The 72,089-nt window shown below is 42.9% G+C and overlaps 2 protein-coding genes across 14 annotated transcripts; both read left to right on the top strand.

The window, feature by feature from the left end:
- The first annotated feature begins 1,616 nt into the window (after positions 1-1,616).
- tent5ba (terminal nucleotidyltransferase 5ba) lies at positions 1,617-9,385 on the top strand. The gene is made up of 2 exons (XM_076280551.1): positions 1,617-2,075; positions 7,551-9,385. The coding sequence occupies exons 1-2, from the start codon at positions 1,920-1,922 to the stop codon at positions 8,574-8,576; spliced, it is 1,182 nt and encodes a 393-aa protein (XP_076136666.1). The 5' UTR covers positions 1,617-1,919; the 3' UTR covers positions 8,577-9,385.
- A 36,061-nt stretch (positions 9,386-45,446) lies between these two features.
- On the top strand, positions 45,447-63,092 carry tcea3 (transcription elongation factor A (SII), 3). 13 transcript variants are annotated; one of them, XM_076280537.1, is made up of 25 exons: positions 45,447-45,675; positions 46,476-46,538; positions 46,653-46,758; positions 46,861-46,969; positions 47,227-47,394; positions 47,478-47,621; positions 47,994-48,077; positions 48,245-48,331; positions 48,524-48,592; positions 48,964-49,047; positions 49,541-49,618; positions 49,824-49,901; positions 50,172-50,261; positions 50,837-50,902; positions 57,027-57,086; positions 57,348-57,413; positions 57,662-57,730; positions 57,826-57,888; positions 58,136-58,213; positions 59,378-59,538; positions 59,817-59,875; positions 60,080-60,232; positions 60,886-61,032; positions 61,311-61,382; positions 61,782-63,092. In XM_076280537.1, the coding sequence occupies exons 1-25, from the start codon at positions 45,595-45,597 to the stop codon at positions 61,788-61,790; spliced, it is 2,244 nt and encodes a 747-aa protein (XP_076136652.1). In that variant the 5' UTR covers positions 45,447-45,594; the 3' UTR covers positions 61,791-63,092. The 13 variants fall into 13 exon arrangements, with proteins under 13 accessions (XP_076136652.1, XP_076136655.1, XP_076136653.1 ...); XM_076280540.1 differs by lacking the exon at positions 48,964-49,047; XM_076280538.1 differs by lacking the exon at positions 57,027-57,086.
- Positions 63,093-72,089: the final 8,997 nt, after the last annotated feature.

The raw sequence follows: 72,089 nt of genomic DNA, 5'->3' as shown, positions 1-72,089 counted from the left end.
GCCCAACGTGGCATTGATGCCATGTTGCAAGACTTTATCCTTAAGGAAGCATCATGGAACCGATGTGACAAAACCACTGTTAAATGTTGTTAAAACTACAACACTTGCTGGTACCTAAACATGACTGGGTCAATTAACAATGTCACAAATAGCATGAATAAATAAATAACACAAGTGTTCTAAGCTGTGAACAAGCAAACAGAATGTATTTTTGAAACTCCATGAAAACTCCATTCTGGGGCTGTGTCAAGTAAAACCAGGGTAACATATTTCAGCTCGAGAGCAGCATTTTAGTGTTACAAAGTGCTGCAGCTGTGAACCTGGTTTTGTTGAATCTGCACTCATAACAGGGTTAAATGTCATGTCAGTTTTTTTGTTTTTGTTTAGGAAATGAGATCCTGGGTCAGACTGTTTCAAAGTATGCTTCAGTGGGACATCATATTGAAATAAGAGCTCTGTGAGTGCTTAGCTGGCATATCTGTTGTGCCAGCCAGGTACGATTGTGAGAGATTAAAAATTAACATGCAGTTGTTGGAAATATGGGGTAATAATAGCAGTCTTCTAGGTAATGGAAATATAGGATTGATAGCATATCTAAACTAATGGAAAATCTCAGTGTCATTCAGAATGACTTTCCACCCTGAGGTTATCAAGCCACAGGAATCATAATCAGATCAAGTTTACCTAAACCAATACCAATCAACTTCAGCACTGAAAGAAAGAATATCTCTCTAAAACAGGTCGTCCAGGTATTTGATGTCCTTGAGAGCTGTTGAGTAGCCACAATACATAGCCTACATACATACGGTGGGGTCAGCCCTATGTTCCCACAGCCCTGGGTTCCTAAGGTTAAGGGTAGGGTTAGGGTTAGGCTGTGGGAATATAGGACTGTGGCAACATTTTTCCTGGTGGATTCAACGTCTTCAAGAGCATCTGGCCACTGGGTAAGGTGAGCCTTACCCAATGATGATCAAAGAACAACTGCGTTTTATTTCTAGTAGCCTTGGTGATCTATTCTTGTAGGCCTATTTTTGTATTTAGTCCTACGTGTGTTTCTTAAACAACATGAGGCACATTAATGCAAAACAATATTGTTACATCTCTTCATGGTTCTAAATACAGGGTACCTTGTGGGCAGCCATGGCCTACTGGGAAGCGCCGGTTCAAACCCCAACCAGTAGACACGGCCAGGTGCGCCTGCAGGAATTAATGCAAATTAATACAAATTTCCCTCACGGGATCAAAAGAGTATATATACTTATATACTTATAGGATCAATACTTATTTGTATCATTCAGGCCGAGGCAGTTCATTAAAAAAAAAAACATTATGCACTTGTGAGGACAGATAACCTATTATCTGCATGCATGAAACTATTCAATACTTGTCATCCGTGGAAACTGTATTTCTTTATTTCCCTCAGCAGCTAGGCTAAGGTCTGCTGGCAACACTGAGCCTACTCCTACGGGCTAAAGCCGAGAGTAGACCTAGAGGCTTTCCGTCCTCGGTGTGGGCGGGCGCAAAGTTGGTTGTGGACTTAAAGCGCTCTAAGGGGAGTTGACAAGCTCGTCTAAATAATTAAAAGGGGCCGACTCCAGCCAATCATGACAATCTCCTAGGTATAAGTCCCTTCGGATGCTTCTGTCAAGCAGCACAGCTGTCTGGTGAATCAGCGTATGAGCACACAGGGTTGGAAATAATATCGTCGTTCAACTTTTGCTGCACTTCACGAACGACCGCCTGCTTCAGCACTTTGGGCATTAAGCTTTGGGTTGAGCAACAGCTCCAGGAATTAACAGGGTTTTTTTTTTGCCCTGTCTGAAACGGCCAGTCGGAGCAAAAGAAGTGGTGCTGGTAAGAAGGAGAGCGTCAGACAGTCAATAAGGAAGATAAGTGATTCGTTCGGCTGCCATATAGCTATGTCCTCCGGTGATGCGTCGGAGCAGAGTCGGCGGTTCTGTGTGCTGTCTTGGGAGCAGGTGCAGCGACTGGACTCGATTCTTGGAGAAACGGTACCAATTCACGGACGTGGAAACTTTCCGACACTTTCCGTTCAACCCCGACAGATTGTGCAGGTATTTTTTCTTTATTTACGCTGTCAGTTTAAGGACGTAAATGACGTTTTAAATACATGTATGTGAGTAAAATTTAGATAAACCGTCTGATTTCATAAATAAAATTTACTTAGGCTACTGTTAGCCCATAACCTAATATGGGCTAACTTTCGTTACGTCATGGGAATGAACTCTCACTGTAGATCCACTCTATGTAGGCTAGGTGTTGCCGAAAGAGAGGAGAAATATAGTCTACATTGAAATTGTGCTATTTTGTGCTTTTTTTTGTGTGCCAGAGAAGTTAATGTTACCATTTTTTGAGACCATGCATTCGCTTATCTGGCAGTCTGACAAATCGTGACTGACTAAGCCCCCCTCATTTTCATAACGTTTTTCTTGGCACATATGTATCCCTTTACGGAAGACTGTCCGTCTCGATGCCTTTTCCATGACTCATCACTGATTGTCTTCTTGACGTTAACGCGGAATTGCCGTTTTTCTTAAGGAACGCTCCTAACAATTTTTTTTATCGACCCCTTAAAATAATGATGCATCATGGGCCAATTCATGCTGAGCAATGTTGTGGGCAATCAAATGTGGTCTGATTTAACGATCATGATCAATGTGCCTATACTGATTAGTTCGGCAAATCATCAGAATTGTTTTTTGCAACGGCAGTGTGCCCGAACAATGAGGAACATTGCCACACACACACACCAAAATTGCTTTGTGCAAGCCATCATCAGAAAATCTATTTGGTTTAGAGACATTTAGCCTTTGCCCTTCAAACCAGGAGAGATTGCAGGCACATTTGAGAAGAATGTGACTGACTCAGAGGTTTCTCTACAGTGTAGCCTAGGCTACTTGACCAGTGGACACAGACTGAAATCGGTTTTGGCATTATCTCCCTCCGTCTCTGGACTGCCACCTTTTATCCACTCGCACACCACATGGCCCAGACATTACTCCCGTTTGCCGTGAAAAGCCCCCAAAAAAGCTGCTCTGAATGCTTAGTGCAACACAAGTCTCTCACTCAAACAGCTTGTCTCAGCGAAGTCTGAGACAATCTGTTTTCCAGATGAAATCGTAAAATGGTGTCGGAGCAGGCTATCCCAAAGAATCACTACAGTTGAATAAGAAGGCTGCTTAAAAAACAGCTGCTGCTTGTGGAAAATCCGTGTGTGTCTGTGTGTGTTCTTACTTGAAAGCTGTGGGCTTGATATGTTTTCTACCTTGGCAACTCTTAGCATAACAGTGACCCCACAGGAACTAATCAGCAGGTCTGTATGTGTGTTTCATGAATGCAGACATAGGGTGGTGAGAAGCTTATGCTTTTGCTGTGGCTAACAAGACACTCTCTTCTAGCCGAACTCTTTTAGGGTATTTCCTTGCAAAATGGGACCAGAACAAACTGTCCACAAAACAGTAAAATCCTCTTAGGGCGAAGTCCCCGATGGCTGGTCAGGGATCAAACTGGGAACTAGGAAGGAGCAAAGTGGACAAGTCGTCCACACAGGTTATATGGACTTAACCTGGTAAAGTAAATTTACACTCTGAGGCTTGCAGGTTCTCCAGCGCTAGCCTCCATTCTTTGCCTTCTGTCTGACCCAGTAGTTTTAAATAACCAGCTTAAGACTCTGACTTCCATGTGAAAGGATAGCTGATTACTGCGTTGACAGTAATCTGACTGAAGGAAAAAGTTCTCCATGAGGAAAAGGTAGAAGCTGTGGGGCTTGTAAATTCTTGATGACCACGACATTATTGAGCAAGTAACTTTTAGATGTTCGATGGATGCTAAGATTTGAAGCGAAAAATAACAGCAGCAACATTGCACTATGCTCAGACAGAGCAAATGCAACCAGGGCAACAAATGCAGTGGAGTCAATATGCTCGGACAGGGAAAACGAGCAGTTTAGCATGAACACTTAAACTAATTACATATAGTGTGACCAGTTTATAAGATTACATTAAGAAAAAGAATCTGATTTATTCTACCTTTTTGTAATTGATCAAGACTCCTAATCTGTAATCGACTAAAGATTGATTGACTATAGATATAGATGTAAAGATGGATATATTTTCGATTATCCTAGACTAGCCTCCTTGATGGCGCTCATTTAGTATTTGTAAATGGGCTCAATTGACTCCCTGCTAACTCTCATTGTAGAAATGTGCCGTTGACTCTCCCTGCTAAATACTCGCCGCACCGCCGCTCCCGGTTATACTCGCCGCACCGGACCGGTAGCGCGACAACGAGACGTCAAAATGACGTAGATCTCTCTGGCGCGCCAGGGTTTTGGCCGTGTAGCCCACGGTAGCGCACCACTCATTTTTTTTCAGACCAGCGCGACAAGGCGGAAACAGTAAGATGGACTAGTTCGAGGGCAAGCGAGTTGCAGTGTTTTGTTACAGTCGTGAATTTTTAATAGTTTGCTGGGTAAGTTAACAGTTACCAGTCAGAGTTGCAACACATGGAATTAAGAGGAAAGAATGGAAACAATTTATTTTCAAACAAAGGATATCTATTAAGGCCTGAACTGAATCTCTTTCCACTTCAGGAAATGACACAAACTCAGCCAGCTGCTAGCTAGCTAGCCAGCTAACTAAACTGTTTAAATGATTAAAATTTCCCTCGGGATGACTAAGGTATCTATCTATCTATCTACCTGTGCGCACACCTTGGAAACTAGATGATAATGATGGTGGTAGTTGTGAATAGTAGCAACCAAAGTCTGAAGTACCATCACAGAGGCTAGGTAATAGCAGAGCCCGTTTACATTCTCTGCTACTAGTGTTTCTTAATGCAGCTTCTTTTGCTGTATAGCCTAACGTAGTTAGCGTTAATCTTTTCACAACAGCGACACCTCTGTTCAGGAGAATATTGCAACTAGTGTCGTGACCACGACGCGCGAGTATAAATGGTTACGGCGCTTCTGTGACGTCACATTGTCGCGCTACAGGTCGGGTGCGTCGAGTATAACCGGGCCTTAACTCCCACTGTAGAAATGTGGGGGTCCCATTAAGCCCTCATGCTTAGGGCTGGGTTCCTCGCTTCACTCCACTTGAGTAGCTGTAGAACATAGCATGTCATGCGCCACCAAGCATGTCCCTTGGCCAGGTCCCTGTGCTGGACTCCCAGCTATGCACTGATGTGCTCTTGCCACTCACACTGGAGCAAGATGAGGCCCGCAGATGTGTCTCGCCTCAGCGGCATCTCCATGTGCTGTGTAATGAGATTTGTTGGACGGTTAGGAGACCATAATCTAATGAAGACTGTTGCAGTATCTAGTACATGTTAACTGGAGTGGACCTAAAGTTAAACGTGATCCATGTCATGTGAAGTGAACGCACCAACTGCCAAATGGGCCCATGTGGTGATCTCTGAAATTATCAACCGAGCCAATAGGTCGGCTTTAATCACGTTTCACTGTGTCTTTTCTTAGGTCCTCTTGTGTGATTGGTCACTTTATGATCTTACTGTCATTATGGTTGAGTTGAATCTATCATCAGCACAATATAGATGGCATGGATGTGTGGTCCTGATGTGGGTAATCATCAACTGAAGCAGCTTAACGTCTTTCTGATGATTATGTTGCTGCATCTTTCACACTAATACATTGCAGACATTCTGTTTCAGCGAACGTTTATCTTCCATGTCCACATGGCTCAGATGTATATTCTATATTCTACACTTTAGCGTTACAATTGGTCACATGTTTCTGCACATGCTTAAACAGACATGACAAGGCGCTAACTGTATCCTTGTGGGTTCAGTTGGATCAGAGATCTGGCTCTTTTTTTTTTTTTTTTTTTTTTTTCCTCTCGTGGTCATACAGACTGAGCCCTCCATTGCTTTGACTGTCTGCCTCAAAGTTCTATAATAACCTGACCATGCTCAGAGAGACTGCCCAATGGGCAAACCGATAGATTTAGGTATGTTTGAGGTCTAGGTCAGGGTGCATTGTGTAACCTGCGTTGTGTTGAAGCGTGGTACAACCCTGCACTTGCCGGGACTCGAACCTGCAAACAGCAGCACCTTAGATTGAAAGTCAAGCATGCTAGCAATCGAACTAAAAGCCCAGGCTGCTAGCTCTCTCACTAGCATGACTCTTAAGGTCTCAGGAGGGAAGTTTACACAATGTACATACTGCACAGCTTTGGACCAGCTATGGCTACTGTTACACCTGGACCTGCTGAACTAGTGTCAGTCATCCACTCCGTCACTTCAGAGATACCTGTGCCTCTGCCGTGTGTCTGATCCAGAGATGGCAGGGTGAACAGAACTTGCTGTGTCAAAGGGAGGGCAGGCACTTCACAACCAGGTGTCGGTGGCCTCTCCACCCTCCCTTCCTCTCTTCTACCCTCTTCTCCCTTCTCTTTTCCTATTCTATCTCTCCTACTCTCTTCCCCTCTTCTTGCCCTCTTTCTCCCTACTCTCCTCCCCTTCCCTCCTGTCTTCTCACCCCTCTCTCCTTCCCGGCCTGTAGGGTCCTTGCTTATTGAGAAAGTGAAAAGCAACCCTGGCCACCTTTGGTGACCTCTGTGCCGCTCAGCCATGTGGATTACAGCTGGGATTAGCCTGAAGAGCTCTTTTGTTTCACTCTGAATGTGTAGCATTGGATATTGGCAACCCTTTTTCTGAAACTATGATAGCCCCCAGCTTATTCCTTCCCCAGAGTTAGAAGTCTTGGATACCAATTGTGCGTGTGTGTATGGATGGTTTCAAACGGGGAATATATGATCGAATGGTAACTACACACTTGTCATACATTTTACTGATATTCTCATTCTAAAACAAATATAGACCTGAAGGATTCCACTGCTTCATTTGTCCAGTTCTGGACCCTCTGGTCAAAGAGGCCAGATTGTGTGCAGAACACACACAGCAATCAAAGTTATTGATTTTGGTTTCCAGTAATGGATGTAGCCCATATTGAGAAATTGTCAGCTATCTTGGTTCATCGCGTGGGTTTGTTTGGGCAGTCATTGGACATTACCGTCAGGGGCAGGACTGTTAATGTGGTGAAGGGTAATGGGGTTGTGTTGGCTCAGTCTTACCTGCTCAGAAGTGTAGATTTGCTGCACAACAGAACTGCAAGCCTGGGCAAAAAGAGGAGTTTATTAAACTTGTGCGTGCATGTGTTAATTTAGTGGGAAGATTTATTTCCTTTTCAAACTCCAGTTTGCCATTTAATTACATTGGGGATTTCCCCACTGAACATGTAACACACACCTATGTAACTATCACAGTAAATGATTATGAAGGTACAAGGCCGAGTTGTTCCTTTAGGCTTTACTCCTTTCATTGTCAGTCTCTGTATTATTGGCTTGCAATCTTGGCAGGTTCTGTTCTATATAGACGGCACTTTGAATTTTACAATGGTGCTTCATTTATTACATGCCAGTAAAAAAGTATTGTGAGGGATTTGAGAGTTTTGTGTTTGCTGTAAAATGGAGAAGCTCAGTCTGATGCACTCCTGTTCTCTTCTGCTTCAGGTGGTCCGGGCGCGACTGGAGGAGCGGGGCGTTGCCGTGCGCGACGTGAGGCTCAACGGCTCGGCGGCCAGTCACACGCTTCACCAGGACACTGGACTCGGCTACAAGGACCTGGACTTGATCTTTGGTGTGTCGTTACCGGACGACCAGGCCTTCCGCCTGGTCAAGGACGTGGTTTTGGACTGCCTGCTAGACTTCCTGCCCGACGGCGTGAGCAAGGAGCGCATCTCGGCGCTGACGCTCAAGGAGGCCTATGTGCAGAAGCTGGTGAAGGTGTGTAACGACACGGACCGCTGGAGCCTGATCTCGCTCTCCAACAACACCGGCAAGAATGTGGAGCTCAAATTCGTGGACTCACTGCGGCGGCAGTTTGAGTTCAGCGTGGACTCCTTTCAGATCTCCCTGGACTCGCTGCTGCTGTTTGACCGCTGCTCGGAGACACCCATGTCGGAGAGTTTCCACCCGACGGTGCTCGGTGAGAGCGTTTATGGGGACTTTGAGGAGGCGCTCGGCCACCTCTCGCAGAAAGTCCTCGCCACGCGGAATCCCGAGGAGATCCGTGGCGGCGGCCTGCTCAAGTACTGTCACCTGCTCGTGCGTGGCTTCCGGCCCACGTCCGAGAATGACATGAAAGCGCTCCAGCGTTACATGTGCTCGCGCTTCTTTATCGACTTCCCCGACATCAGCGAGCAGCAGCGCAAGCTTGAGGCCTACCTGCAGAACCACTTCGCCGGCATGGAGCACAAACGCTACGAGTGCCTGGCCACACTTCACCACGTGGTCAACGAGAGCACCGTGTGCCTGATGGGACACGAGCGGCGACAGACGCTCAACCTGATCTCGGCGCTGGCGCTGCGGGTGCTGGCCGAGCAGAACGCCATCCCCACGGTCACCAACGTCACCTGCTACTACCAACCGGCGCCCTATGTGCGTGACATCAACTTCAACAACTACTACGTGGCGCACGTGCACTCACTCCTGCCCACCTGCAGCAGTTCTTATCAGACCTGGCTGCCTTGTAACTGACCCCACAGACTCGGCACACAAACACCGGAACTGTGAAACATGAGACTTAAAAAAAAAAAAAAGACAAGTTAAAAAAAGAAAAAAAACCCACACGTTATACAGTATGTGTACATACATCAAAAACACATGCGTGTGCTGAGCGGCTCTGCCATTTCGGCCCCTGTGGAGAAATGGAAAAAGTTGTGTGGAATGGACAGAAAAAAAAAATTGGCAGTAGAACATTTGTCTCCTAGTGGGAAATAAAAGGAACTTGACAAAACAATTATTTTGGGAAAAGGAATGGTAATAGGATGGATTTTGCCAAATGTGACAGAAACAACCCCTTACTGCTGTATATCTTGAGCCGACACATGGTATTTCTGTTCTCCGGTTTCTTTCTGTGGGACTTTTGGTCCTTCCTCAAATGTAGCACGAACATGTCTTGGCTTGGTTTGCAGCAATGCATGTTTCTTTATATGTTTATGAATCTTCTAAAAGGTTTGGTAAGTTCAAAGGAATGCTGCATTTTTCTTGAGGAATGGTCTATGAAGTGGAGTTTTTTTGTTTGTTTTTCCTTTCAGAATATTTTAAATCAACTTCTTTTTATGAAAGGATGTTTAAAGGACCAAAGATGTTTGATTTGTTGTCGTTGTTCAGAAGGGAATGTTGTTCTCAATTCCAAGTGCCTACCACAAAACAAATATCCAGAAAAGCACCTCCAGAGCTGTGCTTTCTCAAGCATTTTTCTTGTCTCCTAAGTACATGTAAAACTCTATTTTCAGGGATGGAGGCATTCATTTTCATGTGATTAAAAAAACAAGAAAAGCTCACTCATGTTTCCAGTATTCTTTGTTGGCAGCATCTTCAAACTGTAGTGTTCATTCAAGCCAGAGCTCTGTTTCTGTACTAAACAAACTGTTTCCACCTACACAAACTTTCTGGAGTTATAAATCACACTAGACTTAAAACAGAACCATGATTGCTGTCTTCAGTGGCCATAGTAAATCATGATTCCGATACATATCAAATTTCAGAACTTTTGCAACAATGTGCAGCCCATTTTCTTACAAAAAACCCTCAAGGCTTTCTTGCATTAAATTCTGAAACTTGCTCACGCTTTGTGGCCTGGTAATCTTACAGGCTGGGGCACGTTTCCCAAAACCATAGTTGCTACAGTAACTAAGTTAAAATTTAAAACTAAATTTCCCATTGCCAACTAACTTAGCAACTTTGGTTGCAATGCAATTTCCCATTGCCAACCAACGAAGTTGCTAACAGGTTAGCAGCTATGGTTTTGGGAAACCCACCCCTATTCAGTAGCCATGCCCAGTAGGTTTTAAACTTAAAGGCTGTTAAGTAGCTACAGTATGTCCAGTAGGTTTTAAACTTAAAGGCTGTTAAGTAGCTATGTCCAGTAGGATTTCAGCCCCTGTAGTGGCTCTGGGCCTGCCATGGACCATGTTTCCAAACTCACCTGGTGGCTCAGGTGCCCCTCTTCAGCTTTTCCGTGGATCCATTACGTTTCTCAGGACCTGCACCATCCAGATCTTTCTTCAAAGCACAAAGCCAGCGCTTTTTTTTAGTGTCACACTAAACATGCAAAACAAAAGCTTTTCTGTTCTCCCACCCACGTTGCTATTCGAAACTGAATCCATTTGCCCTCCATAACACCATATCCATGTCATTGTGATTTTTCTAAAGCACAAAAGTCAGACAAACATCCACAAATTGAGTGCGTCAAAGCCCCCATGGTGTAAACATCTGTTTCGCAAGTGTGAATTTAGGAAGACAAAGGGCCGTGTGGGCTAGTGAACACTTCTTACCACCACCTCATCCATTCAGTAAAAACCGAAACCACATTTACTGTAACTGTACTGTATGCATCTGGTCCACTGGTAATCCCTCAGTGCATAATTGCTTGTAGACAAAGCACACACACAAACACACACACAAGTGGCTTTGTGACATAAAGCAACATTCAGACTTGGCTGAATATGCTGTCACTGAAAGTGAAGGGAAACTTTTGGGGAGCAGAGGATTGAACAGGCCTTCTGCTAAGTTGTTTAGTAGTTTTCACGACCAACAAAAAAAGTATCAGAAGAATTCTGTGCATCAGCAAATTATTACCTTCTCTATGCTCTGGGATGCCTTGGTCCAAGATTATGTTGTACTTGCATACAGCACCGTATAAACTGTGTAAACCGCTAGTTAGGCCACAGAAGTTTTTCTTCATACCGAGAGACACGGTGAAACAGGATCTCTGGGCTCTTGCCAGTTTTAAGTGTAAAGTCATGCTAGGTTGCCCTGTGGGGATATGGTCCATTTCTGGCTCACAATAGTGTCGGATAAATTAGTAGGTAGGTCAAACAGCAGGTACAGTATGTCTTTGATATTGCTGTCTAATGGGATTTTCATTTTTCATGAATAGCTTCCTCTCACTTTCATAGGCCCATTCAAAACTTCTATGTGTAGTATGTTGTAACTGGAATAGGCTTGATTTGCTCATTCCAAATGTGAAGTCGGCAGCAGCTGAAAATTAACTTGGCAGACAACCAAGCACTTGCAGTGCGTATGCGGCATTTAGCCTGAGGCCATAGATAGTTTGGAATATTAGGTCAATGGTGATATACATGAATTACACACAAAATCAGAAACAGTAGAAAGGGTTTCATCTCATGTAAGTGTACTGTGAAATAGTTTTCACTCAGCAATGAAAAATCAAAAAATGGACTTGACCCTGGAGAAATTGTACAACACATGACAATTTGGAATCAAAGTTCACCAATAAAAATTAGTCAGAGAATACTAAAGTCAGGCCAACAGGTGGTCAACAGCTGCCAGTCACATGCTCCCTTCGACCATGAAGCTAACATAGAGATACCCAACGTACATCCAACAGAGGACAACATGTAATGATGACACCAAGATCATAAATCCTGATAAGCACCATCAAAGATGTGATGGGTACAGCATGCTCCCACCTTCATCGAAACCTAGACGTCTATAAATGCTCTCGTATCAATGCCCTCTTGAAACCAATGAGTGCTGGGCTCAAAGGCTGTGTGTCTGAAGGGGATGATTTATGAGCCCCTGCCCGTCCCAACCAGGGCTGGGAGGAGAGGTTATACTGTAGCAGTGCTCTGAGGGTGTGCACCACAACTGTACACAATGGCACACAGCAACCCCTGCAGGCTTCCGAGGTGCTGTTATTTTTGGGTCCGGCTCTAGTTTGCGTGCCGTGTTATTAGAGGAAGGCAGCTGGTGTCGTCGCAGGACAGACAGAGAGCGCACAGCGAGAGTGAGAGTGAGAGGACACGAGATGAGATGTCTCGCTCACTCTTCAATTTGCTGCCTGCCTGGCGATCCCCTAGTGCTCCCTTTATTAGATAAGCTTTAAATATAAACACCCACCTAGACAGTAGGAAACTCCAGGAGGGGAGGGAAGTGGAGGGGGTGGGGTGGTGTGGTGTGGTGTGTGGGGGATGTTGTCACCCTTGGTGCAGCTCAGTCATTCTGTCCCAGTGGTAATGGAAAGCATTTTTCAAATTGTATTTCAATTGATTTTTTTTTCTATTACTGTAAAAGATCTGTTAAATTATAATACATCAACAACAGTAGATAATGAAACCAAACATTAGTATTTTTAAAAGCTGTTTATCACTGTCTTAGTTTGATTATGACTCAATTACTAACTCTTTTGGAATTTTCTTTTTGTGGAAGTCACTTTGTAAATAAAATTGAAAAGTTTTATAAAAAGTGTTTTGGATTCAAGAATTGAAGTACCCAGTGGTTAGGACTGAGCTTCATTTTCATTGCAACAGAGAGGACCATGGTATTACCTTGCTCAGGGTTGAAGGCCAAAAGAGCTCAGTAGAGTTACTCAAATACAACAAACCTTATTTGTTGACTAAATATAACCTGTATCGATTTTTGTGACAATTTGAACCAAAGTCAGTCAGCAGGACCGCCAGGCATGGGTAAGGCTACTATGTGGTAGCTTAAGGGTTTTTATGGAAAAATGGGTTATCTTTGTGTGTCAGGGTTATGACATTTACGGAATTAATTCACCATGACAACATTCTTCATCACATGGTCTTTCATGTCTTTCTGATCTGAGATGTTTAGATGCAGAGTTTTGATCAGTGGTACATTTTATACCTTTGCATTTTACATAATGTATGTGTAATCAGTTTTATCTGCATTTCATGTTTTATGACCTGTTTATATTGTTTATATTTTCTGCCTCAGTTTGTATTGCTGAGTAAATTGTCAACAAACAAGCCCTCGTCCGTGTAAATGAAACCACACTAACACATTCAGTTTTAATGTGGACGATATTGTCACTGTATTCCACACTCTGTATCTGAGACAGTTAACACTAAATAGGTCACATGATACCCCTCTGTATGTGCTCTTCTTGTCTCTGTAATGAGGACACACACAAAAAAGAGCATTGTAGCCTATGGCAGAGCAAGAAGCCAACAACACTGTACACCACACTGACTCCATTTCCAGGCAGTACACAGGCCAAGAATCCTATGCTCTCAGATACCTGGGATGGAAGTAAATAAATAAATGTAAGGCATGGTTCAGATGTTTAGATGACTGCCATCATTGCACCTTCAGCTGGTTTACCTGAAATGTCAAAATCTATTTAAAAACATAGGACTTTGTGTGAGCGAGGCAAACGTTATATTCATTAAATCACGGCAAAAATATATATACAGCACTCTCTCTCTCTCTCTCTCTCTCTTTCTCTCTCTATCTGTGTGTCTCATGCGTGTCATGTGTGTGTGTGTGTGTGTGTGTGTGTGTGTGTGTGTGTGTGTGCAGAGTACTGGAGGTCTCTGCATTCCCAGGATGTGTATATGTACTCTGGAGAAGCTCTGCCCTGTGCGGTCTGTGCCGCTCCAGCAATGAGAGGGCAAGTGGACACTAATGAGAGAGGGAAGCTCATAAATGGTAACTGTGGCTCACTTCCTTGAATGATGTTGGCCTGGTAAAGATACTGGGCACAGCCCTAAACGCAGCCGTCCTCAACTCTCAGAGTCAGCAATTGAGGACTCAGGAGCAGCTGGGGATTGAGCCGCTGTGCTTTTGGAGTTTGTGCATCCGGAAACAGGGAGAGGTCCTTGTGCATTCATTTTGCTTCTTACTGAATGCTTTTTTACTTTATACAATCTCTATTCTAAGTGTGCATCAAACATCTGCAGTCACAATGAGTTTCAAGAGAGTGGTGGAATATAGTTTCGATAATAAAACGTGCATGAATAAAATATTGGATTAACAGTTGTAAACTTGACAGGTTTGAGAAACAGAGACCAGCGCGTAAGAAGAAAACATTATTGACCCTAAAATGGATCCTAGAGGGACAAAAGAGGAGGACTAGGAATGGATGGAAAACCATGGGATAGTACAATGCCATGTTTATAAATACATGAAAAGGCTTGAAAACTTTTCCTCATTTTCCAATGAAGTGTTAATGTGAAGATGTGAGCCTGGAGTGCAGTGCTGGTAGGGTCTTTAGGCTACACAGAGCTGCACCCACCCAGTCTCTCCAGAGGCATCTGTTTTCTGCTTAAAACTAATCCCCAAAACTGCTGGCCTTGCCATGTGCACACACACACACACACACACACACACACACACACACACCTGGCGTAAAACCATTTCTGCTCTCCTATCTCCAAGGCCAGTGGAGCGAGGCAATCACTTTCTTTTTTCCTGAGCGGTCCCACACACACACACACACACACGTACACACACACATACACACACGCACGCACGCACACGCACACACACACACTCCATAGACAGAAGCCACACCCTGACAGCAGATGCAGATGTAGCTTAGGTCTCGAAGAGGTGTTTTTACGTAATCAAGCCCTTTGTTCTGAGTGGTCACATGATGTTTATGAGGTGACATCGGCCTGTAGGAGTTAACAGGAAACACATGTGGTGGCGGACGATGGGCTTGGATGGACCTGGTGGACCCAAGACTCCCGAGACATTAGCCGCAGGAACCAGTGTTTTTTTTTTTTTAATTGAGGAAGGAACTCAGCTGTGGAAGTGCCCGTCGCATACGTACACTTCTAAAAGCCTTTGTTCAGTGACTTGGGCCCTCAGGAATTCCTCCACTTCACTTTTACATTGACTAATGCACTGAGATCATGATGAGTCCTGTCATCTGAATGGAAAGTCCACTCCTAAATCTGCTGGAGACGACTGGTAACCCCAGAACAGTATTTTGGATGAAATGTGTTGATGGCTGGATCTGAAGATTGAGCTGTCCTGTTTTGTGTCACATTACAAATAAAATTATGAACAAAACTTAGATATTTTGCAGCATATTTTGTATAGTAGCCTAGTGGTGTGTATTACAGTAGGCTAGTGGTTAAAGATTCTTGGGAGATTCCATGTGTTATGAATTGACTGTGATATGAAAATACCCCCTGATCATACCCACAGAAATAAATGGTAGGTAGTCAGAGTGAAATATGAAGCATGAAGTCAAATCTTATTATGCAATCTCTCTCCTCATCAGATTGGCATTCACAGAATGATCAATTTGCTCTCATTAAAATGGTCACACAATTACAGAATATATTTCATATTCAGATCTAAGGTTAGGAAACAGTTTCAAAACAGCATGAGATATGTGTGTGTGATATATACTATATGTTTGTATCTGTGTGTGCTTGTGTATGTATGTGTGCAACAGGCTTGATATGTGTGTGTGCGTGTGTGTGTGTGTGTGTGTGTGTGTGTGTGTGTGTGTGTGTATTTGTGTGTATTTGTGTGTATTTGTGTAGACTGATGTCACATGGATGGAGTGTGTTAGGATGTGGCAGACTTCATTGCAATGCGGATCAGGAATCCTCTTGGGGGGGGGGGGGGGGGAGGCTCCCAGCTCTAAGCGCTGACCGGGCCTCTCGGCCTGCTGCAGCAGGGAGCCCAGGACGGCCCACCAGGGACACATCAGACGGATCTGCTATTCCACTAAAGTCAGGGAGGCATCTCCTCTCCTGCCATTACTGATTGTGGCTGCCCCTGGTATGGGAAAAGGATCTCCTCGAGACCTCCAGGGCTGCGTGGAACTGCCTGCAAGGGCAGAGAGAGAGAGAGAGAGAGAGAGAGAGAGAGAGAGAGAGAGAGGAGACAGAGAGGAGGCGAGAGAAAGAAAGAGAGAGAGGGAAAGAGAGAACAAGAAGGAGAGAGGGAAAGGGAGAGAGAGAGTGAAAGGGAAAGAGTGAGAGAGGAAAAGAAGAGAGAGAGAGAGAGAAAAAAAGAGAGAGAGAGAGAGAGAGAGAGAGGGGTAGCGTTCACTCCCTTCCCCCTCATCTCTTCCTCACTCAGAGGGGAACTGGAGCTCCGCATTCCAGGCATTGCAGCTCTCTGACAAACAATCCCAACTTTATCCTGTGCGCGCGGGGCAGCTGAATGGGAGCAGTGTCTGGTCCGGGGCTGTGCTGCGTAGCGCGGACCCTGGAGTTTGCTCAGTGAGGGGGGCAGAGCCACCGTCGGCCCCGTGCCTGGACAGGCAGCGGAGCAGGCCCCAGTGCCACCCTTCAGTGCCCCTGCACTCCCTGACCAAACACAGACGCCACTGAGGTGTCTGTGTCCAACCTGGGCTGGACGAGTGGCAGGCCTGGCAGCACATGGACCGGCAGGGGCCAAGGGCAAATATTTAATGAGAGTGCAAGAGAGAGATGAGAGAGAGAGAGAGAGAGAGAGAGAGAGAGAGAGAGAGAGAGAGAGGGAGAGAGGGAAGGAGAGAGAGAGAGGAAAAGAGAGGGAGGGAGTGAGACGGACTTGGTGAATGAATATAGACATTCCACACTCTGAATATCTTTATCTTTATCTTAGCATAAAATGCCATAAAATGTACTTTTTTAAAAATGGGATGAGGTTGCTACCCAAAATATATGAGCAGAAATCTACATATCGCACAATTGACCAACAATACATTACAATCATTGGTAGCTTGTGATTTACAGTAATGGACTCTGGTCTGATTATTAAAGCGAGCTCTGGACTAATAGCTGAATGGATGTTATGATGTGTCGGACATGCCATGGGCTGGGCTGAGGTATGCTGGCGTGCCCTCATTCAGGCCGGGTGTGTATGGTGTGCCACACAGGCCGGTGGTTTAAGGCTACATTTTTCACACGGGCACAGAGGCCACTTTCAGCCGTTCCATATTTACACTATCTGTCTGAGTCCAGGTGCGGGACTCATGTGCCCATCCCGACCCCCCTCCCCCATCCCCAGCGAGCCACTTCAAGGCTAAATGCCGGCCATCCGGTGTTGGTGAAGCTCACAGGAAAACGCAGGGGTGGACACGGCAAGATTGCGCACAAACGCAGCTTTGAGCTGATTGGCTGGCGATGAGTTGTGAGTCGTGGGGCGGCTCTGATCACATACACCCTTTATCTTCAAAACACCAAGGTGTGTGTGGGAGGGTGGTGGTGGGGTTTGAAGAGTGTGTGTGTATGTGTGTGTGTTTGTGTGTGTGTGTGTGTGGTTGTGTGTGTGTGTGGGGGGAGGGGGGGGGGGGGGCTCTGAGAGAGTTGTCCAGCAAACAAAGTGTCTTTGTGAAGTGGGCGGCCTCCCGTGCTGTCCCTCTGCGGGTACGGAGAGACGGTTAATCTGCGGAGGCGGACTCTCCTCTCCTCTCCTGTCCTCTCCTCAGTGGGAACAGGGGAGGAAAATAAAATAGAGAGAAAAAAATAAACGCAAACCCCAGGAGTACACTCACAAAGAACGGGGGGTCTATAAATATAAATATTGTAAGTTCACATAAAAATGGCTTTCAAAGCACACAACATCCGCCCCGCAATGGCAGTAAAAAGCTCTTTATGAGAACAGTCTCACTGCACACTCTCCTGACTCCCTTCAGCAGGCGCATAGAGACTCCAGCCAGGCACTGAGACATTGGCAAACAGGCTTTATTTCCCTTCCTATTTCAAATTACATTTTGTTTATGCATTCCACCCTCTTCTGGGCACCGGAGGCTTATTTGATTGAAAATGTGTGTTTAATATTGTGAAATGTCTCAGACCCATTCTTCTGACAGTCCTCTTTAATCGATTCCCCATTGTGTTCTTCTCCTAATGTGGTGCTGTCTCATTGTGTATTCCCCGCTGTTACTTGTTATTGCCTGTGTGTGTTAAAACTGAAATGGGTGCCCCAATGCTTCACTCCATTTACACAACACTGGCCAATGCTTTTTTTATCATTAGGCTATGGTTTTGGTAAATTGATAATGAATGCTCCATGGAGGGTTGGGACTTTAAGAAAAGGAGCAATATCTCTCTTACAGTACCTCCGAAACATGGACCGGACCCCCTGTGGGTCTCCGAGAAGCATAATTTGGATCCAACTTCAAAAAACCTCAATGGAGGCTCCATATCCCGGTTTCTTGGAAGTTAAGGGGAAGTGGAGAAGGCTAGACAGGAATTGGTACTCTGATCATTTTCAGGGGTGAAGGATTGACCTCTGCTTCCTTCTGATGGAATGACTCAGTGAGCATAACACAAAGACTGAAAGCACTTTCCCACCACTGGAGGGGCTCTCTGTTTGTTATGGAAAGCTCCCTTTGCCCCCATGGAACAGTACTGGTGGTGAAAATATAGACATCAAGCTCTGGTAAAAGTGACTGCGTGTATGGACATATTGGTGTGCATAGAGTCCAGACACATTTGTGAATTTCACTTGTGACTACAGCCCACTTCACAACATCCAGTGGTTATACATGCTGCAGTAGTCTACTTGCCTGCAAGGTGAATCCGGGAATATTGAGTACCCAGGTTTTATGTTAGAAATGTATAGAATGGGTCCCCAGCTGTCCGTAAACTTTAGCAAGGAATGAAATTCTGTAGCTGATCTAAGGCATTCAACTCAGTTCTCTTATGGGAAAAAACACGGGTTCCTTTTGGCTTGTCATCACAGGAACACCTCAATGAGGGCCGTAAAGCAGTGACCCAAATTTATTGTTTTCAACAATACATTCTTTGAGGTTCTCACAGTGTTACAAAGGAACCATAAACAGGTATTAGGCTGCTAAATTGCCTATAAATATTCAGAAAGCAAATTAAGCCTTTCCTTTCTCCAGTACATAAGCACAATGGCACCTCATTAAAAATCACTTTAGCAAGAAGAAAACAGGTCTTCAAGGGGTCTGTGCTCTGATTAGCCCAGCTTGCCAGTCAACAGAGCAAGGTTCACAGCAGGTTTGTTACATTATCTAGACCGCCTCATCGCAGTGAAATCAGAGGGTTTATTGTGTTACAATCTGTTATCGATTAGACAGCCACGGTAAAGTTAGTTTAACGTTCAACAGTCATTTAGCATTCAAGATGCAAACAAACCTAGTTTGCGTGCGTGCGTGCGTGCGTGTGTGCGTGTTTGTGTGTGCAAATGCATGTGTGTGTGTTCGTGTGAATGAAGGAAGCAGTATCTGCAATCATATTTGAAACCAGAGTAGAGAGGTCTGGATATGTACTGCATGTGTGTGTGTGTGTGTGTGTGTGTGTGTGTGTGTCTGTATGTGTGTGTGTATTATGGGGGCAGTATCATACTTGAAACCAGAGTAGAGAGGTCTGGATATGTACTGCATGTGTGTGTGTGTGTGTGTGTGTGTGTGTGTGTGTGTGTGTGTGTGTGGTGTGTGTGTGTGTGTCTGTATGTGTGTGTGTATGAAGGGGGCAGTATCATACTTGAAACCAGAGTAGAGAGGTCTGGATATGTAGGCCTACTGCATGTGTGTGTGTGTGTGTGTGTGTGTGAGAAGGGGACAGTATCTGCAATCATACTTGAAACCAGAGTAGAGAGGTCTGGATATGTACTGCATGTGTGTGTGTGAGTGTGTGTGTGTGTGTGTGTGTGTGTGTGTGCGTGCGTGTTTGTGTATGTGTTTGTGTGTGTGTGTGTTGGTGTGTGTGTGTGTGTGTGTGTGTGTGTGAAGGGGGCAGTATCTGCAATCTTACTTGAAGCCAGGGAGAACTGTTGACTGACACGTGGTGGGATGTGTGGATAAGAGGATAAGGATATCTGGGAGTGAGACAGGTTCCCTCACCCCTCTTTAGAAGATGAAGTGTACTATGAACGCTGTTTGTTCATGAGAGTATGTGAGAGTGTAACTGTTTCCCCAGAAATAAAGTGGAGATTTGTCTTTCAAGCTTTCCAAAAACTATGGAACTCAATGAAGGTCACTTATTCAGTCCCTCACTCAATTAAAAACTTACAGCATATTTTTACAGGGCTTCATTGTTTTGCATCAACTAAAGAAGACTTTATTTCTCTCAGTGGAAACCTAACGCCAGATTATGTCTTTACTACAAATCCAGCTGGCCAGACAAGAAAGTGAAGGAAATAAACACAGCCATTGTCTTCCCACGTCGTAGGGGTTGCTCCATTGCTCCATGAGCACTTTGTCCTTCATCTGTTAGGTTTGGTTGCTTGCCAGCTGGTTCTTTAAGAAATAGCCCACGCTGAACCTCTCTGACCAAACCAGAGGAGATCCCTGTGTGTTGTTTGGCAGTTTAATGGTCTTTGTCAGTGTGTTTGTGTGTGTGAAATGCTGTTTGAGAGTCTGACTGTTATTGAGATTGGCAAAATGCTGATGCCATGTTTGTATGGGGAAATAAGTAACCTTGTTGTTATCTAACCTAAACTTGCAATAGCTTAAAAGTACACAGAAACTTTTGGAATATTAGCTTATTTGCCGTCTACTCCAGAGTTTGATAAGATAATACATACCATTCTCTTCCCTGCGTGTGCAATAACCCAGTCTGACACTGTTAGCCTAGCTTAGAATAATTCACTTGAAAGTGGTTTGAACCAGTTAGCCTGTAGCTCCCTTTTACACAGTGTTGTTTGAGTAAATACCTATGAATGGTGCACTAACTGATTTCAAACGTGAGAGTTGTTTGTCTGTTTTTGAGAAACAGCTGTGATATCTGGCCATTCAGTGCATTTTTATTTTTCTTCTTTAAAACACTTTGGTCTAATAAATGTCCTTGTGTTGCACTTGCTTTGTATCTTTTTGGCAATAGGGTTAGACATGTGATTTACAAGCAGTTACACTTAAAAAACTCTAAGATTTTCTGTGGCTTCCTTGACACAAAAGCTCTGTGTTAAAAGGAGAATTCCGATGTGATATTGACCTAAAGTGTGTTGAAACATGATACCGAGTGTGAACGTATGTCTCATAGCCCATCTCGGCTTGTCCCCTGCACTCCAAAATCTGGCGCTAGTTAGCCGATGCTACCAAAAGCTTTTTCAATGGGGTTGCTTCGGCATCGGCCTAGCCATGCAAATAAATCACTGTTTTACACCATTTATGAGGCTCAACGTATCTCCACACTTCATTGGTAGACTTCCGAGGGCCCTGACATTTAAAACGAGACATTGAGAACTTTGAAAAAGCACTGGTAGTTTACTTACAAGACGATTTATACAGACAGTATCTTCACGAAGTTTAGCGTTTGCAACCATCTTGAATTTAGTCACGATAAGTCGAGCGGCGGTCATATAGGTTTAGTCAGATTTATTTTTCTTTTTTTTCTTTTTTCTTTTTTGCATGTCCAAATTTCCGTCAAGGATTCCCGGGACACTGTAAGACCGGGGTACACGAAACTTGGTGGGCGTGTAACCCCACATGGATAGCATGGAACCATCGTTTTTCGTTTTGATCTGTAGCCCCCCCGCTGGACTGGACCCCCCGAAAGGAGGGTAGGGCAGGCACAGTTTTCTGTGAATATCTTGAGAACCGTAGGGCCTAGGATGACCCATTTTTTGCGTATGTTTGCCTCCAGGGGTCATGTAAACCCATTCCATATGCACACATGTGCATAAACAGATACACATGCACACACATACATTCACAGTAATCCTACGTATGACACATACTCACACAGTAGACATAAACGCATGCATGCACATGCACACACACAGGCACATAAACAGGCAAACACACAAGCACATGCACATGCACACACACCCACCCACCCACACACACACACATAAACATAAACATGTACACGCACACATACACACAATTCAAGAATTTCTCAGAATTATGAACTGGCAAGATGGGGGTGGGGTTGTATAAAATGTATTTTACATGTGAAATCTATGAACTAATCATGTTTTGGTACTGAGAATTGAGTGTGCATAATGCAATTCAGTGAGACAGTTAGAATCATATATGCCATTCAGCGTGACTTATTTTTGTGGAAAACATGTGCTAGACTGGGCGGCGGTCATATTTTGTACCGCTCTGCGGTACATCTAGTTTTCCCAATAATGACCGGCGTTCTATACATTATCCCTTACATAAAACATTCATGACTGTTTCATGACTCAACATTCATACCAAACCTTTCATGAATGTGGAAGACAGAACGACGACAACTTGTCAAAATACAAGTCCACCAATCGCAAAGCAGCATTGCCGTTTTGTTCCACGTCACATCTGAGTCAATGGGCTAGTCCAGTGCCAAAAAGACAGAACATGGTGACACAAATAATTTTTGTTTCATAAAAATGTATTTGTTTTATGATGTAACCTTTGCAGATGACTTCTCATCTTTTGCCATTGGGAATGTCCAACCATTCTATGTTACCCAAATACGAGTCAAATGGTATCCTCAGTTCTAAACATTTACAGAATGTTGTTAAATGAAGAGGTGAAGCAGCACAGTGGTAAAAATGCTCCCGTCCCAACTTTTTTTGAAACATGTTGCTGGTAACAAATTCAAAATTAACATATATTTTCTATGAAATAGTCAAAATTTTCATTTTCAACATTTGATATGTCTATGTCCTTTTTGCTGCTAAATAAGACAAAAGCAGACAAAAAAGAGAAAAAGTCGGCTTCAACCAGGGTTTTCTGCTCCCACTTGTTCTTATTTTTCGTGACGTTTCGGGTAATCACCCTTCTTCAGACCCCGGTAAAAAATGAAAATGCAATATCATTCTGCTTTAATCGCCCCTCTCTTCAGTTGAGATGTTCAGAACTGCACCAAATGTTATGTGTATGATTAACCTGACATTCTCTGGGGGTATGCCAAGTTTCGTAGAATTTCATCCATGGGGGGGTCTAAAAATTAAGTTATGTGTACATTTAGTGACTGTACACTCATTGGCCTGTAGATGGTGGTGCACACATATACACACGCACACACAGGCACGCACATACCATCGGTATCGGCAATTAGAACGGCCGATACATAATTACAAATTCAGTAGGATTAAAGGAAAACCAAATATTCATCATAATAGTTTGGCTGCATTTCCAGTATTGGTGTTACGTAGTCATTTGTCCACCAGATGGCGCATCGTTGCAGTGAGACGTAATTTTGTTGGAAGTTAATCTTGTAGGCTACATACAGAATAACGATAGCACTGATACTGTACTAACATTAGCATGCATTCGTTTGGGAACCTGATAGCTGATGCTGGAGTAATCAAGGATCTTTGATTATATCAATAGCCTATGACGTAGGTAAATAATGTTACCATTAGCATTGGTTGAGTGATGGAGGCCAATTTGATTATTGATGTATTTGTAGAAAACCATGAATGCGGTTATAGGCTACCAAGCAAATTGATAACAGCACTAATTGTATCTTTCGACTGTCATCTCATTTGCTTATGACCATAACCTAGGCTACTAACAGGAGCTAAGTGAGTTAGCCACAACACGTTCGCTACGTGATGTTTTTTTAATGGAAAATGTATAGGCTACCTGAAAGATAACCTGTCTATGATGCATCCTAAACACCGGGCTGCTCAAAGTCTCAAAAAGCATCTGAGTCAACGTTCATTCCCAAACACCCATAGGCCTATAGGCTAGGCCTACTTCAATTTTCAAAGGTGATTTAAGTAAGGAAGAGCATGGCTCAAAGTTAGGGTGACCAGACGTCCTCTTTTGCCCGGACATGTCCTCTTTTTGAAACCTAAAAATGTGTCCGGGCGGAATTTCAAAGTCGTCCGGGATTTTGTTATTCTAGCCTCAAACATGTTTACAGCGAATTTGCATTGCTCTCTCTTTCATTCATGGATATATCTATGTCTTTCATTCACATACTAGTCACGGCCTCCCCCTACAGTTCGCTTTGCATTGAGTGGAAAGTGTAGGGTGTTGAGCCTGACCTTATTGGTCGATATAATCTCAAACATTTTTGGTCAGTCAGTCACCTCAATAGCGCAAACTTCCTTGTTTAGTGTAAGTTCACTGACTAATTAAAACGTAAATTTCCATGTTTTTGTCTCGGTCGATATCAACATGAAGCCGAGTGCCGGACCTGCAAAGCAGGCACTTACGCGTCGGTCGCAAATAAAGGTGCCAATGACCTACAGGTAGGCCACACAATGTTCAGCAAAGCATCGAACGGCAGCGAGGGGTGAGAGCTCATCAGCTAAAGTGACAGAGTTTTTCGACCTTAACATTACGTCTCCAAAATCATTTTGATGGTTCATACTCATAACCATAGACTGTAGAAAATATAACATGACGAACGGCACTTCTGCCATTGTTTGAGCTATTTATTTAGCTGAACCTTTAAACTGCCTTTAAGGGATAGCCTGCACACTGACAACAGCAGATGTCAATAATCCTCTATCTACTGCAGCCTATATTCAGGTGAATTAAATATGTTGGCATAACATGAGGGATAGATGTAGGCCTATTTCTTTACAAAAGAAATATCTAATAATAATGGAAGAAGGTCTAGAAGGTGAAGAGGTAGGCCTAATAATAGACCAGACATGATTGAACAGATATAAGAAAATGGACAACATATCCACATCAGTCCCCATCAACACAACTGTTTTCATAGGTCAGGACTATTAAGCTCTAAAACAGATTGTTCAAAATTATAGAGCTACTGTAAAAGATTCATGTATTTTCAGAAACACCTTGGATCAAATTTAGAGATAGGCTATGCAACATTAAAGATGGGTCGCCATCCAAATGTATCTTGCGAGTATAGAGCTCAACAGCCCCGCTGTTATTGTAATTATTGTTTTTGCACATTTAAAACTTTCATGTTTTCAAAATAGTCTTTTGAGGCCAGGCCCCTGCTGAAGTGTCCTCTTTTTCACAAACCCAAATCTGGTCACCCTACAGTAGCTCTTCAACTTGGTCCGTTAAAATGTGTATGAACAGTCTGGCAACGCATTTCATGAAGGCCCTTTTGGACATGTCAGTTATTTGCACCACTAGGTAAAACTGCATGTTGTTTTAGACTAGGTTAGTGGTATTTAATTTGTGCATTGACAATAAAGCTGAATATCATATGAACTAGATGACTAAACTTATGCATATGTAGAAGAAGAAACATTCACAAAAATCCATGACATGACCTCTCTTCTTGATAGCTGTTGAAAACTGCATGGAACTGACAGGGATTGTTTTGTTAAATAAGAAATAAATACATTATGCTGCTACCTTCCCAAATACAATGCAGCCTCCAGTTGCAATGGATGGACTGTGATGAACTGCCCTACTTGTGATTGTTTAGAGATTTTAAAGGTTTTATAACAATGCTACACATTTTTTGGCAAGTGCTACAAATCTATTCACCATTGCAGCACCAGTAGGCTACACATTCCAAACAAGCATACACAAAGGTTTCAGGAGTGGGGGATGGAGTAGAAGATGGAGACAAATTCATTAATATGATTTATTTTCGCGGAATGGATGTACAGGACTGAGCGGCGGTCATATTTTGTACCGCTATGTGGTACATCTAGTTTCTCTCATGTTCTCCCTTCAACATTTTACTTGGCTGAAATATCCATCTGTAATATGTAAATGTATTAGAGAACCTCTACAGGTGGAAGTCTGAAATATGCACACATAAAAAAACATAGCTCGGATGCCACCACAAGCAAAAAGCATGTCACAGCACACACACACATGCACACGCACACACACACACGCTCATTAGTATGCAAACAAGAACATTTCAAGAGGGCCCAACGACTGTGATCGTCTCTCCTAATGCTTCCTTCCTGGCCTCGAGTTTACATTGGAACAGACTTCGGCTTCTTTTTGGGGTTGTCTGCCGGAATATTTTCTTTGGCACTTCACCGGATTTTCCAGAGAGCCGTCTCTGTGGCGCTGGATGCTGCCAGATTGTGTGTGTGTGTGTGTGTGTGTGGTGGGGGGGTGCATGGATGAAGGATGAATGTAGATTTGTTGCACCTGTGAGAGGAACCACGCTGAGGGGAAGATCCAGGGGGCTTAAACCCTCCACCCCACCCCGTCCACCCTGCCTGGCTGCTAGCCTGTTACCCCTCAGGTACACTGTCCTCTTGTGTTCCCCCAAGCAGCTCCAGCCAAGCGCAGTGCCGTGCCCCACCAATGCCTTACGCCACGGTGGCACTCGACACATAACGTTCACAGAGCGGATGGGTGGTGCCACGGAATGTATCTTGTGTAAAAAAATATATAAATAGAACACTGGCCTATTTTAACGTTTTGTATTGCAGACGTCCTCAACACACACACACACATGCATGCACACACACACGCGCGCGCACACACACACACACACACACACACACACACACACACACACACACACACACACACACACACACACACACACACACACACACACACAGCACTTCCACCTGTTCAACCGACTATTCAATGGGATGATTTGTGTGAACAACATGTTTAGGAACAATTGTATGCAATCTGGTGCATAGAAAGGTATTGTATGGGTGTGCAGAGGAACTGTAAATGTGTGTGATTCAGTGCTGTTGGCAATCACACTGAGGCACTTTGCCATGTCTTTCCTCGACTGTCACTGAGGTGTTCTATGTGTGCTCCATCTGTGCAAAGTCTCAAGCAAAATGCATGAGATATTGCCACTGGCTAGATCATACGAGTAGGTGATCTGCATATGTAGATGCATTTCCATAAGATACCTGTATGTAAAGTGTTTAGAGTACATCAACAAAAAGACTCAAGGTTTGAGTGTATCACCAGACTGTGTGTCCTGGCAGATATCTCCATTTCAGTCCGAACCTCAGCGAATAGATCCTGGCATGTTTGTGTGACTAAGTAGTGAAATATTCAAGGACTATAAACAGAGTTGGAAATGATCTGCACTGGATTAGACTAAGAGACTATGTGCATACACATGTTCTTCCACTTCTTAGTTGCTCTGTAGAAAATGTAGCGGCCCCATGGTGCCACTTCCCCTGAGTTGGCAGTTCCCTATGACCTCAAAATGGCTGTTTATTTGACATGAATCCCCGTAGGTGAATGGTGGTGCAAAAGGGTGTTAGGTGATACCAGATGTCTTTCTGTTAGCATAATGGGTGCGGATTGCGAAACACACAGGGTAGGTGGATCACAGTGAAATCCTAGTGTGCTGAAACCATTGACTGTATAAGAAGCTGAAACTCTTTTGGAAAGTGAAGGATAACAGACATATTACCTTACACGATATGAACTTCACAGTACTGATGTACAACAATGGTGGACTTCTGTGAAATGAAGATGCCTCACAGAACTGACAGGGAGGGACTAGCTTGGCAGGGCATTTCTGATTGGAGGGCTGCTCATGTAAAGGATGGATCTTGACAGGGCATTTCTGATTTGAGGGCTGCTCATATGTAAAGGATAGATCTGCAGCATAGAGGAGAGCATGTATGAGCATCTGCTTAGTACAGCTTGCAGTTATCTAAGAGGTCGGGGGAGGGTGGGGGGGTTGTCTCTCTCCCTCTCTCTGACACACACACACAAACACATTCCCTTATTCAGTCTGCCCACCCACACACTCCCAGACAAGCAAATGTAATCTCATCTCTTCCCACGAAGATCCACCGTTAAGATCACACTTCCCTCCACCTGCTCTCCCTCTGATACCGCTCTCCGTTGCTCCACATTCTAATTTTAGGCAGGTAAGTCTAAGGTGAGTGCACCCGGGCCATCACCTTCCTTCAGTCAGGGTTAATAGTGTGCTCCTGTTTCTCCTGTATTGCACTCATACAGTATGAGTTCCCTGTAGAGAAGTCGGTGAAGATGTTCTTAACTTTTATTTTAAGAATCCCTAAAAATACATACCAGATGTACTAACGCTTTTGCGCCCACTTCAGACGTATTTGTTTCGCAATGTGCATGTAAAATCATTGCAAGGTATGTACAAACAGGCCGCAATGAAGTAAAAGCGCAAACTGCCTGTCGCGGGAACTGAAAATGGCTAATTGCGTTATTCGTGTCATGCATATGCATTCATGGGATGATCCAGGGGAAAGTGGGAGTTTAGCGTAAAAAGATGGGAGGGGAAGCGTAAAGAGCGCCTAATTATGTTTTCCGCGGTATGTACAAAGACTGCTCCTGAAAGCGCACGTCTATTCTGTGCCTAAATACTTCTGCCTTGTAAAAGCAGGTGTTAATCCAAACTGCAGTTCAATGCGTCAATAAGAGAACCTTTCAAAGACAAGAGAATCGCTATTTAGAGCACCAGTTTTGTAACTATTTGTAGGCTACTATCAAAATCAACCTAACTTTTGTTGGCCTTTCGAATGTCTTACTTTCACTTTCACGTCATTCATTTAAACTTTCCTACTTGCTAGATTTGACCAATTTTCCATAGCCTACGTGCACAAGTAGTTTGAGTAAAACTACTGATCTTCATTATCTCCCTGCTTGTTGACATCTTTATTGTGTTTAGGAATGAGCAGAGACACACAGAATGCGTATTACACTTTTACTCAACTTGTTCACTCACTCTACATCGCATGCACACCCCATTAACCTCACACAGCCGTTTCTATAACAACCAACACTGCTGGACTCTTAATAATACTTCATAATAGTAGTCCCCTTACTTTCCCTAGCAGTGTGTAATTAAATTGGTTTTGTTAATTATGTGTACACAACATTTCCCCCTCCCTCCCAAGAACCTAGACTTCTGCATAACTAAGTCTTTGCCAGAACAATTGAACAGTAATACAGAGTGCACGGCCTACACTGTCACTCTGTGACAAAGTCCTTTAAGTAGGCAGGGCGGGCACTCCTCGACCTCTGGCTGCGGCCCCTCCAAAGCAGCTGGGGAAGTCCCCATAGCTGAACTCGTGACACGGCCCAGCCTTGGATCTGCCTGGAGGCCAGGGGAAAGCAGAGTAGGTTGCAGATCAGGCGCAGGTTGCGGTTGCTGGTGCGCTGCTGATGGTGCAGCCTGAGGAGTATGGGAAGCCTGCTGTGGCCCTATACGTGTCGGCACCAGTGGAGGTGGGGCCGATGGCAGTGGAGCCACCATTTCCTCACCTGGGTTCCGCACTTTCCTCAGTCTCTTAGTATGCCATCGTGATCCGTCACTAAGCATGAATGTGGCTGGGCCCAGCTGCCTGTGCACCTGGAAGGGCTGGCTCCAGTATGAAGCCATCTTGTTGCCCCGATGAGGCCTACGAGCTCGAACCCAGTCACCTGTGGTAATAGCAGTGCTCTTGACCCTGTGTTTCCGGTCAAAATACTGCCGCATCCGTTGTTGATGTCTGTTTACGGCGGCTTTGGCTTGAGCGTGAGAGCTGCCGGCTGTAGGCACTGCCATGCCTCCTGCCTTGAGTCTGTCCAGTGGCAGTTCCATCTTCCGACCCATCATGAGGAGTGCTGGAGAGGCCCCAGTTGTGGTGTGTTGGCTGGCCCTGTAGTTCATTAGGGTTTGGTTGAGTGCCGTCTGGAATGTACACCCCTGAGCCAGGTGGGCTCGGACGCCATTCTTTAGGCTCTGGTTGAACCGCTCCACACCGCCGTTTGCTTGTGGATTGTAGTATGCTGTGCGGATGTGTTTGACTCCCCTATCACTGAGGTCTGCAGAGATGAACTGGGGCCCATTATCTGTTGTGATGGCGCGAGGCATGCCCCAACGTGTGAACAAGGCTTCTAGGATGTCTGTCATTTTGAATGGAGGTCGTACAGCACCACAAGGAAACGCTGATGATGGGGAATTCCACGGCTATGGATCTCCCCACAGATGTCGAGCTGGAGATGTTCCCATGGAGGTCCAGTTTTCCCACTGAGGAGGCAATGCACACAGTCTTTAACCAGGGCTTCAATATCACGATCGATGCCTGGCCACCAGATGAGATCTCGGCATCGCTGTTTGAGTTTAACGATGCCTAGGTGCCCCTCATGTGCCATGGATAGCACACGGGCCCGCAGGCTGCAGGGCACCATGGTGCACAAGCCCCTGGAGACACAAACATCACCCCAACATGACAGTTCATCACACACCCTTGCGAATGGCATGAGCACATCACAAACTTTTGCTGGCCATCCAGAGCGTATACGCGTACGTAGCAAGGCCAGTTTGGGGTCATGCTCTGACTCGCGCTGCAACTCCTCCAACGACACAGCCGACTGCAAGGGTGTTTGGAGCATGTGAATGAATTCAGTCTCTGTGTCCTCGTCCGGGGAGACCATTGGTGTGGGAGCATCGATGGAACAAGAGAGTAGGTCGGCGACTACATTGTCCCTTCCAGGGGTAAATTTCAGTTCATAGTCATATTGCCTCAGCCTTTCCCCCCATCTGTGCAGGCGCAGGGGTTTATGACCGGATCCTGATGCTGTCAGCAATGCAGTCAGGGCCTGATGGTCAGTCCTGAGGGTGAAACGCCGTCCGTAGAGGTAAAGGTGCCACCTCTCTGAGGCCCACACACAGGCGAGCTCCTCACGTTCACCAACAGAGTAGCGCTGTTCTGTTGGTGTTAATGCCCTGGAGGCGAAGGCTACAGGTCTCTCCACCCCGTCCTGCACCTGTGAAAGGACTGCACCAATAGCCCGATCTGAAGCATCACAGGTGACTAGAGTCGGACATTCAGGGTTAAAGTGGGCTAGGTCAGGGGGTGTTGTGAGCTGGGCTTTCAGAGTTTGTACGGCTTCTGAACATGCTGTAGTCCAGTGCCATGGCTCTTCTTTTTTAAGCAGTTGGCGGAGAGGTGCGGTGGTCTGTGAGTAGTGGGGCAGAAAACGGAGGTAGTACGCAGTCATGCCTAAAAACGAGGCCGGTTCTGAAATCCTGTGTATGGCGTCGATGTTGGACTGTAGTGGGGAAATGCCTTTGGCTGTCAGGCGGAACCCCACAAAGTCGATGGCTGGGGCAGCAAAGCAGCATTTTTCTTCGTTCAGAGTCAGGTTGTTCTGAAGGAGGGCCTGAGCCACCCTCTGGAAGCGCTTGTTGTGTGTCTCAATGTCTTGAGCATGGATAACAATGTCATCCAGGAAAACCGCTACCCCAGGGATGCCAGGCAGGATCGTGCTCATCACCTTCTGGAAGCAGCTAGGGGCGGAGCTTAATCCAAAAGCCATTCGAGTGGAACACCCCAGCATGCGTCACGAAAGCAGTGAGGTCCCTGCTGGCTGGGTGGAGTGGTACCTGCAGGTAGCCCTGACGTAAGTCAAGCTTTGTGAAGACTGTTGAGCCGTGAAAGTGTGAAGTGAGCTCCTCTGAGGTAGGCAAAGGATATCTGTCTGGAATAACTGCCTTATTCACCAAACGTAGGTCAACGCATATTCTTATTCCCCCAGATTTTTTTTTTGCAATGACTAAGATGAAGGGAGCAGCGTTGACTGGTTCAATAATTCCCATGCCCAGGAGTGTCCCATGTTCGCGGGTGACCTCGTCTCTCAAGGCGAAGGGAATCCTGCGCAGGGGCTGGATGACAGGTGACACATCAGGGTTCACCAAATGCCTGTGTGTGAAGGCTGTGAGACAGCCTAGGCCATCGAACAGAGCCGGCCACTTTTGCTGCCAGGTGGAGGTGATGTGGTGAATGTCGGAGCCAACATCATCCCTGAGAGTGAATCCCAGGCCTGTGAACATGCCAGGCCTAAAAGGTTTGCTCCCCTCCTTGCGATGTGAAAGGGGAAAGATGGTAGATGCTTGGAGCCGTAGTGAACGGGCACATGGAGCACACCTATGATATCAATCCTGGAGCTGTCGTAGCCACATAGAGCGATGGCAGGGTGTTCTAATGGCAGGTGAGAGAAAAACGTATAGTAAGTGCTTGAGTTTAGGAGTGATGCAGCCGCACCAGTGTCCATTAATAAGGGCAGGGTCACTTCAGTTAACTGGACAGTACATGTTTTGAAAGGCACCTGACCAGCAGTCACATTTCTGATCTCTGTGTAGTTGTGCCGAGCTGGGGAGGTCCTGTGTGTTGTGGGAGAGTGGCAGAGGCTGAACGGCACATCTTGGCAAAATGGTTTTGCTTCTGACAATTTCTACACTGTTGTCCTCTGGCAGGACAATGCTGTGCCTTAGAATTGTGTGATTTAGAACCACAGTTACCACATACCTCTGCAGTTCGCCTATTGTTCTGTCTCTGAGTGAATTGCACCGGAAAACCCTACTCTGAACACCGGCTGTCGTCGGCGAAGTGCATGCTGGTGTGATAGGCAGGCTGAAGTTGCTGTGCAGCGCTGTCCGCGAGGGGCCGCGTGCCTGCTAGCAGAGACGTGCATTCCATGGCTGCCTCAACTTGCAGCGCTATCTCCACAGCTCTGTCTAAAGTCAAATCATCAGTAACAGCTATTCTCTTGTTTTCTCACACGATGTCCCTTCAATGAACTGGTCCCAAAGTATTTAATCTTGCAGAACCCCATAGTCACACAAGTGCGCCATGTCTTTTAAGTTTGTCACGTAGCTTCGAACAGACTCACCGGGTCGTTGAAGGTTGTTTGTACCGTTGGAGTAAAATCCTTCGGCGACCAATAAAATTGGTCGTCAAGAGGGTAACTGCATCATCATAGTTGGCAGGCGTCCCAAGATTGCGAAAAATGTGTTGCCCCTCCACTCCAAGACAATGGCGGAAGAGAGCCATTTTCCTCTTATCGGTAATATCCTCTAAGTCTAAAGCGTCCAGGAAAACTCTCCAGCCAGTTTGCCCATGGAACCGGAGGATCTCCGGGGACGGCAAGAAAGTGTGCAGGTGGGGGTAAACCAAATTCGGCCATTCTCGTCGCCAATATTGTGTTTAGGAATGAGCAGAGACACACAGAATGCGTATTACACTTTTACTCAACTTGTTCACTCACTCTACTATTATGAAGTGTACACAACAATCTTATCATGTTTGGTATTATTTCATGATCGCTAAACGTTTGATTCTTTTTAATGTTGTCATCAGTTAACTTCATTAAACTGCGCTTGTGTGTAGGCTCTGCCGTTCAGATGTGGACGTTCATAAATTGCGTTTATGGGCGGAGAAAGGCAGAGAAAGGCGCAGTTTACACTATTTGATAAATACGACGGAAACTTGGGTCTGATAGCATTCGCAATCTGCGGTTTGTCCATGACACTGATAACGCTACGTTCGCAAATGTACGTACATCTGGCCCTAAGTCTCTTTATTTTTCCATTTAACACAGAGATACAACACTATTCGCTCATTGCAGAGCTTTAGAGGGGGGCATTTATTCTAGTTTGCCCTGAATGGCGGTGCAACTAGTGAGTCATATTTAATTTAATCCCTTCAAAAGATTTCTAGTCTTAATAACAGAGCATGTCTGAAGCCTGTGGTGAGACTGCTATTTGAACTCTCCTGGAGCCAGTGGTTTATATGAATAGCATATTTCATACATTGTGCTTGCAGCATAAACAGCACTGTTGGTTTAAACATGTGTGTGTGATGGAGGGTAGTAGAGCACAGACACTAAAAAGGGATTCTTACACTCGCCTGAGGCCAAACGTTTAGGTAACGCTCTTATCTCAGCAGCAGGCTGAGAAGTGATGAGAGGCTGCGGACAGACTGTCTTCTGCTCCGCTCTCTGGATCCTCAGCACCACGTGTGAGGAACGTCTGTGGGGAGAGCTGAGCTATTGAGGTAGCCCGTGGACTCACATGGAGGCAGCCTGGATCACTCTCGGAGCGTGACCTCTGACATGTGTAAAAGGCACATGCACACACACACACACACACACAGAGAGAGAGAGAGGGTGCAAAGCAGGGTCTGACAAAGAGGCTTTTCATGAGCTTGTGGAGCCCTGGGAGCACTTTACTCTTGGAATCCCTAGAGAGGGCAGGAGAGCTTGCACTGGACTGGGGCCTGCTACTCACGGCCCCCATTTCTAGCCCTCTAATACACACACACACACACACACACACACACACACTCCCATGATATCATTGCCACTGGAGGACCCTTGTTTTTTACAGCATGACATCAGTCTTACACTTCTGTTAAGTGGCCCTTTCGCCACTGACTCCCAGGCTGCTTCCTAGTGTCCACGCGTCCATGAGTTTCCGAGCGGAGGAGCGCTTGGGCAGGACTCCCTCGTTTCCTCTGGGCCAAGTGAGCCTCAGGTGGCCAACATAAATCCACGAGCTTGAAGGCACACCACATGGATGATTTCTCCTGATGAATTCAACATTTTTGTTTTCTTTATCTCTTTCTGAAAGCTTTTGCTTGCATTTCAGTCTGCTTAAGTCATTGCCCTCCTTTCGTTAATGCTTATTCATAAATTACATCAGCCTGACTGCTAAATAAATCTAATAATTAATGCCACTTTATGGGACTCTATAGCGCAGCACAGTCATATAGGTTTTGTCAGTTTTCCCAGCAAATTTCCAGGTTCCCAAGGCACCAGTACACCAGGGCATGTGCAACTGATAGAGAATCTAGCCTTTGGTTCCCAGGGGCCACTCCCTTCCTGTGCAGTTTTCATGGAATAACTCGAGAATCATTGTGCCCAAGATTTTGTGATACAGTATGTTGGTCCCAAGGAGCTGCATCAACCCAGCCCATTCGTGGTGTAGCGCCACCTAGTGTAAGACGTAATTGCAAAAACACGGTGCTTCAATCACCAATATCTTGTGATGACATTTTTTGAACTGCACAAAATGTGACATGTAGGAACGCCATGACAACCTCTGAATGTCTGTCAAGTTTTGTAAAGCTGCAATTTACGAACTTCTATATATTAAGAACCGCTAAAGCTATGATTTTGAAATGGCAGTGCACACACTTGTCTTGATGAAGAACTGCACAAAGTCTGTGGAGACACATACACATTATGCTCATGCATACACACAGGCACATAGATGCACACATACAAACACATACAGTGGTGTATACACAAACACATGCCTGGTGTTGTCTTATTGAGGCATAGTGCAGAATTGTCTTAGTGAGGCATAGTGCACACAATGTTTAGATCTTGTAGAGGATATGAGGATGTGTGTGGCTTTTGAACAACATTTTATTACATGTACATGTATACATAAACCAAAAAAATAATCATTGAGCATTTAAGACTTGTGGTTTACAAGGCGTTGCAGTAGTGTGTGAAGGAGAAAAGTGGAGAAGCGTGATTTATTTTCTTATGGAAAGTTAATGCAACACCGTGCGCAACATCTAGTTGCCTTTGCCATCATATTATTCATCTAATTGAGTCATATTTGTCTCTGACAGTTTCTAAGGAGCGGTGTTGGAAAAAGCATTAATAGCAGACAGACACACCAGAGAAGAATGCTTTTCCCCAAACAAAGAGTGCATGGCCGGGGCTCCTAGCTCCTCACACATCTTGGAGGCATTTTTCTGACACCAGACGTGCGGCAAAACCTCCAAACAGACCTGCTCATTCTCAGGCTTGCGGCCAGTTCTTTTACCAAACATCACCATGGAGACGCACCAAAGCCTCTCGAGCAGGGTCTTGTGGGATAACAGATGATGTCATGCTGGGAGGAATTCACAGGCACAGGGTTTAAAGGTGGCAGAGCACCATGGAGCGAGAGGAGACCAGAGAAGATTTCCATTTCCATTTATTCCTTTTCTGACGCTTTTACCCAAAGCCACTCTAAACAAAAGAGCAGGTAGTGAGAGGAGTGTCTCCTGGGGAAGGGGAGCAGAGAGGAGCAAGTGGGAGTTGTTCTCGGGTTGTTAATGCTGCGGTGCGGGTGAGCTGAGTTAATGTGATTATGTCAGCCCATGATGACCTCGATCCTAGGGCCAGCCCACGATGGCCTCGACTGTAGGCCCATGATGACTTTGACTGTAGGGCCAGCCCACGATGGCCTCGACTGGAGGCTCATGATGACTTTGACTGTAGGGCCAGCCCACGATGGCCTCGACTGGAAGCCCATGATGACTTTGACTGTAGGGCCAGCCCACGATGGCCTCGACTGGAAGCCCATGATGACTTTGACTGTAGGGCCAGCCCACGATGGCCTCGACTGGAGGCCCATGATGACTTTGACTGTAGGGCCAGACCACGATAGCCTCGACTGGAGGCCCACGATGGCCTCGACTGGAGGCCCATGATGACTTTGACTGTAGGGCCAGCCCACGATGGCCTCGACTGTAGGCCCATGATGACTTTGACTGTAGGGCCAGCCCACGATGGCCTCGACTGAAGGACCATGATGACTTTGACTGTAGGGCCAGCCCACGATGGCCTCGACTGGAGGGCCACAGCGAGGGCGTCAACACGGCACAGTCCAGCCTCATTCACACATTTCTTTCTCTTGCTATTTCAATTTTATTTCATGATTATGGTTATGGTATTTAGCAGACGCTTTTGTCCAAAGCGACACACAAATAACAACAATACAAAGTTATATTTAACAGTAAACAATTAAAAAAGACTACATTAAGGAGAATATAGCAACAATAAACAGCTATGTCAATTCAATGAATAGCCTAATGAAAATAAATAAATACTATAATATACAAACCATAACGCGTAAGATACCCTTAATAAACTATTGAATTGAATTGAATTGCATGTTGAACAGATATGCCTTTAGACCCCTCTTGAAAGACCCAAAACTAACTAAAACAGGAACGGAGAGCACTGGGCATTCCACCAACAAGGAACCACTGAGGAAGAGTCATTTTTCACTGTCATGTCATTTCAATGTAATTTTCTATGGTGCCTTTGGTAATAACCATAGTCTGAAGGTGCAGGACATATATGGGTTTACTTAATTAAGTTGATACAGTTGAACAGTGTTGTAAACATGTCGCTGTAATATTACATTGTAATTTCAATTCTCATTACTATTGTCTTGATAGCTCTCATAATATTACTTATCAAATTATGGAAGGAAAACAATTATAATTGTATAATTAAAATGTTGGCTTCATGGTAATAAAATGGACAATGATTATGGAGAGTTGAAATAAAGTTTACCTCTGACTAATGTGTGTTAGTCAGTAGGCAATGCTTTGTTCCTGACTCTTGGAGTTCTGGCACTGGAATGGTTCTGTTGCCATGTCAACATAACACACACTTTGACGATGACTGCAAATGCTCCATTATTTGTTTCTCCTTCACGTCTCACTCTCTCATGTTGCAATGGTGGCTTTCGACCTGCAGTGCAGTTCATCTGATTCCCATCTCCCAGGGTGGTGCTTCACAAGGACCTGCTGTCCACTTAGCAGCACTCTAAACAACAGGAGAGAAATTAAGCGTGCATCTGTGGCTGCTTGGCAGGGGATGTTCTTTCTGCTGTTGTTTTGGGTCTGGTCCTGCTGGCTCTTGTTGGGATTTCCATGTCTGCTGTTTCCTGCAGGCAGCCTTCGGTCTTTTAGATGAGTCCCATGCAGTTGTTTACCTCAGTGTGGGCATAATCCATGAGCCATGGGGACACTATTCTCTTCAGGCATGTGGCCTATCAACCTCTCAAGGAATGTCACTGGTAAACTTTCTCACTAAACACACTTCTATTTACAGAGCAGATTACAACACTAGTATTTAGTACATACTAACTTTCACAATTATGTAGTTTGTAAATCTGGGGCTTTGCACAACATATTATATATATAAAAAAAAAAAAACACACACACAGTGTTCTGGTAATATTCTAGCGAAGAACAGCTCATAAATATTTGTAAACGGCTCCAGTGTCTTGCTGTGTCAGTGTGATGTTTTTCTCCTAGCTTATCATCACTCACTCTTAGTCTGACAGGCAGATGTTTCATTGCTCCAGGGGAGACATATCTGCATTTTAGGCCCCAATCCCATATTTCCTTTGACTTCTTAACCCCTTCTTTTTGATGGCAGACTAAGTTATGTGACAAACAACTTATGACAAAGATAATTGTCAGCTTAGCTTAACTCTCAAATACCTGTCAACTATCAGTCAAATAACCCTTACATAACTTAATTAACCCAAATGTAACCCCTTTGCTGTTGCCCATATTCAAGCGCGTCAATAGATAGAGTCAAGCCAGCTTTGCAGTGCCGGTCTGGTCAGAGCTGACTGTTGACCCCTCTGTCCCCTCTGGCCACATCACCTCAATCCTCCTTGATCTTCTCACACGGATTGAGTCGAGTCAAGTCGATATACGCGTGGGAGAAAACCAGCTCCAGATTTGAAAGTGGCGCCCGGAATTGTGTAGACTCCCTAAAGGGATTAAGATGTTCTTGTTGAGGATTACATGTAAGTTGATAAGGAAACGAGAGTAAGCTGGGATTCACATAGTAACACATTTATGGACTGTTACTGCTACTGCCACTGGTTCATTGATTAAAGCACCTCACACACACTTGAGCACGTACACTATGTGGATCAGTGTGGAGTTACATTATCATGGATGCTTTGAATAAACAGTACACTGACAACAGCACTAATACTATTTTGCAACGTAGGCTCTCTTTAATACTCATGTTTTGACAGTGACTACTGTATTTTGCAACTACTCATTAATAGGCTACTCATGTTTTGACAGTATAAGCATGTTTTGACACAATACCAATAAACTCTAAAGATAACAAACAACAAAATACCTCTGTTGCTTGGGCAATACTGCAGTCATATATTGTACAGACAGAGTGCATTTGTTTCAACTACTTTTTCTGGGTAGATTTAGTTAACCAAACTACCGTATTTTTCGGACTATAAGTCACACTTTTTTTCATAGTTTGGCCGGTCTTGCGACTCAGGTGCAACATATATATATATTTATATATGTGTTTTTTTCCTCTTAATGAAACATTTTTTGACTGGTGCGACTTATACTCCGGTGCGAAAATACGGTACATTTCTCCAGTAGCGGTTCTAGGATTTTTCTGAGACAGAGGCCACAAAGGGGCCACATCATACACTGAGGGGCCAAGAACCGGTCAACATCCATGCACAGAAAATCCCTTGTTTAGTAAGGCAGTGTAGTCTACATGATATGCAGGACTATGCAGTATACCCACTTAAAAAGCATTATCATCTCAGTATACCCACTTAAAATAGGCAAGGATACAGTAGATAAGTTGCACAGTTTTGAAAATGAATGTTAAAGGTTGTTTTAAGGACATGTTTGTGCATGCCTGTAGGCTGCCACTCTGAAGTAATCAAAGGCGATTCAAAACGAGTCAGAAAAGTCGAGACAGGACCCATCGTCAAAATTTCGGTGTCCACCATTCTAGTTCATCCAAAACAAACCAGAAAAGGGACTCAAAGTGCTAAATACCAGAATTATCCTTTAAGTTAATGTTAACACTTCACTGACTAACTTGCTGCTGCTTCGTAATTTAATTGACAAACCTAACACCAACAAATAAACGTCCTTTTTAACATGATAACTAACATAGAGATTTGTGACTCACCAAGAAACTTCTGTGGATGGAACGCTGCCATTGATCGGTTCTTCACGTTAGCTGATACTTTCGTTAGCCAAATGTATTGGTTCTTCACATTAGCAGACTTTTCTGGTTAGCCAAATGTATTTTTTCTTTCATGCACAGACCTAAGCAGTTAGCTGTGTGCTTTAGCTTTCAAGCTTCAAAAGGTGCATTACTGCCACCAGTTGTTTGGGAATGGAATTGCATCTCTGATCATCTTCTCAACACGTTGACACTTATTGATGATTGACGGTACAGGGGCCATTCAGGGGCTAATGAGATTTCAGGTGGGGCCAGGGCCCCTGTGGCCCCGCCCCTGCATTTTTCTCTATGGTAGCTTTGCTGTAATTCAACTAGCTATAGTGGATCAGTGGTTCTCAAACTGTGGTACGGGTACCACTGGTGGTATGCGAACTCTCGTTAGTGGTACCCAGGGAGTCTCCAAGGTGTCTTTTCATAAAGACTTCACGCAAAACAGTATGTAAAATATGTAGTTGAATTGGCCTACGCACCTGTATTTTAATGCCGGTCATAATGGTGGTAGTTGGAGAGCCAATTGTTTTCGTGGGTGGTACTCATTGTGAAAAGTTTGAAAACCCCTGCTCTAGATCATTCAACCCTCTATTCAAACTTGATTTGTTTTACTCAGTCCAAGCCACATTACTCTTCAAGTATCATCACAGAGTTTTCAGACACTGAGAGTTATTTTTCTTAGTCTGCATTGAGAGTGGCAGGTTCTTTTACAGAGGCTTTGCTCTTAAGTGTCTCTGACTGAAGTGGGTGAGACTGAGAGATGAAATGACAGCATGAGATGGCTGGCTTGCAAGGACCCACAAAGATCCTTTCACAGACGTGCTATTCAAAATGACTCCATGTCTGCCAGCGGTCGGAATGTAATTAGCGGTTGTAGGTAGGTTGTAATATAGCAACGGATGACTTTTCAGGCAACGTTTCACAACCAGGCCCGTGCTCTGGCTCCGTAGCATAGCAACAAACTCTTTGGAGTTTCACTTAGATCTTTGTTGACTTTCACTCTCCAGTCCGATCCGATCCCAGCCTGTGGCCTGTGGTTATAAAAACTCCACTCACAAGCTGGTATCTGGCCACATTTTCTAGGCTAGAGCACAACAGCAACAACTTGAGAAGTAAGCAAAAGAAAGAGAGAACAAATTGTGCATGGTGTTACAACACTCGTGCGTGGCTGAATCACACTTGTGGTATGTGATCATATTACTAGGATGTGCCTCTGAAGTGGTGGGGCTGTTGGAGGGTTCAGAACAGCAGGTTTGGGGGAGGTGTCCAGGAAAAGCAGGTGGCTTATACAGTATTTTGAGTAGGTAGCTACTGTATGAATGGTTATGTGCAGAGGTGGTGGTGGGGTGTTCTGGAACAGGGCATGATGGGTGGTCACCTCAGAGCTCTGCTTCATCCTAATGATGTCCAGCCAGCAAGCGCAGAGGATCAACTTACTATCGGAATGCCTCCCGACGCAAGCTAAAAATACGTCTTAACCATCGTCAGATGTCACCACCATGGCAAGCCATTGTACAGGCCTCTGCTGTGATCTAACGCAGAACTTCACATTGCTTTGAAATAATAAAATGTGAGCAGGGAGAAATCATTCATTTTCCGCTTGATTTCCTCCCCCAGCAACAGCAGCAGCACTTACCGTTGCCCACCAGTGGCGTCTTCTGGTCTGGGACTGCCAGGGCCTGCAGTGACTAGCCGGCTGCCAACTCCCACAGGAGAGCGGCGGGCAGCACAGTAGGCGTTTGCGTCCAGGATTGGTTTGTTCAGGCTCTGCTGAGCGCATGGCATGGCACAAGGTCAGGTACCATCCCTGGCCATTAACTTGTAGCGGGAGGTCATGATCATGGTGGGAGAGAGAGAGAGAGAGAGAGAGAGAGAGAGAGAGAGAGAGAGAGAGAGGTAATTTCCTCCACCATGCTCTGCGGCTTGGGGACGTGGTGGCTCTGGGCGGATGGCCCGCTGGAGGTGGCCTCGGCTCGACTCCCCCGTCTGTCTGCCGCGGCTGTCAGCGGCGGGCTGGAGACGGCATCTGATGTGGCCTTGTCTCCCGAGTGTAATGACAGATATGCCACAGGGCACCAGCGACTTGCTATAATTCAGCACTTTATAAATGTAGTTATGCAACTATAGAAACATGAGAGAAAGAGACCAGAGAGAGGGAGAGAGAGAGAGAGAGAGAAAGAGAGAGAGAGAGAAAGAGAGAGAGAGAGAGAGAGAAAGAGAAAGAGAGAGAGAGGGTATTTAGGGTGAAGGCTGAGACTGGGGCTTGGCAAGTGTAGTGAGGTTTCTGTCTGTAGTCTAAGTAGTAGCATAGTGGAGGGCTGCCACCACAAGGGCTACATTACTGGCCCTACCATAAGATTCACAAAATATACTGTGTGCTGGATAACTGTAGAGGAAATACTTATCGCAGTTGTAGACGCCACCCTTTAACTGTGAGAATAGGCAAATTGTCTGTTAAAGGCAGCTTTGCTCGGATGATGTAAAACAGAAACAGGCTGTGTCAAATGCAGTAAGTCTTCCTGCATGCATGCACACATCTGTCCATAATGGCATCACATGCACAATCTGCTGTGGAGAAAACCTTCAATGCACCTTGAGTGCGACTAGAGAAAGAAAACACGTTGACATTCAGTCGTTTAAGCTAGCCACTGATCCAAGTTACTACATGGCTGTGTGAGACAACCAAACACATCCAACATGTCGTTCCCGCTTAAGAAATCAATGAGAATATCATTATGTTTCTGTGCAAAAAGTATTTTATTCGACAAAGATAAACTCACACTTAATGTTCCCTTGTTGTTTTCCTGGCTGTTTCCACTGTTGTCCTTGTGCCTGGTCTGTGAGTCATTCAACCGCTTGGAGGCCTTTCATTTGCACCTCTCTTTCTTCCTCACCCTTGACCTGGTCCACTTCAGGTTCCTGGATTAATCCTGATTCCCCACAGAATACAAAAAATAGCCCTGGAGCACCCCAACAGGTCCTCTGTTTTATTCTTTTTTTGGAGGGGGAGGAGGACTGGGAGGAAGAGAGCTTTTTGGCCTCCATCAGCCAGATAAGTGTTTGCCTTAGCTCAGGGTTTGTGTAAGGGTTTGGTAACTTCATTATGCCATGTCAAAGACACATTAGTGACAAATGAATGGGTCAGCCTGTAACAATGGTCAATTGTGAATTCCGGTGTTGGCATGGGAAAGAACAACCCTCTAAAAGGTTATAAATCCAGAACAGAGGAAGTCCAACTGATAGCATAATTGATATCTTTGATAAACTGTAAATAAAAAACTTCCTGAGACCTCACTACTGAGTTGCAGGTGAGCATTAAAAATGCATTTTCTCTATGTTATTCTGCACCTGTACACGTTATTATTGTGAAGTTTATCATGACAAATGTGTTAGACACACATAGCCAGTGAATAGAGAAAGCACACAAGCTATACTTAAGGTACACTTAATTAAACATTTCCGAAAATATGAATTGGAATGCATCAATACATCAAAACATGCATCATTTTGTAAGACATAATGTAAACAAAATGGCTTACATGCAAACGGAAGATAATACATGTCGTCATAACAACTCTATATACAATTGTTGTGATGATTATATTGTTTTATTATTGTAGTGACCAAGGATCATTTTGATTTGAGCTGTATAGAGATCTATCTACGGCTCTGATTTGGATGGTTTTACAGCACCCTCTGTTGGAAGTACAAGCAATGTAATGGGTGCCAATTATTCTAAACGGCAATATTTTGTACACAAACATGTAATAACCATCAGCATTGTCACAATCAAATATGAAATTGCAAATGTTAAGGGAAACACTGACATCAACTAAAAGACATATAACGAGCAACGTGCTATGCCTTTAACATGCTACAAACAACATATGGCCAATGCTAAACGAAACGCATGTGGACTGTGAAATGTGAATGAGATTATATGTCACATCACTTTATAGTGTAGGCTACAGTGTAGGTCATCAAAGGTTCAAAGGAATCGTGTCTAAGATTATGATCATAATGTCAAATCCACCACCACGAACACCCACCACACGCAGAGGTTTGAGAAAATAAGCTAAATGTAGCCTCGACAGATTTGATTGATTGTATAAGCTATTAGGCCAGCGTTTCTCAAACTGTGGGTCGCGGAGACATGCCAGGTGGGGCGCGAACTGACGTGAAAAACAGGAGTTTTTTTATAAATTTTTTTATCTGTAGCCTGGGCCCAGGTAGCACCCGATGCGCAATGGACGCACTGTGTTATTCACAGGGAAGCGCTCGTGTCAAGGCAGCTTAGTTAGTCCCGACCTACATGAGATTTTGAACGTTGTTGTGAGAGTGGTGAATTTCATCAAAACCCGGCCCTTAAAAGCGCGTCTATTCTCCGCACTTTGCAAAGAGATCGTAGCTGACCAAAAGGCTTACTGTTTCACAGCGAAGCAAGGTGGCTTTCCCGAGGTAAAGTGCTGTCGCGCGTGTTTGAGCTCCGAGACGCCTCTTCTTGGAGGAAGAGCGCATGTTTGAATCTGCAAGCACGTTCACTAATGAACATTTCTTAACGAAGCTGGCCTATCTTAGCGATATATTTGATATATCTTAGCGATACATTTGAGTTAAATGTCCAGTTACAAGGCAAATACTGCACCTACCTCACCTAGCAAATAAGATTAGGCTACTGCATTCACCAAAAAAACTTGAGTATGGGACAGGCGCCTCGATCGCGACAGTATTATGCCTTTGAGATTTCTGAGCGAAATCGCTGAAACGTCTGATTGGGAGGCACTCTTGTGATCCCATGTATTAAACAGTAGGCCTATATCACATCCCTGCAAAGTTTATTTCAAAAATATTTCCCAACCAGCAGTGCTCAGTATGACTGGATTATGGATCCATTTAATGCAGCATGTTGGTATTTCATTGACTATATTGTACAATGCTGTAAAATGGCCTATGCTTCCTAATATGTTGCTGGAAAACAGAAATATGTGTGTTATGTATTTATTTATTAGTATATCTGCAGCACCAGCTGATTTTAACTCTGTTGAAGAGGATATATTTAGAACTTGTCATTATTTCAATAAATTTGACAATTTTAAGCTTGACCTACCACTTTCTTAGATCGATGAGGGACAGGTGGGGCTCGAGAATGCCCCCTTGATCAAAGTGGGGAATGAAAGAAAAAGTTTGAGAACCACTGTATTAGGCCTACATTAACAGATGAGGACTCCAATTGGCCTACAACATTACATTATAGGCTACCATACCACTCGCATGTCCAAGTTTTTCCATTCGTCCTGCGCGCCAAAACACACACTACTACACGTCCGCCGGCTGTGGCGCTCTTGAGGTCTCAATGCACAGTTGCTTCCCCCAAAAAAAGTAAGCGAAGTGGCCCGATTTCTTAAAGGCGCAGCTAACAGATTCACTGTAAAACTGTTTTGTTGTAGTAATTCTAATTGTTCAGAAATACCAGATATATATCCAAGTCTATTCCAATATCTCTGGTTGTTAAGTGTCTTATTGCTTTAAGTTTCAACGCAGGCCATTATTTTCATGCGGTTTGCATAGCCTACATAGGCTATACATTTTTCATTAGTCAGGAAGCAAAATGTGACAGATGTACACATGTGAATACTAGTAAACTCATTGCATTCATTTTGACCTCAGAATGACAACAAAAAAGCACCACAGCTACAGACTAATCATACTATAGCCTACAAAGATCAGATTTTAGTCAAGTGAAAATAATGCTGTTTCTCTGTGTGATGTAGGCCTAGGCTATAGCCTACGTTTTTTTAAGCAGCCTGTAAGCCCCTTTATTGGTTTATTCGATGTCCCTGTCCTGATGAAACATTAACTTTTGACCTTGATACACTAATATAAAGCATTTCACAATCTCAGTATAATTTCTGATCTGCATAACCTGCCTCTAATATATATATATATATATAACAAATATTTGTATTATTACATTATTTAATAATTTAAGGACAAGACGCAATAACACAAGTATTTCGTGCATAGAATAGGTTACATACCAGACCGCAGTAAGAGCAAATGTACTCTAGATTCAATTTCACTAACAGGATAGAAGTGGCTATCACAGAAATATTGAAATAATCACATCGTATTAAAGCCTGGATAGGCAATCGATAAAATCTATAGTTTATATTTAAGTACAGTCATATGGCGGGTACTCTGCCATGGGCAGCCTTCTTTGACCAGATGGTTGAAAAGATCCGACTGTCCTCTTTGCGTGTCGCTGCCGAGGGTCCGCCCCCTGGCTCGAAGCACGGTGCAGTTACAAACAGCGTGGGATCAATACTTCGTACATTTCGTGTTTTTCCTTGTTTTAATGTCGATAACTTCAAGTGAAATTAACTTATATGCACATTTTCCATTATATCCAACGCCTCATACATGCCACCAATTATGGCTCGAGAGGAGGACTTAGTTCGGATTGCCAAAAAACTGGACAAGATGGTGTCTAGAAATAACACGGTGAGAAGTTTATTTGGGAGCGCATGTTGTAGCGCACGCTGTGTTGTATCTTCTGTGTAGAAGTGTTTAGGGATTCCGTGACCTTCAATGATAGCTAATATTCTTCTGCAAAACTCTCGCGAATTGGTGGTGTTCAGAAATGCAACTCTGACAAGCTCGTGAATCTGTCAAATACATTAGTGAGGTAAACCATGCTGTTGTTGCTGTGCGCAGTAGAAGGCTACGAGGCTCAAATACTCAACAGGTGTTCGGAAGGCAGGGGATTGTTCAGATTTGGCTTAGAGCCTGATTGTGCTTCTGTTGAGAAAGCCAAAGCGAAATCCGACTATAATCTTCATATGTTTGAAGCTTGTTATATGAAGATTCATTTTGATGAGACCTACTTCTGAAACATTTAAGCGGCACAAGGTCGTGTGGGCGGCGCTTAGAATACTACTGTCAACATGCCAGCTGTCAAACGAAGCCATTAATATTTTCAAGCAGATTTGACGCAGTGAAAGTCCACAACACACATTGTACAACTTAGGCCTACTACAGTTCGTGTATAAGGATACGCCGATTGCCATTAACCTACTATTACCTTACTACTTGATAATAAATAGACCAAGTTAAATTACTTTCATGTGATAGTCAAGCTACAGTATGGCGGGAACGAAGTGAATCGCGCTGCCAAACACGTTATTTTGTTAATGTTAGACCTTGGTGTCCATTATTTAAAGTTAGGCTAAAATTTATTTTCTGACTGAATAAACTGTCTCGACGGGAAGGGATACTGAAACGTAGGCTACTTCTCTCTACAGGATGGAGCCTTGGACCTGCTTAAAGAGCTACAAAACTTCAACATGACCCTGAAACTGTTGCAGGTACAGCCGTCATATAGGCTACTTTCTTAGAGAACAGAGTAGGCCTAGCCTATTCCTACAGGTACTTTACTCAGTTCAACCACATTAAGCATTCGTGTATGTTTCTCTGTCAAGGAAACACGAATTGGCATGTCTGTGAATGGAATCAGGAAGCATTGTACTGATGAGGAAGTCATTGCACTTGCAAAAATCCTCATCAAGAACTGGAAGAGGCTTCTAGGTAAAGTTTTGCAAAGTAATTAGAGAGTAACACACTGAAGAACATTTCCTGGTCACAGCATTGTCCCCCCCCCAATTTAATACCTGCCTCTAACCATTTTAGAATCTGCCCAGAATGAAAAGGCTGAAAAGTCAGAGTCAATAAAAAATGGAACAGAGGCCAGCAAACCACCAGGAAGCCCTATCAGGAGCTCCTCCGAGGAAGAGCCCGGGTAAGTTCCCCAACATACTGTATACATACAGTACATACATACTCTGCCCCAAAGCTAACCTCTCGCCTTGATAGCCAAGGTGAGTCAGGGCAACTGATAACTGAAGTGAAACTGAAAGCTATTTGGCGGGAAGCTATGTCATGTGATAGAGACAAAATAAAAGTCAACACACCCTTTGGGAAGGCAGTTCGTTCAGACATGTGAAGATATACACACACACACACACACACACACAAACCTCTGTGTCTCATGGGTAGCCATAGGAGGCCTAACGCAGACCTGAAGCCAGATTCAGACTTGCTGAAGAAGCACATTGACAGGAATAAGAAGGACAAACATGAGGACGAGCAGCAGAAACCCAAACGACTGTCAGTCGATGACGGCAAAGCGCGACCTCCAGAGGCGCCCAAGAAGGAAGCAGAAAGGTGAGAGACGGCAATGGGTCGAGAGCTCTGGTGTAGTGGCTACTAAGTCGAGCGCTCAGGGACTCACTCTCTCCTCTGTGCAGAAAGGACGTCTTGAAAAATGGCGTTCTTCACTCCGTGCGTCCTCTTCTGCCCACTCCTACTCCGGCCAACGCCTCCGTGCGTCCTTCTCTGTCCACTCCGCCTCCTCCACCCCAAAACAGACGTCTAGAGATGATGAGAGAGAGGTCAGGATGGTTGTCAGTGGCAACACTGTGTGTGTGTGTGTGTGTGTGTGTCACGCATGTGTCACTCAGTGTGTAGATTACTATGATGCCTTGTTGAAGATGACATCAGTCAATTTGACAGTGGTGTGTGGCTAACATCAACCGCGGTTACGTGTCTGAAAAACAGGCTATGTGATGAAAGTAACATCTTTTTGTACTGCTTGGATTGGCTGGTGGCGTGTAATGGCTTTTGCTCAGCATGCAGTTGGATGAAGTGAAAAGCCTTTCACCCTGATAGACCTGCAGACTGCTGAGTGTAATGGCATGTTGTCATTTTCCTGCTGCAGCACAATCCTGAATGGGAATTAATCAACTGTCTTCTCTTCCGTTCAGCAAAACACTCATGGATGAACTGTTTCCACCACCGCCTCCGATTCATATTCCCAGACGGCCGTCAGCTGAGTCAAGGAGAGAGAGGTCAGGGGTGAAGGCATGGTTTGGTGTGGCTGCATGGGGTGATGAGGAACATTGGATGATTTAGAACTTCTGGGTTACGACTGTAACCTTGGCTCCCTTAGCAGGGGACCAGATCTAGCACTTGAATTTGATTTTGAAGTTGTGCACTTAACATTTTTCCTGCTCAGGAAAACTCTGAATGAGACCACATCATCATCTACACCAAATCATCTCCAGCCTCTCAGAAGACCGTCTGTAGATATGAAGAAGGACAGGTCAGAGTCAGACCTGACAAGCGTGTTTCTGTATGCATGTTTGATAACCAGAATTGTTGGATATGCTATAGATGTGTAGGCCTATATCTTGTTTCATTCATTCATTCATTCATTCATTCATTCATTCAATCAATCATTCATCCTTCTTATGACAACTTTCATTCATTCTTTCATTTATGTATCGATGGTAAGGCGTGACAATGGAAACTCACTCCACCCCACTCCAGCCCGACGACCTTCTGTGGAGGTTAAGAATGAGAGGTCAGACAGCCAGACTGTATGCTTGCTTGGGCCATGTAACACCATAGGCCATACTGAGTTGCTTGTGTAGAGGTCCTCTTCAGGAATTATTTACTGATTCATATTCTGCACTTACTGTAGTGGAGATTGTGATGAGATTGTGTGAGATCGGTTGCTTGCTATCCCTGAAAAATCTCTCATTCTGGTGATTTGAGCTGAAAGTGTAACACCACCATTATATCTGATGGAAACGCAGGGTGTTTGCTTGATTGACTTTCCTTAGCTTCGCTGGGCCTAAAACAAGGATTATCGCTTCGCTCGGTCATACATCTGTGTAATTTGCTTCAGAGACAGTGGTGGTGTCCCTTTAAGTGTTTGTTATGTTTACGTAGGAAAAAAGAGCACAATCCATCCTCTCTTCGTCAGCACTCTCCCCCTCCTTTCAAGCGCCCTACAACAGAGATGAAGAAGGACAGGTTAGGCCATTGCATGCTCTTGTGTGTGTGTGTGTGTGTGTGTGTGTGTAGATATTGAAGAGTGAAAGCAGTCACATCCTAAATTATGCTTTTTGGTATGAACTGCTAGCCTTTTTTTTATTTGTCGGTGGCATGCACAGACATTCACAATAAAGATACTTGACTTTCTCATGTCTTGGTCTATCGTTAAGTAAAAGGGATGCTGTCAGAAAGGTAAATAGATAAGGATGAGGACATATCATTATCTGCTTACCATAGGTAACAACATTGCTCTAGTTTTTTCCCCCATATTATTATTGCTGACCGCTGATACAGTTACAGTTTTGCCTTCCTGATTTTTAGCAATTTCTGATAAATCTGATTAATTTATCTGATTATTCTGATTAAGTTATTTCACTTTGTCTGGTCTCTTTCCTGCATTGTGCATACCTTATGCTCTTTTGCCTGAGGTGTAGAGTGTGTCTGTTTGTGTCCCCGATTGTGATTTGTTTAGAAAAGAACCGCCGGACCCCAATGCTCCTTTGGCCCCTCTTCCTTTCCACCTCCACCCTCCAGCGGTGAAAAAAGACAGGTCAGGACTCCAGAGTGTGAGTGTGTGTGTGTGTGTGTGGCTCATCTTATACAGCAGAGTCGGTTCATTGGAGGATGCACAAATTCAGGGTTCAATCTCAGCGCATCACCGCACTCTTGGTAGATTAGTTGGTTGGCAAGTAAACATGCTCTACATGCCTAATTGTTTTATTTGGTCCATGGAACTGTCTTTATTGTTTGTTCAGAAAAGAACCACCAGACCCCAACGCACCCCTGGCCCCTCTGCCCCTCCACCTGCACCCTCCTCCAATGAAGAAAGTGAGGTTAGGCCACTTATGGACTGTCTGTCTGACCACACATGTGTCCACTGTAGAGCTAGAGGCATGCTATAGTGTAACATTACTTGATTTGGGGTATTGTACTGTTTGCAAGTTAAGTCATTTCGGGTTTTGTTGTACCTCACGTGGAAAGATTTTCTACATCTTCTTGACTTTCAGCTTTAAAACAGAGTGATTCCTTACTTCCTTTTTTTGTGTGGCATTACTGCATGAGTGGCAAAAGTTTGCATCTTTCCTTATCGCTTTTGTGTTCAGAAAAGAACCCGACCTGGACGTTCCTCTTCCTCCCCTTCCTCTTCCCCTCCATCCTACAAAGCACCAGGTGGAGGACGTTAAGAAAGACAGGTCAGGGATTGGTCTGGACAGAAGCTCTCTTGCTTGCTCTCCACACCTATTAAAAGTCTTAACAATACCTAGCATTGCATGGCGGTGTCTTGGAGGTGTCTTAGGGGCAGCCGTGTCCTACTGGTTAGCACTTCGGACCTGTAACCGGAGGGTTGCCGGTTCAAACCCCGACCAGTAGGCACGGCTGAAGTGCCCTTGAGCAAGGCACCTAACCCCTCACTGCTCCCCGAGCACCACTGTTGATGCAGGCAGCTCACTGCGCCGGGATTAGTGTGTGCTTCATCTCACTGTATTTACACTGTGTGCTGTGTGTGATTCACGGATTGGGATAAATGCAGAGATCAAAAGAGTATATATACTATACTATATTGTTGTGTCATCAATATTGGTCTGAACTGGAGCTCTATACCACTGCATAGACCATGTTCATACTTAAGAGTCTTACTTGTAGTGCCTACATTGCATGGCTTTTCATAGCAAAGACTTCACTTACATCAGCCTTACACTTCCCACTCTTCAGACTTTCCAGCATCATATTTTCAATGGCTACTTCTCTTCCTAACTGATTATTCTAGAAAAGACTCGACAGACTCCAAGCACCATGCTCAGAAACAGTCATCTGGTCACTCAAAGAAAGACAGGTGGGGGTGTGAATGTATTTGCAGGTTGCTCTTGCATGAACCTCATTTAACATGGCAGTTGACACAGGATGTGTGTGTGTGTGTGTGTGTGTGTGCATGTGTTCCTTCCATTACTGTATGTGGTTTTGCTGAGTAGCATAACCTGATTTAGTGATTTTAACTGCAAAATAATGTGCACCAGTAGTTTCAGATCTCGTCCTAGGTCTGCCTCAGTAGCCGAGCCATGTGTAGAGGAAGTGAAGTTGTTCTGTTATGTCTGCATACACCGATCAGCTATAACATTATGACCACTGATATGACGGTCTCATGATCATCACGTGGAGGGCCGGTATAGGTGTGCGTCGCTTACATGGGAAAAACATGACACCAGGATGCACTATGGGTAGACGGCAAGCCAAGGCACTGTGATGCTTTGGGCAATGTTCTGCTGGGAAAACTTGGGTCCTGCCATTCATATGGATGTTACTTTGGCACGTACCACCTACCTAAGCATTGTTGCAGATCATGAACACCCTTTCATGGAAACAGTACTCCCTGATGGCAGTGGCCTCTTTCTGCAGGATAATGCACCCTGCCTCAAAGCAAAAATGGTTCAGGAATGGTTTTAGGAACACAACAAGTTCAAGGTGATGACTTGGCCTCCAACTTCTCCAGATCTCAATCCATCCAATCGAGCATCTGTTGGATGTGCTGGACAAACAGGTCTGATTCATGGAGGCCCCACCTTGCAACTTACAGGGTTTAAAGGATCTACTGCTAACGTCTTGGTGCCAGATACCACAGCACACCTTCAGAGGTCTAGTGGAGTCCATGCCTCGGCTGGTCATGGGCTGTTTTGGTGGCAAAAGGGTGACCTACACAATATTAGGCAGGTGGTCATAATGTTATGGCTGATCGATGTAAATCCTTATATTAAGATACATGTACATGTGTTTATATGTAGAGGATGACAGTGAACTTCATAGACAGATTTGATGGACATTTTTTATACCTCAGCAGTCAGCACACAGCTATTATTCCACAACATGACTTTGTTTGTTGTTTGATGACCAGTCATACACATGTTCCAGCTGATTTGGTCTTGTGTTTCTTTTAGTGGTTAAGGGTACTTACTGCATTTTCCCCCTTTATCGGGCAAATGTAACCACATGCAAAAGTGTGCAGATTAGGGACTGCACTGTACTGTAGCATGCACAGAAATATTGCTCATCACTTTTCACATCTCTGTCCCTTTGTTGTTGTTTTTCTACAAAAAAAACTCAAACTGCTTTTATACATTACTACAGTAGAGAGAGTGCAATTGAGATTTGCAATTGAGGTGCACACTAAATCTTAAAGGAGAAACATAGATCTCTGTTTCTCGAGGTCACCGAGTAGCCTACTGTCGGTATGAGAAAAAAACAAACAACGGTTTTACCTAGCGCACGTTGCTTCAGCCAACAGCTAAAGTAGCCAGGCAGCTACAGAGCTACCCTCTGGGGGCATGAACATGGAGGCTCCCCACTTTATCTTCCCGTAGACCAGTGTTAAATTGTGGTCCAACTCCGCTAGATAACCCTAGTGGTCCGCGGGCAAATGTGATGAAAAAATAGTTGTTTTTGTTGTCGTTTTAGGGCTGTCAAAAAAGGTGTTAGCAATTACAAATAAAACTAGAAATGCAATTCCCAAGGAATTACCAGTGCATGCAAAAAATATGATGTAGAATATCATACAGAGTAAAAACAAATAATGCATATATAGTTTTAATAGTGTTGCTAGGGTACATATGTTGGTTGTTATGCCAAATGAAGTGGTTGCTATGCTGGTTACTTGGGTAATCCTGTTGGTTGCTATGGTGGTTGCTAGGTTGACATTGTGGTGGTTGCTAGGGTGTTGCTAGGGTATTTGACATGGTTGCTAGGCTGTTGCTAGGGTATCTGACATGGTTGATAGGCTGTTGCTAGGTTACTTGTGGTGGTTGCTATGCTGGTTGCTAGGTTAGACTCATTGGTTGCTATGTTGGTTGCTAGGTTGTTACAGTGGAAGTGGTTGCTAGGCTGTTGCTAGGGTATTTGACATGGTTGCTAGGCTGTTGCTAGGGTAGTTATGGTGGTTGTTATGCTGTTGCTAGGGTACTTCTGGTGGTTGCTATGCTGATTGCTAGGTTAAACTCATTGGTTGCTATATTGGTTGCTAGGTTGTAACTGTGGAAGTTGTTGCTAGGCTGTTGCTAGGGTATTTGACATGGTTACTAGGCCGTTGCTATGGTACTTGAGGTGGTTGCTAGGCTGTTGCTAGGTTAGTTGTGGTGGTTGCTATGCTGGTTGCTAGGTTAAAGTCATTGGTTGCTATATTGGTTGCTAGGTTGTAACTGTGGAAGTGGTTGCTAGGCTGTTGCCTGGGTATTTGACATGGTTGCTAGGCTGTTGCTAGGATATTTGACATGGTTGCTATGCTGTTGCTACTTGAGGTGGTTGCTAGGCTGTTGCTAGATTAGTTGTGGTGGTTGCTATGCTGGTTGCTAGGTTAAACTCATTGGTTGCTATGTTGGTTGCTAGGTTGTAACTGTGTAAGTGGTTGCTAGGCTGTTGCTAGGGTATTTGACATGGTTGCTATATTGGTTGCTAGGTAGATGAGGTTTAATAGTTGGAATGACTGAACAGTTAAATAGGTGGATAGTTTAAATCAGTGTTTTTCAACCACTGTGCCGGGGCACATTAGTGTGCTGTGAGAGATCATCAGGTGTGCTGCAGAAAATTACCCAAATGTCACTTACTGGTCCAGAAAAGCAACTGTTGCATCAAAGAATTTATAACCACATGCTCTCATTGATTGTATGATTGCACTATTTGTGGTATACAGGCATTGTACAACGGGGCTACATATCCAGTATTCACAGAATCATCACATATCCAGTTCATAATAACAATTAAATTATAGATATAGTCACCTACAAATGAAACATGAGGGCGCTTGTTTTATTGAGCAGGTCTTGCATAGAAGCCATAATAAGGCCATATCTGTGTATTATTTGAAATTTTAGGCTATGGTATGTTTATTTTTTCTTCACACAGGATGTTAGTGTGCCGTGGAACATTTTAAGTGTCAAAAGTGTGCCGTGGCACAAAAAAGGTTGAAAAACACTGGTTTAAATGGTTAAATTATTTGTGAGGTAGATGAGGTTTAATATAGTTGGAATGCCTGAACAGTTAAATTAGTGGATAGTTTAAATGGTTAAATTATTTGCTAGGTAGATGATGTTTAATATAGTTGGAATGACTGAACAGTTAAATAGGCTAGGTGGATAGTTTAAATGGTTAAATTATTTGCGAGGTAGATGAGGTTTAATATAGTTGGAATGATTGAACAGTTAAATAGGTGGATAGTTTAAATAGTTAACTTATTTGCTTGGTAGATGAGGTTTAATATTGTTGGAATGACTGAACAGTTAAATAGGTGGATAGTTTAAATGGTTAAATTATTTGCTAGGTAGATGAGGTTTAATATAGTTGGAATGACTGAACTAGGTAGATGAGGTTTAATATAGTTGGAATGACTGAACAGTTAAATAGGTGGATAGTTTAAAAGGTTAAATTATTTGCAAGGTAGGCCTAGATGAGGTTTAATATAGTTGGAATGACTAAACAGTTAAATAGGTGGATAGTTTAAAAGGTTAAATTATTTGCTAGGTAGGTGAGGTTTAATATAGTTGGAATGACTGAACTAGGTAGATGAGGTTTAATATAGTTGGAATGACTGAACAGTTAAATAGGTGGATAGTTTAAAAGGTTAAATTATTTGCGAGGTAGGCCTAGATGAGGTTTAATATAGTTGGAATGACTGAACAGTTAAATAGGTGGATAGTTTAAATGGTTAAATGATTTGCTAGGTAAATGAGGTTTAATATAATTGGAATGACTGAACAGTTAAATAGGTGGATAGTTAAATGGTTAAATTATGTTGTGGACAGAGGAAACAGTTGAACAAGATGTGAGAATGACACTGTATGCTTAAAGCCTGAGAAACTGACAGTTGATGCAACACCTGGCCTAGGATTCTAGCCCGATTGTGATAAAACTTTGCCATCAGCCAATGTTAAGTCTATGGGAAAATGTTGAGTCGTTTTTAATTAATAGTTTAAAAAGTATAAAAGTTACAAAGTTGAAAAGAACAAAGCACCCATATCCTAAGTAAGACCTACGTAACAAAGTTTGAATGAAGTTTCTACCTTAAATGGTTGAAGCTGCATTAAATGCGTTAGAAGAAGAAGAAGAAGAAGAACAAAAGTTGAAAGAGACAGTACAATGCATGAAAATGCACTTTAATTACAGTGCATGAAAATGCACTGTACTGTTCTTCCTAGGCAACAACTTATTTTTCTCTTGAACAGTTTAACTTAGAAACTTCGTTCAAACTTTGTAACGTAGGTCTTTAAACAGACCAGGTTGCTATGACTTTTCAACTTTAAAACTTTTATACTTTTTAAACTATTAAAGAAAAACTTTTTAAAAATCCCCATAGACTTAACATTGCCGATTGTGACATCATAATACGGCCATTAAGCAATTAGAATCCTATGCCAGGTGTTCAGGCCACCTGCAGACTCAGGCTTTAAGCATACAATCTGGGTAAATTAAGACTACACTACAATAATTCACTGTTAAACAATTTAACCCTTTAAACTACTGAACTTTTTAACTGTTCAGCCATTGTAAGTGTCACTTGTCATCAACTATGACTCCTACCCACTGTAGCTAGTTAGCATTGTTAACATAGTTAACATGTTAGCATTTTTAGCAAAACTGCTAGAAAACATTAGCTAAGTTAGCTAGGTAGCATTGTTAATATGTTAGCATTGCTAGCATAGTTAGCATTTTTTGCAAAACTGCTAGAAAACATTAGCCAAGTTAGCTAAGTAGCATGGTTAACATAGTTAACATGTTAGCATTGCTAGCATAGTTAACATGTTTAGCAAAACTACTAGAAAACATTAGCTAAGTTAGCTAAGTAACATGGTTAACATTGTTAGCATGTTAGCATTGTTAACATAGTTAACATTTTTAGCGAAACTGCTAGAAAACATTAGTTAAGTTAGCTAAGCAACATGGTTAGCATAGTTAGCATGTTAACATTGTTAGCATAGTTAACATTTTTAGCAAAACTGCTAGAAAACATTAGTTAAGTTGGCTAAGTAGCATGGTTAACATAGTTAGCATTGTTAGTTAAAATTGATAGTTAAAATTGTTAGCATAACTGTTAGCAAACATTAGAGCCATTCCAACTTTTAGTTATCGTCAAATATCTACCTATACACAGCCATTAAACTATTTGAATATTAACATTCATTAAACTTTCAGTCTGTCAACAACTTTTAAATTATTTACATTCAACTTTTAAACAGTCTACTCTTAAACTGTCATTAGACTATCTATCTATTAAACTAGCTGTCTATCAACAACTTTTAAACTATACATTCAACTTTTAAACGGTCTACTTTTAAACTACCATTAAACATCTTTCTATTAAACTAGCTGTCTATCAACAACTTTTAAACTATTTACATTCAACTTTTAAACGGTCTACTTTTAAACTATCAACTTTTATTAAGCTATGCAACCACCATGTCTATCCTAGCATCACCGTAGTAACCATCTCTGTATTATCTATTTTAACTATACATGATATTTTACATCACAACTTTTGCATTTTCATGCACTGGTAATTCCTTGGAATTGCATTTCTAGTTAACACAATTGTTGCGGTTACTCCGCTATTGAGATTAATCTGCTGTATCCTCTGTATTGAGATACATTCTAAGGATTGGATGGTGACCAGGGTATGAAATTAAACTAGATGTTCTCATACACATGTTAGTGTCATTCCTGACATCCTAGAATGAAGTTAAGAAGACGAAAAAAACATTTCCTCAACATTTAGTTTGTAATTCAGTAATTAAAATAAAGATGACACATATTGTTCCATGTGCCCTTTTTTGAATTTTAGCCCCTGCCCCTCAAAAAGTCTCTGCACGGCCCTGTAGAACAGCACTGCACGCTGACTTTGCACATGAATGGAGCTGTGTCCATCTGTTGGAGTTTGCTTGAGAGCAGGCTTCAGAAATGATGAGTTTATGTTCCCTTCACAGAAAAGACTCGGGGGACAATAAACCTCACAAAAAGCCCACTGTGGAAATCAAAAAAGACAGGTTGGGTGTCTCTCTGGTGTGACCACTAACAGTGTGGCTGTAGCCTAGTTAACAGAATACAAATGACAGCGTTGTGCTTATTTGCTGATGCAGCCAATTAACTATTACATTTTTGCCCTTGAAATATGGAGGGTTAGCTGTATTTTGCTTTTACTTGCATATACAAATAGAAATATGCAAACTATTTTTAATAATGCATGGAAACCACATGGTCTTTCAGCAAAATGGTTTTCCCGCAAAAGTTCTTCTGAATTTTTCCAGGAAAGACTCAACAGATTCCAAACACCAGTCCTCTAAAAGGCCGAGCCTGGATGGAAAAAAAGAAAGGTTGGCATGGAAACAGCCATCTTGTGGAGAGTCTGTGCTTAGTGGCTAGTATTATCTGGAGGAAAAACCACAAAACATGTCTCATTACACTTTCCTTCCACTTGGGATAGATAAAGTATCTATCTACCTACCCACCTAACTACCTACCTAACTTCCTTATTGTCACTGATGTAACCTGTTCATACTATTTACTGATACATGGTCTTCACACCAGCTGAGTTTAGATATTATTTTATCTTTATTTGCAGGAGGGAGTCCTCTGAAGCTAAATCAGGTCATCATGTGAAACGACAGCTGAGCGACTCTAAACCTGAAAGGTAAACACCGCATCCCTGGGTACAGTTATATGTATATAACTCCAGTTGGTGCTTTGTCATGAGAAATGAATCCATGGATATTTCTTTCTCTTCAGGAGAGACTCTACCAGCACAAAATCTGGAGGTTCACCATCGGCTAAGAAACACACAGGAGAGAGGCAAGTAAAACTAGTGTTAAGACATCAAATAGAAAAGCTATTAATTTTCTTGTCTGAAAGGTTTTGTAGTTGTTTTGGCACACAACAATACAGTTTCTTAATTTATTCTCATTTCAAGCTTTTGTTCTGTCTTTTAGCATTGGGAAATAAACTGTGTAGAAGTTAAATATTTCTGAGCTAGTTCATTGTAGCTGTAATTTGAATCCTAGTTGTGCACATTTGAACCAGAACTCGTGTCTTTTAACAGGAGGGAGTCACATGGCTCCAAGTTGGGTCATCTCGGAACATTACAGAGGAAAGCTTCCACTGATAGCTTGGATGGACGGTGAGGAAAAACATTCCAATTTACGTTTACACACTCTCTCTATATTTGTCTATCCCATGAGAAAATATTTTTATTATATTATATATTTAATTATATTTTATTTTACCTTATTGATTATAGCACAGTGTAAACTATTTCTATAAATAAACATCCCACAGTTTAGGGCCCATAATTTGTAAAACTGGTTATAACTGGCTGGTTATAGATACCAACTCAAGTTGAATTGTGCGAGCATGCACGAGCACCATAATCCTCCCATTGTAGTCCCACAATATTCCATAAATGGTCAGTGCTAAATGGTTCACGAATAGGCTAACATTTATAACAAGTATTCTATTGGATAATGGTTGACAGGAAAGATGGAGATGGAGACATCATGTCAGTTTGGAGAAAGAAGTCAAAGTTTGCAGAGAGGGAGAAAGTCTAAAACATGACAAGTGCACCTACGTGAAAAAGTACTGAATGAAATAGTTGAAATGTATTAAAATGCACTTAATAAAAAGTATGGTTTTGCCATAAGTCTGGCAAAATAAGGTGCAACGTATCAAACTTTCTAAACTTCAACAAATATTGATATAGCGATGGGCATATTATTTGACATTCGTTGGTTTTCTGATTGCCTCGAGAGAAAAAAATCTTACAGTTATAGTGAACAGTAGCTGATCAGCGTTATATATAGGCTTTCCTTCATAGCAATCAGTGCAAGGGAGGTTGCGGGAGGCTTCTCAATCAGCGTGATTGACAGTATCTTTCTAAGGGTCAGGTGGTTAAGTGAAAACATTGGATGCAGTTTAGTGTAGGCATATTAGCTATAGCCTATTATACATACCGTATAGGCTACGATATGTGAATGAATGATAACTTTCCACAGAGGTATGAAATATGATATTTTTTATTTAATCTGTTAAGGATTGCGCTTAATTTTGTGATCTCCTCATCAGATGTTGCTGATTTACGTGTCTAAAAAATGTTGCGTAAGCTCCACACACGGGTGAAAGAGTGACCTTTGCGGTGAAACATGCGTACACACATTTCAACCCCGTTGACAGTGTTTTTGTACATAGCAGCCTTTATTAATGGAGCCCCAGATTCACAGTCACACAACAAACCCAGGACAGGAGTTCATGAATCATTGATTTTGTACTTGTTCTTTCTGATGAATAGCAAAGGGAAACCGGACACCCCTAAAAGTCCCACTACACCCACGAGCCCCATGTCACCATCCTTCAACTCCCCAGGAGGCCCGCTGTCCCCACGGCTGCTCACAGGGGACTCCGTCCGGGACAAGTGCATCGAGATGCTGGCAGCTGCCTTACGCACGGATGGTAGGGCAAAGCTTTGTAATTTCGGGCAGAATTCTTTTGTCCAAGTGACTAACAAGTTAATTGGAAGGCAAGATTCTGTACATGTAAAATCTAATGGGCAATTGTGCCCTTGTGCAAGGTTCTTAACCCCGAGTTGCCCAGGGGACAAGGGCACTTGTAATATAATTGTCATGTAAGTCGCTTTGGATAAAAGCGTCTGTAAATGAATACATGTACCAAATGCTGAACTTTGCCGCTGATCTGTCACTGATGGCTGTGCTTCTCTCTTATCCAATCAGATGACTATAAAGACTATGGAACTAACTGTGATTCCGTGGCTGCAGAAATCGAAGACCATATCCTTCTGCTGAAGTCTAAAGTCAAGATCACACACATGAACATTAACTTTCGAGTTTTCCTCTGTATAGCTTGTAACTTGAATTTTACTAACATCCTTTGGATCAGCAATGTGAACTAGGATATTACAAACATTGAACTTTTCTGTGATAATGTTAACATTACCATGTTGATGCATTAGAGAACCTTGACCCCAGCCATACATGTCTATAAGGAGTTTAGGGCCACGGATATGAAATATAAGAACAGGGTGCGTAGCCGCATCAGTAACCTGAAGGATCCGAAGAACCCCAACCTGCGCAAGAATGTTCTGGCAGGTTCCATCGAGCTGGTTCGATTTGCCACCATGACTGCTGAGGTAACTGACAGCTGTTTCCAAAATTCAAATCAGCTCATGTAGATAAGTTCATTAAAGTATGCAGATGGGTATGAGACGTTACTCGAGTGGGAAGCAGATGACACTTCTGCAAGTAATAAAAGTCAAAGTCAAAGTTCCTTTATTGCCCCCAAAGGGAAATTAGTTTGCAGCTGAGGTCATATAAAAGACAGACAGACAAAAGACACAAAATAACACCTAACCAACACGCAAACAACAACAGGACAGGGCAGCATGCCGTCAGATGTGTTTAATTCCGAGATGAAATTATATAAAGTACCTCATAATATGATTTGAACAATTGGTTTGAGCCCTCAAATGTACAGTACAATACTTGCACAGATGCCTTGCTGCAGTCTCTGACTGGTCATGGAACAGACTCTTGAGCCCCCTCTAGTGGGACTAGGCTAGCGGCTTAGAGAATGACCAGTTTGTGCTACAACCCCAGGGTTGCAAACTCCCATGACCAATACATCTCACGAGTCACGACCAAAAACAATACTGTTTTGGTCAGTCTTTGTCAATCTCTCGCCGGGCCAGCTTGGAAAAGCCAACCCTCTCCTTTTTTATTGACACAGTATGTCCAGCCCTCTCCTTTTTTATTGACACAGTATGTCCTTATTTCTGTCTTTCAGGAGATGGCCAGCGATGAGCTGAAGGAGCTGAGGAACACCCTGACCCAGGAGGCCATCCGTGAACACCAGATGGCCAAGACCAGCGGCACCACCACTGACCTGCTCCAGTGTGGCAAGTGCAGAAAGAAGAACTGCACCTACAACCAGGTATTCCCCATGAAACTGCATCTACAACTATGTACAACACCTGCCCACTATGCCCTATCCTGGTTGTCTTGTGCAGTTTAACAACAGTTAGGCACTGAAGCCCAGTAACTGGTACAACACACATGGTACTGTACAACTTGCTTGGTCTTTGTAGAGCGTTCTTACATTTTTGAAAATACAGTATTAGAAACGCTGTTTCATTGCTTTCCTATACAGTCTCGTTTTTGGTCATTTGTTTTGCCTGTGGAAGGCCTGATGATAAAACATGCTCTCTGCAGGTCCAGACACGCAGTGCTGATGAGCCTATGACCACCTTTGTGCTGTGCAACGAGTGCGGAAACCGCTGGAAGGTAACGTAGACAAGACATGCAGTCAACATCCACAACAGTCAGAAAGGTTCCAGGGGCTCTGGGTAGACACTAGACAGACTTTTGTGTGTTTAGGTTATTTATTTATTTATTTATTTGTTTGTTTGTTTGTTTATTTGTTTGGCTGACACTTTTATCCAAAGCTGATGCGCTGATGCACAATTTAGCTGATGCGCACGACACAGTTCATATTAACACACAAAATATAAAGTCGATCAAAAAAGGTCTTTCCAGATAGGCCTCCCTCTACTGTAGTCTCTTACTTACAACAACAAAAATGCTGCAAAATATGAAGTTTTGACATTCATAGACTAGAGATTTTATCACATTTTGTAGCTGCTCATTGTTTCATGTTGAAATATTTTATTTTAAACATTTCAGTTTTGCTGATTGATTGCTGATTGGACAGCTCCCAAGAGCCCAGTGAAGAGCCCCTTCTTAAAAAAGAGAGGACCTACATCAGTTAAAAAGTATTTTGCCATATCACCTATGCTTGATATTTGTAGGCTACATGACATTTTGAGATTCTTCATTTATTACATATCATTTTAATGGTGATGATCACATTTTTACATTCAGGGGAAGTTGTGTAACTTTCTAAATTGCTTGATTTGATAATTTATCTTTCATGAAGTTGGGTTGATTTTAAGTGTATTTTTCAATGTCAAGAGGATAAATAAGATTTAAATATTGGGGAAATTGTGAGCAGTTTAAGTGAAGGCCAGTGGCCAGGAAAAACAGATTCTGGTTACCATAGTAACAGATCCCATTTATCTTAATGCCATATCATTTGTAACACACCATTAATTTCATGCTCCCCCCCCCCCCCCCCCCCCACACACACACACACAGAAGGGTATAGGAGACAAAATATTAAATCCACATCTTTGTGCTGTTGTCTTGTACCATCAGCTGAGCTACAAAAAAAGTACCACAAAAACAAACAGATCACCCTAATATTTTAGAGCCAATTGCAGTGAACTAGTCATTATGGTAACCAGAATGTAGTCTCCTCTTGGGTGAAGGCTGTGGGATGGTGATCAGTATCTGTGGGTGCAGGCAGGAAAGAGAGAAGAGCAATGTCTACTCAGACAAACCATTTTACCCCATGGAGTAGATGTAGCGGCATTCTATAGACATTGGTCCTAACAACACGTTTGTACACCATTTTAACATGTGTTGACAGTTTTCATCTGACTCTGTACAATTAGATTTTATATGACTTAATTTCATACTCATTTTTGGTTAAGACCCGGTGCACATTACCATTGGTATTGATTTATAAGGTATTTAGGGGACATATTCTTCAGGTGCACATAGACTAGTACATGCAAACTCACTGGCAGCTTTACCTATGTGCTTAAAGATGAACAAGACTGATGAGGATTAGACAAGCAGGAAGGCTTGCAGCAGAACAGAATGCTTTTTGGAATAAACTGGGTTGACAACCAATGAACCAACCACTGTAACCATTTGTATATAGGCCAGATCAAAATGAAAATGATCCTACCTACAGTGACTTGTTCCATGTTCTTGGAATCAGATAATTTCAATGTGCTCATAACAATTTGTGTGTATTTCTCTCTGTATTAAGAAATTACAATGCAGAACATGTCTTTAGGAATGGGTTAAAAATATATGTAGCAGCTATTTCCTCCTATTTCCAATAAACAGAACATTCATTTTAAAACACTATGAAGTTCATGTTCATGTACACACACACACACATCATAAAGATTATTTCTGTCACTCACAACGTGACATGAACAACAATGACGACATAAACCTGGAGAGATGGAAATTAAGTCAAGGAGCGTTAAACAAACAAGTGGTCGAAGCTTTGGTCGAAGTGGGAGAAAATAGTGGAAGAAAACAACACTCTGTGGACGGACAAGGAGATTAAGGGCCCATTTTCCGACCTGGCACATATCATTTATTATCTTGCACGTCTCTTTTTTTGAACAATGCGCCAAGGGGTGTGGCAATTAACAACCTAAGGAGGGGTCTGGCGTTGTCTAAAAATCGCTATCATACACTAAAACGCATTATGCCACTGACCAAGAGAAACCTGGTCAGAAGTCCATGGCGAGTTGTTTTTATGTTATTGTAAAGGCACATTATCAACAGTGACATGGGCAGGTGCACAACACACCATGCTTCTTTCATCCATGAACGCACACCAGCGCACATCCATGCAAAACATGACAAATTACATTATTATTACATTTATTAGAATAAAGATATTACGAAATACATCTCACAATGAGTAGTTATTCCCCATCATTTGCAAATTGGTAATGATGGAGAGGCAAATATGAAGCACAGCTGAAGATGCACTGTAACGGGATGTAAGCAACTCCTCTGCAGGATAAATGTCATTCGAACATTCTTGGGGTAAGTGTTGCTTTTTCCAGGCTATGTTTTCGATGGTAACCTATTGTCAGTCAATAGTGAAAGTAATTAACTGTGTATGAGCTACTTGAGCTTGGTTGGTTACTTCTTCCTCAACATAATGTCAGCGGTGTGGATGTATTTCATCATTCAAACAAGATATAGATCTGCGTTGAATCTGTGCAACCCAAAATCCTCTTGTGAATGATCCTTCGTTTAACCTAAGCTCAGCCTACTTAGTGTGAATTGCTTCTTGTGCTGGTGTGTCTGCACTTTACCACACTAGTTGGAGAAACAAATAAACAAACTCTTTGGTGGGACCACTCAATAGATAAGTAGTTCTAAGTTGTATTTGGTCTAGTCATTATAAGTTATCAAGACTTTCGGGGCTAACCTTTGGGCCTTCACTTATTGCAGCAGGTTGTGTGCAACAGAATAGACAGACACAAGATACAGTCAGAGCTCTGCTTAAAAGTCAGAGAGCAAACCAGGTGCTGCAGCATGAACTGGTAGGCTGGGAATAAATTACCTGATAGGAATGAAGCTGCGAACCTCCTTAAGTGCTTAAGTACTTCCATAAGTGGTTTTAAATACATCTTTCAACCAGTAGATGGTGGTATTGATTCTTTTTTGATATGTGTAATTTTTGACTGAGCAAATTACTGTAAATGCTTCTCACAAAGCCTTTAGTCATTTTAAGTATGAGCAACATACTTGTTATCCACCATGTCCAGCTTGTTGGGATAAGGCAAGAGGGACACCTAAGGAAGAAAGACCTAGGGTTGCCACTCTCCTTGACACAAGAGGGTTGAAAGCAAAGGATACTGTTAAAAATGTTGGTGTATTAATTTACAGCGATCTAAATTTCAACAGCCAGATGAAAGCGATAACTAAATCAGCTTTTTACCACCTCAAAAATATTGCCAAACTTAGAGGGCTGATGTCAAAACATGATTTAGAAAAACTCATTCATGCATTTATCTCCAGCAGGGTTTATTATAGCAATGGGCTTTTTTCACAGGCCTTCCTAAAAAGACTATCAAACAGCTTCAGGTGATACAAAATGCAGCACCTAGGGTTCTCAAAAAACCCAAAAAGAACTGACCACATTACTCCAATTCTTAAGGCCCTGCACTGGCTTCCAGTAAGTCACAGAATTGACTTTAAAGCACTACTGCTTGACTCTAGACTTAAGACCAAACTGTTCTCAGATGCTTTCTGCTAACTGTACTGAGTTACACATTCTGAATCTGCCTTGAAAATTATTCTGCCTTATGTCTTTTATTTTGTCTTTTTAATTATTCTTTATTTTTAAATGATTTGTGTGTTTTATGTTTTCTTTTTTTATTATGATCTTTACCTTTTCTATTCTTTGAATATTGCCCTTCTATGCATTTATCTGCTATTACTGTTTGCTTTTGTTTATGTAAAGCACATTGAAGTATGAAATGCGCTATTTACTTGACTTGACCATTGATTCAGCAGAAAAACCCTGATGTGTTGAATAACCTATGGGGCTGTTGTTTCAAATCTTTAATGATCTCTTGCTGCTTTTGTAATGAAGCTTTTCAATATGGGTGTCATTTCCAGACTGACCGCCACTGTACTGTACAAGAATAAAGTCATCATCTCACAATGCAGCGATTACTGTAAGGCTGGAGAGGTTCAAGTATAAAATGGTAAAAGGGCTTTTAACTAGAATGCAGACATAGAAGCAGATGCACACTAGGTGGACTGCATTTACCCAGGATTCCTTGATTGTATATCTCTGGCATTGCTGCTTTACTTAACCCTGAAAGCTAGAGTGCTTTCCAGCTGCCTGAATATCACACGTTATACATTATTCACACATATCACACATTATATGAGGAGAGGGTCAAAGACGTCTGTCGGATCAATAAAGTGCATCTGATTGTTTATGCCTCACCGATGATTAGAGAGGGGATTTCTAGAGAGCATGGATTTCTACAGAGTGTGGCCCCTTACTGCAGGCAACTTCTGAAAAGCCATTTAGGCTACTGCAGAAGGACCTGATTCACGCTACATCTTTTTTTAAAAGTACAGTCCACGATTCTGGCATAAGGTTGTTGACATTTAAGCAGAGGTCAAATTTAACCTATCCTTTGTACTCTTGAGGCAACAGACAGGATGAAAATAGTAAATGGCTTGTCCTGAGGATCACACATTGTTCTCCTAGAGAACTGTGAGGAGAAATTAAATGAGTTTGACAAAAAGTGCATGGATTTGAATCTCCATTTTGTATCTTTAAGACATTTTGTACCTTTAAGATATTTAAGATTTTAGTGCTGTCTGATCAGATTTTGAAGTTGGATGCCGACAAACCAAGCCTTTTCAGGATGCACACAGTGGATTGATCTGTATGTTTTGTTCTTTGAAAGGTGCAATCAAAGCACACACATTTTCCGTGGTATGCTCTTCACACATCAAGGTTTGAGACACAGGTGCAGTATTTAAAGCACATCTCTGCAGTGCTCGCAGATGCATGCTGGCCTCTGACGTCTTGTTCCATAATGGCCCCGACAGTGGTTTTCCACCACCCAGCGCTGGGCTCCTCCCTAAAGCCGCAAGAGAGCCTAGATCAGGTGTCTCAAACTCCCGGCCCGCGACCTACCGGTATGTTAAAATAATAATGTAATCCGGCCCTTGAGGGTATTTTTAATTGCGACAAACAACGATACTGATTAAAATAGACAATAGATCCAAGTACGGTGACAAATCTCATTTGTACTCTCCTCCACTATTTGCTAGACATCCAGAGCTTGATTCAAACCCAAAATCGCTGCACAAAGTGTTCAGGAAATACTTGTAGGCTATTACACGCGATAAACACGAAGACGTGCATTTGTAATGACGCGGAAGCGATGCAGGCCACAGTTTTGCACAAATTGAAGCAGAAATAGGCCTACACAAAACGTTCACGTGTGATGAAGTCTTGGGTAGGCTTGGGTATTCACCTATTCTGATTCTGAAGGAGAATATCCTTTTGGAGATTATCGATCGTCTATTGACAGTGATAGTCACGGTGCGTCTGTGAATGGAGGTGCGTTGCGTGTAGCCTATACGACGGTGTCCACTAGCATACCATGCTTATTTCGATCCTCTGCCCAACATAGCTTGGATCCAAGGTTGAGGTTGCAGTGGTAATAGTAATGATAGTGTCCGTAATGGACGTGGTACAGACAGCAGGGGTAGTAGAAATAGGGCTCTGAAGAACTACAAAGTCACCCGCGATAGGAACTGATTTGACCTGGATACTTTATTGTAGGCCTTTTGGTTATAGGCTAGTAATAGTTTACTATTGTTGGTACATCTTAGGTGTTTTCCTGTTAATTTATTATGTGGGTAATATGACAAAATAGAAAGTAAACCTGCTCAAATATGTTCATCCAGTATTTACTGAAAGGTGCATCATTTGAGGTACTTGCCATCCAGTGGCAAATTAGATGGGTAAATTTACCCCCTTCATAAACTTTTGTTTATACTTTTTTTTGTTTTTACATTCACAGTAGGACTTTATCTCTGACCACTTTCAAGCCATGGCCTTTTGAAATATTTATATAAAAATCCAATGGTGTTGCTTTCTTAACCCTGATGCCTAGTTTGCCAGGTTTAAAAAAGTTATGAGAGGAAAATATTTTTATTTGGTGTGAAACACAGACATAGGCCTACCTGTTTTTATGCTTTTTTGTTTGTTTATATCATTTGTATTAATATTTATTTTATCATTATTTTATTTATAAGCTAAGGTTGCTAGCACAGGTGTCTAAGACTTGCACTTTCTGTTTGTAGTTTTGTGTTTGAAAATACAGTATTTGAAAAAAAAAACATTGCATTTTAGGAAATAGTCATTCTTTTTTTGTATTATTCTTTAACACTGACGTGGCCCTCCAATCAGATGACATTGGCAGAAGTGGCCCCCAGCTCATTTGAGTTTGAGACCCCTGGCCTAGATGCAGCTTCATAGTCTTCTCTATCATGAGATAATGGAGGACAATGATCTGTAACAGATCTGTGCGTCGGGGAGTTCTTTGCCCCTCGCCCTCGTCCATTAATTCCGTATAACATGACACCTCGGCGGCCGTTAACCCTTTACATGATGCATGCATTTCATTTAAATTGTCTCTTTTATATGCTCTGGTTAACATATAATATTCCTAGAGGCCTGCACGCAGCATCCAAACTAAAGCTTAGCTTTGTTGTCTAGGGTATCATTTAGCTTAAGCATTAGTCCACAAACGTAACGTAATGCAAAACCCCGAAACGCTAACCTACGTTACGTGGCCCTATACGTGATGTAAAGACGTGGAAGTAGAACCTATGTGGGAATGCAATGTGTGCGTGTCAGCTTTGGCAGAGCTCCAGTGAGAGGTTACTTACCTGTGGCTCTCACTGACCCCAGTGAGGCTCTCACCTCATAGCCCAAGCACTGTTTCTGTTGAGATGTTCAGTATTGTGGTGTGGTGGTTTAAATTCCCAACAAAATCCAAAACTCAAGTTTGAATGCTCACGTGCAAACGCTCTCAAAGGGGAAACGCAGGCCGCCAGCCTTTCTCAAAGGCCTCCAAACTAATTGTGAGCCCAGGACTCAGGACAGGCAGTGAAATCACTGAAGCCCCACCTGTAAGTCAGTGCTTGCCCTACCATGTGACTCTAAACTATCCTAACAAAACTAAACAAAGCTGTTAACACTGATTTGTGTAATAACAATGTAATACATTAATTCACCAGGTTAGTGTGCACCAACAGAAAAATGGATTTTTATCTCTCCTATATTGCATATTTGAATCATAATAATGATCTGTTAAGAGAAGCCAACCTAGTACATGTAGTTTGATCCTTCATTGATGTGACATCTATAGTCCCCTAAATATTTTATTTGTATTTATTTCTGAAATGTCAATTAAATGACCACAAAAACTGCGGCTGTAACCACATTTGGGGGCTCTAATAATCTATTAAACAAAATATTTCAGGCGTCTTATAAAATGAAGTGATACATTGACAGAACATCAAGGTTAAAACGTATGCAAGTTGTGAAAACATTTTCTACTAAACTATGCTGTGCTGTATTATGTTGACATACATCTGAAAAAGGCTAAGTATAGTCTACTGAACAGCTCTGTACATAGCCTTGATTAATCACTGATAGGAACTTCAGGCATTGTATATTGTATATATTATATACATATAACCATAGCTTCAACATATCTTCTCATTAATAACAAAACAGATCTTCCCTTCTATGTAGTATTGATCACTGCATGGCTCAGAAATAATGTGTTGCACTCTGCAAGTTCATCGGTGCAGTTTAGCTGGAGACAAGAGTCTGAATATCTTTAATTGAACCAATGAAACAAAACTATGCATACTGGAGACTGTTGCTTGAGTGTGTTGCTACTGTAGATGTATAGGGATCAGGAGGCCCTGTAGTAGCATCCCCTTTAGAGGGAACTACTATGCTGCCAAATTCAATTCACAGTACAGTAAATTGCCCTCCAGATCTCCAATGGCCTTTCTCTTCATTGTTGCCCTAGACTACTTCCTGGCTTAATCCTGATTGTTTTCCAGGTCCAAGTTGAATTGGTTTGCCAGCAGGCAGACCAAAGGATACCCTGAATTACTGAAGCTAAGCAGGTGTGGGCTTGGTTAGTATTTGACCTCCTTGGAAAACTAAGTTGCTGCTGGAAGTGGTGTTGGTGTGTGGCTAGTACTGTAGGTGGCACTCTTCTCTCTGGCCAAAAATGGATCCCAATGCCCCAGTGTAGTGATGGGGACACTGTACTGCAGGAGATGCCGTCCTTCGGATGAGACGTTCAACAGAGGTGACTCACTGTGATCATTAGAGATCCCATGGCACTTATCGCAAACAGTAGGTGTCCTAGCTCAATTCCCAACCTGATTCATTCAATCTGGCCCCCTAATCATGCCCCAGTGTAATTGATTCATTCATTTCCTCACTCTCCACTTGAAGCTGTGTGGTGAGCACTCTGGCACATAATGGCTGCGTGCATCACTCAGGGGGTTGCTACACATTGGTGGTGGTTAGTCAGGTTTCCCATTCACCGTGAAATGCTTTGGGTGTCTTAAAAAAAAGCGCTATATAAATGCAATGTGTTTGTTGTTTGATCTGTTACTAATGGTGTGTTGTCCCATGTGTCACTCTGATCAGAGTGTTGGAGTTGGAGAGTATTTCTTATTATTTTATTTTTTCACTTAAAAAATGTTGAGACATTTGTGGTTAAATATCCAGCTGGGTTTTATGTATGAGTGCAAAAAGTTCAGTCAGTAATTAGCTGCTTGGTGTTTTTCCCCATTTAGACAGTAGCTCAGGTACAGCAGCCAGTTCTGAGGTGGAACAAATTCTATAGTCACGTTTTACAGTGTGTTTGCCAGGAGACAAATGCCATACCAGGAATTGTATTCTAGCAGACGCCTTCTCTGTGTGTTATATCCTTATTCTCATCATGAGACAGAACACGTAGGTCTCCTTTCCGGCCTTCAGAGGAAATAACAGACAAAACTCACCTTCACCACACCTTGCCTGCCTGCACTGACATCTGCAGACACATCACTTCACTGATTTCCCCCCATTGTGCCTTCCCACCGTGTTCTGGGAACCTTTTACATCATTATACCTCCTGCTGCAGTGATTTATGGTGTGTCCACCAGGGTCTCTCATGGCAGAGAAGCTTTGACCCCGGCGAGGAGTGGCACTAGACCCCAAGGAGGAGAGGACATAACGGACAGGCTGCGGTCTCTGTTCAGTGTTCACCCAGCTTTCTTCAGAGGCGGGAAAGCCCAGGCCATGGATCAAAAAGGTTGTGCCATTAACAACTCAGCAGACATGCTTAGCAGCAGGATGATGGTCCTTGGAATGAAGAGGGGCATGATGGGAGAAAACTACAAAGCACATTGGATGTCAAATCTCCTGCAGAAAAGCTCTGCTGAAAAAAAAATATTTTGTGTCTCTCTGAACTGACCTACAGAGCAAGATGTGTAATCCTGTGGAGCCACACACTTCACACCATTACAGGGTTTTTTCTTCGGTTGCTTTGGTATATTTCTCAGAGCAGAATTGAAATTCTCAAAACTACCAGTTCATCCTCCACATCATCTGGTCACTTTGATCTGATCCTCTGATAAGGAGCACATCATGAAATCCATTTCTCATTACTTGAAACAAAACACAGCCAATGCTTTCCAACATCCATCCATGCAATTGCTTGTGTACAAGTGTCTGCTCTTTGTTTTACATTATCAATTGCTAATGTCATATCAGTCAAAAAACATTGTACAGGTTCTCTGAATAGCCTTTCTCCCAAAAACATTTATGTATTAGTTCATTACTTGAGTCATTATCCAAAGGGTTTGAACCAGTTTTCATAATAATCTGTCAAGTATAATTTTGCTATTTCTATTTCACTGTTTTTGGTATAGTCTAGTATTGCCTTTCTATCAGTGTTTGGTAACAAACTGAAGTACAAAGAGTCCTGTAAAAGTGTCAAGTACATATGAATACAATCTGATCCTTTACAGTCTCCCGCATACAGTAATGTGTAACTTTTACTGTTGAAATTGATATGCCCAAAAAGAAAAAAAACTGCAACCTTGTACATTTTCATAAGAAACTGATTAGAGAGTAAATGTCCATATTAACAATGTGGCTAAGCATTTTGACTGTTTTGACCATAGTTTGACTAACAGGAAAGATAGGAAAGTTGAAAAGCGGTGGAAGAGGAGAGAGTGGAAAAAGAGGACAGAGTAAATGTCTATATTTAGCAATATTGTTAAGCATTTTTACTGTTTGACTAACAGAGTAAACGTCTACAGTATTAGCAATATGGCTAAACAAATAACAGAGTAAATGTCTATATTTAGTAATATTGTTAAGCATATTTTACTGTTTTGACTAACAGAGTAAATGTCTATATTAGCAATATTGCTAAGCATTTTTACTGTTTTGACTAACAGAGTAAAAGTCTATATTAGCAATGTGGCTCAGCATTTTGACTGTGGCACAGGACACAAGACCTTTTCATTCTAGAGGCACTAACATGCTGATTGGCATAAATATTTGCTTTTGAGACATAAACTAAGCATATTGAGCAAGGACATGCTTTTGCAGGCAATACACGGTGCAGTTTGCACACAATTATTTTATTAATGTTGATGATTCGAGAAATAAACCATAGTGCTTGAGAAAAACTGTAAGTTAATCTGCCAGGGCTTCTTCACACAGAGCTGAAAAGAGTCCCATTGAACATGATGCTGGCCGAG

This window comes from Alosa pseudoharengus, unplaced genomic scaffold (assembly GCF_046254945.1).
Source record: "Alosa pseudoharengus isolate Yale_2024_CS ecotype anadromous, Long Island Sound unplaced genomic scaffold, YU_APseudo_1.1 YU_APseudo_1.1_scf_12, whole genome shotgun sequence".
Classification (NCBI taxonomy): Eukaryota; Metazoa; Chordata; class Actinopteri; order Clupeiformes; family Clupeidae; genus Alosa; species Alosa pseudoharengus.
Note: the sequence above shows the minus strand (reverse complement) of the source record. Positions and strands in the feature narration are given on the sequence as shown.

Coding starts and splice junctions, on each gene's coding strand:
- tent5ba (XM_076280551.1), top strand. CDS start 1,920: ATGTCCTCCGGTGATGCGTCGGAGCAGAGTCGGCGGTTCTGTGTGCTG. Junction 2,076..7,550: donor AACCCCGACAGATTGTGCAG/GTATTTTTTCTT, acceptor CTTCTGCTTCAG/GTGGTCCGGGCGCGACTGGA.
- tcea3 (XM_076280537.1), top strand. CDS start 45,595: ATGCCACCAATTATGGCTCGAGAGGAGGACTTAGTTCGGATTGCCAAA. Junction 48,593..48,963: donor GTGGAGGTTAAGAATGAGAG/GTCAGACAGCCA, acceptor ATGTTTACGTAG/GAAAAAAGAGCACAATCCAT. Junction 49,048..49,540: donor ACAGAGATGAAGAAGGACAG/GTTAGGCCATTG, acceptor TGATTTGTTTAG/AAAAGAACCGCCGGACCCCA.